Raw genomic sequence first — 72089 nt, 5'->3', positions numbered from 1 at the left:
ATTTCCCTCGCTTCTTCCAAGAGATCCAGGTTCCCTCAGAGTTGTTCCGAATTGGCCTCGGGTCGGTGCGCGGCCACCCGAGGTGAGGGGAGTCCGAGCTCCACGGGGACAACGGCTTCCGTGCCATAGGTTAGGCTGAAAGGCGTCTCCCCGGTAGGGGTCCGATGCGTGGTCCGATACGCCCAAAGGACATTCTCGAGTTCTTCGACCCAAGCTTGCCCCGTCCGACCGATTCGCGCTTTGATTCCTTGGAGGATTGTCCGATTTGTGACCTCGGCCTCGCCATTGGTTTGGGGATGCGACACAGATGTGAACCGATGCTCGATCCCGAACTCCTCGCAGAAGTCACGGAAATGCTTGTTGTCGAACTGTCGCCCATTATCCGAGATGAGGACCCGAGGTACCCCAAATCGGACAATGATGTTCTTCTTCACGAACTTCCGGACTTGCACCTCCGTGATAGTGGCCAGCGGCTCTGCCTCCACCCACTTGGTGAAGTAGTCGATTGCAACAATCAAAAATTTCCGCTGAGCTGAAGCGACGGGAAATGGTCCGAGGATATCCATTCCCCACTGGGCGAAGGGCCAGGGTGCAGTGATTGGCGCCAAGGGGACAGAAGGGACTCTCTGTATGTTGGCGTGGCGCTGGCAGGCGTCGCATTTCCGCACATGATCCTTTGAGTCCTCCAACAAGGTAGGCCAATAATAGCCTTGCCTCATGATCTTATGCGCCAAGGACCTAGCCCCCAGGTGCGATCCGCAGATGCCTTCGTGGACTTCGCTGAGGGCGTAGGCCGCTTTCGAGGGGCGGAGGCACCTTAAGAGGGGGGCGGTGAACGAGGTCCGATATAGCCTCCCTTCATAGAGTACGTAGTGGGCGGACTTCATGACGAGTCGCCGAGCTTGATCTTCGTCCTCTGGGAGGATTCCTTCGGCGAGGTAGGCGACGAGCGGGTCCATCCAAGATGGCTCCGGATCAATCGCCATCACCGCTCCGGCCTCGCCGATGCTCGGGGCATCCAGGGTCTCCAGGTAGATCGCCCTCGACAAGTTGTGCGCGTCTGCGCCCACCAAGCGGGACAGCCTGTCGGCCCTGGCATTTTCGCTTCTCGGGACCTGCTGAATGTCAACACTGCCGAGGTCGGGAATGAGTGCTTGCACCTTCCAGACATAGCTCTGCATGGTCGGGCTCCGAGCCTCGAACTCCCCTCGGACCTGCCCGACCACCAGCTGGGAGTCGGTGAAGACCTTCAAACGCCGGATGCCGAGCTCCTTGGTGAGTTTGAGTCCTGTGACTAGGGCCTCGTATTCCGCCTCGTTGTTGGTCACTGAAAATCCGAACCTCAAGGCATACTCGGCTATCACTCCATCGGGACTGGTAAGGACCAGCCCGGCCCCTCCACCTTCGGGGTTCGACGACCCATCAATGTGAAGCGTCCAGATTGGGAGGTCGAGGCTGGGTGTTTCCGGCGGCCTAGGTTCCGCCTCCTGCACAGTGCACTCAGCGAGGAAGTCCGCGAGCACCTGGGCCTTGATGGCGGGTCGGGGCTGGTAGCAGATGTCGAACTCACCAAGTTCTACTGCCCACTTCACCAGCCGTCCCGCATTCTCAGGATTGCTGAGGATCTGCCGCAGTGGTTGATCGGTCAAGAGGGTGACAGGATGAGCCTGGAAATAGGGGCGAAGCCTCCTGGCCGCAGTGAGCAGCGCGAAGGCGATCTTTTCCGCCTTCGCATACCGCGTCTCGGCATCCCGTAGGACCCGGCTGATGTAGTACACAGGCTTCTGGAGCTTTGCCTCTTCCCGAACCAGTACTGCGCTGACTGCGGTTGGGGAGACCGCCAGATAGAGGTAGAGCATCTCCCCCTCTTGCGGCTTGGACAGCAGGGGAGGAGACGCCAAGTACTCCTTGAGTTGGTCGAATGCCACTTGACATTCGGCCGTCCAAAGGAAGTCTTTCGGACGCTTCAACACCTTGAAGAACGGTTGGCAGCGTTCGGCCGATTTTGCCACAAATCGTCCGAGCGCGGCGACCCTTCCAGCGAGCTCCTGAACCTCCTTCACTTTGGTCGGAGGGGACATATCTTGGATGGCCTTGATTTTGTCAGGGTTGGCTTCGATCCCCTGCTGGTTGACAATGAAACCGAGGAACCTCCCGGCCGAAGCGCCAAAGGCGCACTTCGCTGGGTTCAGCTTCATGCGAAACTTCCGCAGGGTGGCAAAAGTCTCCTCCAGATCCGCGATGTGCTGGTCGGCATGGCGGCTCTTCACCAGCATATCGTCCACGTACACCTCCATGTTCCGGCCGATTTGCCCTTTGAAGATTTTGTTGACGAGGCGCTGGTAAGTGGCGCCAGCATTCTTCAGACCAAAGGGCATTACCTTGTAACAGTACAGCCCCCGGTCTGTTATAAAGGCAGTTTTCTCCTCGTCCTGTGGAGCCATCATTATTTGGTTGTAGCCGGAGAAGGCGTCCATGAAAGACAGCAGCTGATATCCGGAAGTCGCGTCGACCAGTTGGTCTATCCGTGGAAGCGGAAAGCTATCCTTGGGGCACGCCTTGTTCAGGTCGGTGTAGTCGACGCACATCCTCCACTTCCCACTCGCCTTCCGGACAAGTACGACATTTGCCAGCCATTCGGGGTAGCTGACCTCCCTTATGAATCCTGCCTCCAAGAGCTTGTCTACCTCCTGGTCGACCACTCGGATCCGATCCGGGGCACAGTGTCTCTTCTTCTGCTTTACTGGTCGGTGGGTTGGGTCGACGTTGAGGGCGTGAGAAATGACCTCCGGGTCGATCCCAGGTACATCGGCCGCCGACCAGGCAAATACATCAGCGTTGGCTCGGAGGAATTCCACTAACCTGAGCCGAGCTACCGAGTCGAGGTTGGCACCGACCCGGACCGTACGGTCCGGGCGACCCTCCTCAAGGGGAACTTCGATCACACCCTCGGCCGGCTCCCCGTGCCGCAAAGCCACCTTGTCTCTGGCGTCAAGGGACTCGACGCTTAGGGCCTCCACGGGCTTCTTCCCTTTGAGAGTTGCTAGGAAACATTGCCGTGCGGTCGGTTGGTCACCTCGGACCTCTCCAATCCCGGCCGCCGTGGGGAACCGCATTAGCAAATGGTATGTAGAGACTACCGCGCGAAGGGCGTTCAGTCCGGGTCGTCCGAGGATAGCGTTGTAGGCCGAGGGAACACGGACGACCAAGAATCCGAGCCGCACCGTGGCTTCTGCGGGTGCAACGCCCGCAGTCACAGGCAGCTCAACGACACCTTCGGCCGAGATAGCGTCTCCAGTGAATCCTATAAGGGGGGTGGATGTTTTGTGCAACACTTGTCGGGACAAGCTCATCTTTTGGAAGGCCTCGTAAAACAAAATATCAGCTGAGCTTCCACTATCCACAAGAACACGCCTTACATCATAGTTCGCCATAGTGAGGGAGATCACCATGGCATCATCATGGGGGGTCTGAACCCCCTTTACATCCTCATCACAAAAAGTGATTACATTTCCGACCCGCTGCCTCTTCGCGACGGCCACCCCTGATGCTTCCACCGAGCCCCCTGCGTTCCTCACAGGCCGAGAGCAGCCCCCAGTGATGGTGTGGATCACGCCCGCGACGGGTCGATTCTGCTCCCGAGGCTCCTGAGGGGCCGGGTCGGCCGGGCGCGGGTCTGCGGGGGGACGTCGGTCGTTTACATATCGATCGAGACGCCCTCGGCGGATGAGAGCCTCGATCTCGTCCCGAAGCTGGAAGCAGTCTTCGGTGTCGTGGCCGTGGTCTCGGTGGTACTCACAGTACGCTCGAGAGGGCCTCCTCCCAGGAATTTTCTTCATCTGCCTCGGGACCGGGAGGTTCTCCCGCCCCTTGACCTCCATAAGGATCTGGGCCCAGGGGGCCAGGAGTGGGGTGTACCGGTTGAAGCGTCGGTGCGGAGAACGAGGGCGTGGGGCGCCGTGGTTCCTCGCCGGTGACGGGCTTCTGCGCCGATGTTGAGGCGTCGGGCTCCTCCTCTGGGGTGCCTCTTTTCGCCTTTTCTTCCCGAGCTTTAGAGGGGCCTCGGCGGCCTCCTTGTTCCGGTGGGCGGCTGCTTCCTCGGCGTCTGCATACTGGTTCGCCCGAGACAACAGCTCCGGGAAGCTCCGCGGCAGGCGTTTGTCCAGGAAGAAGGTGAGTCTGCCCTTCCGGAAGCCACGCTTCAGGGCTGAGAGAGCCACCTCCTGGCTCAGGTTCCGGACCTCCAATGTAGCCTTGTTGAAGCGGGTAAGGTAATCCCGCAGGCTTTCTCCCTCGTTTTGCCGGACATCAAAGAGGGAGTCGGAAACCAATCGCCGCCGGCTACTGACGGCGAAATAGCTGATGAAGAGACGAGTGAACTGGTCAAAGGACTGGATAGAGTCAGCCTCCAGGCCGGCGAACCACGCCCTGGCTGGGCCACGGAGGGTCGCCGGGAAGGCCTTGCAGAGGAGGGGATCTGATGCTCCATGGAGGAGCATAAGAGTCCTGAAACTCTCCACGTGATCCCGCGGGTCCGCCGCCCCGTCATAGGGCCCGATCGCCGGCATTTTGAATCCCGGCGGATTTGGGGTCCGCAGGATCCTCGAGGCAAGTGCCGGTTGGGAGGAGATCTCCAAGTCGGCGAAGAGATCTTTGGAGTGGCCCTTCAGGACCTGGAGTTGTCTGTGGAGATCGTCCACCCGCCGGTCCAGGGAGCGCGACCGGTGGGTGGGAGACAAGGAGCGGCGCGAGGGGGACCGACTGGAGTGCGGGCCCCTCGAGGACTGGGGGGTCGGAGAACGCGCCCGGGTCCGCCTCTCGTACCCCGCGCAGCTTCGATGAGAAGGTCCTGGCAGAATGGACCGTGCTCGAGAACCTTCCTCGCGCCGGCGCTCCTCCCCATGGGAGAGGAAGGAGCGCGGGTTGAGGAAGACAGGGTAGCGCTCGGGGGGCAGCGGCTCCTAGGCCCGCTGTGGCGCTCGAGACATCACACCCTGCAGGTTCTGCACTACCTCCGTGAGGGTGCGAACCTGCTGGGCTAACTGGTCGAACTGAGCGGCTTCGACCATCTGAATGGGGGGTGGAATGGTGGAGTGTTGCTGAGAATGTGTTGGAGACGCAGCGGCCTCCCGGCCGGAGGCGCGAGAGGCCCCGCGACCGGAGGCATTGGAAGCTCCACGACCACCTCGCCGTGCCATTACGATCGCTCTGAGATCAGGGCCCTTCCTCTAGCGCCAACTGTTGCTGGTGGTCCAAACCGAGAACGATTGACACAGCGGTGTGAACGGGGTTCCGTCTGAGTTGTCTTGGTTGGTGTTGGTTACGCTCCACCTTCCACCGGGAAACCTGCGAGCAAGCCTCGCACCACCACTGGGGTAGTGGGGGCCCTCCGACGATCAAGTCAGAGGAGATTGGAGGAGAAGGAGAGATAATCGCAAGCAAGAGAGTGCTCTGGAAGATATTGCTTACCCCCCCTTCTCCCCCCAGCCGCATATATACCTGGCTGGGGGGTCTCTCAGGGGGGTTTGTCATCGTGGGGCGCGATGGAGTGGCCACTGACATGGCCGTTACAGGGCGTCGTGGAGCAGCGCTGGGTACGGCCATGACAGGGCGTAGTGGAGTTCCGCTTTGTACGGCTGATACAGGAGATCGTGGAACAGCATCGGATACAGCCGTTGCAGGGAGTAGTGGAGCAGGAGGCCTCGGCGTGCCTCTGGGAAGCAGCCTGTCGTTATCAAGAGATCTCCGACTCGGGGTCGGAGTGCTGGATCAGGGGGCAGCCGACCCGGGGTCGGGCTGCGGTGCTGAGGATATCCGACTTGGGGTCGGATTGCTAGATTAAGGGGCAGCCGACTCGGGGTCGGGCCGCGAAGCCGAAGATGTCCGACTCGGGGCCGGACTGCTGGATCGAAGGGCAGCCGACTCGAGGTCGGGCCGCGAAGCCGAAGATGTCCGACTCGGGGTCGGATTGCTGGATCAAAGGACAGCCGTAGTCTTCATGGGCGCGCGTGCCGGTCACGTGGAGCATGGCGGCTTAGTTCCCCCGTAACAAAAGTATATAAGAAGAATCAAGTCAAGTTTTTAATCACTTGAAAACACACTTTAAGGATGAAATCAGTGCAAGATTATATTTAAATAGGGGAAGTTTATTTGAAAAGAATTGATTTTGATCCTTGACATGCTTGTTCTTAATATTTTTGCATGACTTAACACATAATATATTTTGCATGTGGCATGATGTTTTTGAATTATGAGTTCTCAATATTTTGTAATGCTTCATGCTTGGATAATTTGATTGAATGTTTGAAATACTACATAAAATTCTTTTTGGGGTATTATTGAAAAAAAAATTTAGATTTGTCGTTCACAATCATCTTTAAAATCTGAAAGTTGAATAAATTTGTAAAAAGGAGAAGAGAAGGATATCTCTATTTAGGCAAAATGAATTGATTTTATTTTATCCTTCAACTTGCCTAACTTTGGTATATAATGTTCTAATTCGTACCAAAACTCAACATTAAATACAAAGATTCTGAATATGCTCTAATATGTTTGAAATATGTGTTTTCGATCGTAATAATTTAAGATAAGCTACAATGTGGAAGATACATATCTCAAATTACAACTTTGAAAGCTTCCTTGAAAATCTTTATGAAGTTCAGAATCCGATTTTGTATAAAAGCTTAAACTTAATTTAAAAATGCTTATATCGTTACATTTTTGTAACCTTAGTTATATGTTTCAATGATCGCAACATTCAGGAGAATAACCCAATATGATTTCTAAATAAAAATCTTAACTTAAGAAAAATAGAATTAATTTTGATGCCTTAGTTGATTGCTCCGATATGCATCCGAAACATATCATTTCTTATCTTTAAAGTGTACTAAAATTGGTTTAAGTGATGTATTTTTCAATGATCTTGATTGCAAACAAATGTTTCTAAATATATGATTTTATTTTGATATTAAAAAGATTTATTATGTTTCATGTATACATTGCTGTGAATCTATGAGTAAGAAATTAAATCCTATAAACATTCACTTGAATGATCTTCTATATCCCTTTCTGCATGATTGTTGCTTCCATCACTAAAAGAAAAAGCTATTTTTAAAATAAAGTGAATGCTCCTAAAGCTAGAAATATTTTAACTCACTCAAATGACTCTTAAAAGAAAGAAAATGTAATTGCTTTTAAAAGAAATTGAGCTTCAAAAGAATTATTTTTTGATTAATATTTCAGTACATTTTCTCAAAGATTAAGAAGAAGCATAACTTGTTCTTGAAAGATTAAAAAGAGTGATTGCTATAAATTTTGAATATCTAGATCACTCTACATTCTTGATATCATAAAGTTTCAGTTTTATTCACGTTTATCATTAAAATCTGAAATTCAACAAAAGAAAAGAATGATTAAAGAAGAATGCATCTTTTGAGGGGGAGCTTTAGATATTCAGTATCTTATCCTAAAGTTACTTTAATTTGATGCATACCTTGAATTTTATGAATTGATTTTGATGAACCTCCTTGTATGGACTTACTAGCCTTAGTTACATAATAAGCCTATACCTTGAGTTGAGTTCTATAGAGGTTATCTTATCTCAAACTTTGAGCTTTATGAAAATATGCTCTGATTAGTATAAACTATGCTGAAACTCATAGAACATATTTTTTCGAGATCGACAATTTGAATGTTTCATTGAACACTATCTTCAAATTCTAAACTCTTAAATGGAATGTTCAATTAAGGAGGAGAAAGAAAATTTTTAGGAGGAGAGATCATATAGAACTTAATCGCATAAATCCATAACTAAAGGAGAGAGAAAGAATACTAAATGAGAAGTGATCCTAATACTCTCCAATATGTATCATCTGAAATTTAAATCTGAAAATCTTTATGATAGACCTGAGGCTTGTTATTTGGTTAGTATATCTTATGCATCAATCATGAACCAAATTACAATTCAAACAATCGATCTTAAGAGCCTCTAGTTTAAAGAAAAAGGAGGAGAATAATGTGTTAAATTTCCTTGAGTATCTCCTGTGAACATAAATCTAAAGTAACTACTATATGTGATAGATTTATAGATTTTAAAATACACCTAATTGGCAAATCAGCTGTTTTGAAAAATCTATTTTGAAATTCACTCATAAGTTCTTATTGGCTTGCACTTTAGAGTTTCTATCCATTTCTTTTAATTGATTTTGAGGTTATTCTCTTTAACGGAGCAAAAGAAAATCTTTAAAAGAGCTCTAAAAGAACTTTTAAAGCTCTGCACTTTATGTATGCTCTAAGATATATCATAAATTGCATGAATTCATGTTTTGGTATTTGTGCCCCAATGTTCTTATTATCATAAAAGAACCTTGAAGTCATTAAGAATTAATGATCCAACATGATGGTATATTTTTCAAGTATATAAGTTTTGATCTTATACTCTGAAAATTAATTAGATTGCTCTCATGTTGCTAAATACTTAATATATTGGGCCAAATGTCTTAAATAAACAAGCTTTCATACTTGTTATTAAAGATCTTTCAAAAAAAGGGGTTAGATTTCCATTCGTGCTTTCTTTGAATATCATTCTTGATACTCCTTGAATTAATTTCCACCTGCACTTGATTTGAAAACTATCTTTGGAATCACATTCGATGTGCTCTCATCATAATTTGCTCTGAAATCATCTTAATTGGCTCTGATCTATGCTAATTAATCTTATTCTGACATTATTGCCTTGATTTATATTATTTATATTCTTGCAATAATTTGACATGCATTAACTGAAAATCAGAGTACTATAAGGAAAAGAAATAATTGAGTCTCATTATCTTTGTTCTTAATGTTTCATTATCTTGCAACCTTTTTGATGTTGTCAAAAAGGGGGAGAAATATCTGAGTATATGCTCATAATGCTTTATGTGTTGATTATGTTAAGATTAAATCTAAAGCATTATCATGAAGTATATTTTAAAGATATATATTTTCTACTTCATGCAACTTAGCTATGCATTACTTTTAGAACACAATATATTTTATATTGCATATACTCCAAGTTTTGTCATCATCAAAAAGGGGGAGACTGATGACTCAAAGATTGATTTTGATGATCACAAAATCTTGAAGTATAAATACTAATGTTTGTGTTGCAAGAAGAAAGATAATTTATTTTGCAAAAAACATAACAAGTTGAAAGAATAGAAGAAGGCCTCAAAAGCTCTCAAGAAAAGTTGGAAGAAACCTATACTTCATTAGCCCAAGTTTCAAGTTCAAATGATTCAAGTTAGAGGAGCAAATTTAAAGAAAGATTCAAAAGAATAGTCCTCGAGTCGACTCCTGGAAGTTTAGAATCGACTCTGGCACTCTGGAGTTTCAAGAAACAGTGCTCGAGTCGACTCCGACTGAGAATAAACAAAAAGACAGAGAGTTGATTTTCAGCGCTACAGTGCTCGAGTCGACTCCTACTTCAGCGCTACAGTGCTCGAGTCGACTCCTACTTCAGCGCTACAGTGCTCGAGTCGACTCCTACTTCAGTGCTCGAGTCGACTCCTACTTCAGCGCTACAGTGTGGAGTCGACTCCCAGCTATAGTGCCGATAGACTACTATTCACAAGTCGACTCCTGTTTCAGCCGAGTCGACTCCTACTTCAGCCGAGTCGACTCCAGCACGCTGGAAGGCGTAACGGCTAGTTTTTTCTTGACTCCAACGGCTCTATTTTTATCTCTAACGGCTAGATTTTTGTTCCCAAGCCATCCAAAGCTATAAAATCAAGAGGAGAGCTAGGGAAGAAGTTATGGAAGTGGGAGAGAACACTTAGGAAAGAGATCTCAAAAAAAAAATCTCCCAAAAGCACAAAAGGGCCATTCTAAGCAAAAGAGAGAGAAGAAGAGCATCCGAGTGAATCCCAAAGCTTCCTCTCCAACTGTGCACTGCCTCAGTGATCCTCTATCTCGTGCCAAATCAGAAGAGGGTCAAGAAAAGAAAAAGCCGAGTTTCTTCATCTTCAAAACTTGTTTGAGGGCTTCTCTTTACTCTACTTGTTTACGTTGCTATATTTGCTTAGTTAAGAAGCTTGTATTTGTTTCAAATTCTTAGTCTAATATCTTGTAACTTGATTCAATCAAGGGATTGAATCAAGGGGTTAAGGTTTGTTGGTGAGCCAAGTATAACACTAACGTTGTAAGGTTGTGGTTGGTGAGCCTTTGGGAAAACCAACTGGGTTGATTGTGAACCCGGAAAACAATCGTTGTAAGGTTGTGGTTGGTGAGCCTTTGGGAAAACCAACTGGGTTGGATTGTGAGCCTGTGAAAACAATCGGTTGGTTCTAGTCGGTGAGCCTGTGAAAACCGACCGAGTTCGTTGTGATCTCGCAAAACAACAAGTTGAGCTGTGAGCTTGTAAAACAACCGGCTGTAATCTGAGGGATTGTTGCCCAGTAGATACAAGCCAAGAGGGGGGGGTGAATTGGGTCTTTTAAAACTTTTATGCTACTTCTAAAACTTTTTGATTAACTATGCTAAGTTGTATAGATACACAGTGAAAGTTAAACTTAGCAAGGTTTTGATGTATAGACTTCGACTTGATTAAATATGCTTGCAACTAAAAGATGTGCGGATAAGAATTAAGCAAGCAATTTATCTAAGTAAGTAAGTGTGTTAGTTAGACAATAACTAGAGGCATTACAAACACAAAGGACATATAGTGGTTCGGTGCACCCCAGCACCTACATCCACTCCCCAAGACCTCTTGGAAATTTCACTATAATCCTACCGATTACAGACGGTTGTTTTACAAGCTCACAACCCAACTTGTTGTTTTACGAGCGCACAACGAACTCGGTCGGTTTTCCCAGGCTCACCGACTAGAACCTCCACGATTGTTTTCCCGGGATCACAATCAAACCCTTACACGTTGGTTTTACCCTCGGCTCACCAATAAACCTATACACCGTTGGTTTTCCCTTTGCCTTACCAACAAACCTTTAACCCCTTGATTCAATCCCTTGATTGAATCAAGTTACAAGATATTAAAACAAAGAATAAAAATAACTCAAAGCTTCTTAAACAAGCAAATATAACAATATAAACAAATAGAGTAAAGAGAAGCCCTCAAACGAGTTTTGAAGATGGAGGAGCTCGGCTTCTTCTTTACTTGATCCTCCTCTGATTTGGCATGAAGTAGAGGATCCCCGAGGCAGCACACGGATGGAGAGGAAGCTTTCGGATTCACTTGGATGCTCTTCTTCTCTCTATTTCGTTTTGGATGGCCCTTTTGTGCTTATGGGAGATTTCCTTTGTAATCTCTTTGAGATCTCTTTCCTAGATGATCTCTCCCACTTCCATGAGTTCTCCCCTAGCTCTCTTCTTGTTTTTATAGCTTTAGATGGCGTGGAAACAAGAATATAGCCGTTAGAGACAAGAAAAAGAGCCGTTGGACACAGTCTGCATTTCCTGACAATATTACCGTTGGGATCGGAGTCGACTCGCGCGATCAGGAGTCGACTCGCCTGTTGCAGGAGTCGGCTCGTGTTTTACCGGAGACGACTCGGCCACTGTTCCAAATTTGAATTAATGTGCTTGCCTCGACTGGGAGTCGACTCGTCTTAACCTGGAGTCGACTCGCCAACTTCTGGAGCTGACTTGGCAATTTCGGAGTCGGCTCATCCACTGAAGTCCGTGGATCCAATTTTGAATTTTGTCCTCTCGAGTCGACTCGACTGTCCTGGGAGTCGACTCGAATCTCAGAGCCCGAACTCCCGATCCTCTGTCTTTTGGCTCGTCCAGTCTTGGAGTCGACTCGAACTTCCTTGGAGTCGACTCGGCTCTCAGTTTGCGAAACACAGCCTTCTGCCATCTTGGTGTAGCGCTGCCTTGGAGTCGACTCGAGCTGTCTGGGAGTCGACTCGAATCTCAGAGGCAGTAACTTGGTTTTTCTGTCTGTTGATGGTCGCGGAGTCTCGGAGTCGACTCGTGCAATGCGGGAGTCGACTCGAATCTCAGAGTCCCAAAAATGCTCTCTGACTTTTTCTTCGTGTTCCGCTGAGAGTTGACTCTTGCTTTCTTTGGAGTCGACCTACCAACCATCGGAGTCGACTCGCGTTCCACTGGAGTCGACTCGAATCTCAGACCCGAAAACTGCTCTCTGACATTTTTGCCTGTGACTCCTAGGAGTCGACTCATACTTCTCCGGAGTCGACTCATACTTCTCCGGAGTCGACTCGAATTCCACTGGAGTCGACTCGAAGACTGTTCTTTTGAATTTTTCTTTTGATTTTACTCCTCCAATTTGAATCCTTTGAACTTTAAACTTGGGCCAATAAATTGTAGCTTTCTTCCAACTTGAGAGCTTTGGAGGCCTTCTTGTGTTCTTCCAACTTGCTATGTTCCTTGCAAAATAAATATCTTTCTCCTTGCAACATAAACATTAGTATCTATACTTCAAGGTTTTGTGATCATCAAAATCAATCTATGAATCAATCTTTGGGTCATCAATCTCCCCCTTTTTGATGATGACAAAACTTGGAGTATATGCAATATAAAAGATATTGTTTTCTAGAAGTAATACATAGCTAAGTTGCATGAAGTAGAAAACATATATATTTAAAAAACATACTTCATGATAATGCTTTAGATTTAATCAGCTTAACACAATCAACATATTTCAATTTAAGCTGATTTGTATTCAATTCAAAGCATAAAGGCATTATGAGCATATACTTAGATATTTCTCCCCCTTTTTGACAACATCAAAAAGATAGTGAAACATTAAGCACAAAGATCAGAATGCTCATATATTTCTTTTCCTTATTGTACTCTGATTTGCAAGTCAAATTATTGCAAGGATATGAATCATATAACTCAAGGCAATAATATTAGAATCAGATTAATGAGCATAGATCAGAGCCAATTAAGATAATTTAAGAGCAGAACACATCGAATGTGATACCACAGATAGTTTTCTAAGCAAGTGTAGGTGGAATCTTTCTTAAGTTAATTCAAGAAGTACCACACGAATGGAAATCTAACCTCTCTTCAATAATAAGTATGAAAGCTTGTTCATTTAGGACCTTTTGCCCAATCTATTAAGTATTTTATCAACCATGAGAGCAAATTAATTAATTCTCTTAATGACTTCAAAGTTCTTTTATGATAATAGGAGCATTGGGGCACAAATATCAAAATATACATTCATGCAATTTTTGATACATCTTAGAGCTCTTTTAAAGACTTTCTTTTATTTCTTTAGAAAATAAGCACAATTTGATACATAAAATAATGAATTTGCACAAAATTGAAGTTCCAAAAAGCAAGCCAATTAGAGCTCATTAGTGAAGTTAAAAAAAAATAGATTTTCTAAGAGATACTCAAGAAAATTTAACACATTATTCTCCTTCTTTTTCATTAAATTATAGGCTCTTAAGATTTGCAATTTGGTTCAAGAGTGATGCATGAGATATACTAACCAAATAACACGCCTCAAGGTGTATCATAAAGATTTTCAGATTTAAATTTCAGATGATACATATTGGAGAGTATTAGGATCACTTTTCATTTAGTATTCTTTCCCTCTCCTATAGATTCATGTAATTAAGTTCCATAAGACCTCTCCTTCTGAAATTTTCTTTCTCCCCCTCAATTGATCATTCCATTTAAGAGTTTAGAATCCTAAGATAATGTTCAATAAAATTGTCAATCTCAAAAATATATTTTCTATAAGTTTCAGCTTATTTTCATAAGACTCAAGGTTTGAGATAAGACAACCTTTATAGAACTCATCTCAAGGTAATTTAAAGCATGTCTTGCAATATAAGGAAGTTCATAAAAATCAATCCATAAGATTTAAGGTATACATCAAATTGAAGTAACTTTAGGATAAGATACTGAATATCTAGAGCTCCCCCTCAAAAGATGCATACTTCTTTAATCATTCTTTTCTTTTGTTGAATTTCAGATTTTAATGACAAACGTGAATAGAACTGAAATTCTATGATATCGAGAATGGAGAGTGATCAAGAATTATTCAAAATTTATGGCAATCACCCTTTTTAATCTATCAAGAACAAGTTATGCTTCCTCTTAATCTTTGAGAAAATGTACTGAAATATTAATCAGAAAATGATTCATTTGACGCTCAGTTTCTTTCAACAGCATTTACATTTTCTTTCTTTTAGAGTCATTTGAGTGAGGTGAAATATTTCTAGCTTTTAGATCATTCACTCTATATATATTCTGATGGAAATCTTTAAGAATGTAGGCGAGAAAAAAAAACATATAGATGATCATTGAGGTATATATATTTTTAGAACTCAATTTCTTAATCATAGTTTTTCAGCGATGTATACATGAAGCTCAATAAATTTTTAAATATTAAAATAAAGTCATATATTTTAAAAATATTTACTTGCAATCAAGATCATCGTAAGACACATCATTTGAATCAAAATTAGTATACTTTGAAGATAAGAAATGATATGTTTCGGATGCGTATCGGAGCAATCAAAATAAATTCTGTTTTTCTTACATTAACATTTTATTTAGTAATCATATGGAGTTTAAACTTTTATACAAAATCGGATTCTGAATTACATAGGATTTTTAATAGAAGCTTTCTAAGTCATAATATGAGATATGTATCTTTCACAATGTAGCTCATCTTAAATTGTTACGATTGAAAAATACATATTTCAATAACATTAAAGCACTTTCAGAATCTTTGTGTTTAATTTTGAGTTTCGATACAAAATAAAGGATATTTTAACAAGTATTAGGACATTATGTATCAAAGTTAGGCAAGTAGAAAGATAGATCAATATCAATTTATTTTCCCTAAATAGAGATGTTCTTCTCTTCTCCTTTCTACAATTTTATTTAGCTTTCAGATTTTAACAATGATTGTGAATGACAAATCTGAAATTTCTTTTCAATAATGCCAAACAAAAATTTTATGTAATATTCCAAACATTCAATCAAGTTGTCCAAGCATGGAGCATTACAAAATATTGAGAACCCATAAATCAAGACATCATACCATATGCAAAATATATCATGTGTTGAGTCATGCATTAAAATACTAAGAACAAGCATGTCAAGAATCAAAATCTATTCCTTTTCAAATAAACTCCCCCTATTTATATATAATCTTGCACTGATTTCATCCTTAAAGTATGTTTTCAAGTGTTTAAAAAATTGACTTGATTCTTCTTATATACTTTTATTAACTTTGTCTTTCATTTTTACTTTCTTATGCTCTATACTCTATTTGCTCCCTATCCGGTGAAGTTGGGAAGGGGCACGAGGTACTACCACTAGCCTCCCTCTTGTGCCGTCCCTAATATGCCCTACACCGAATAGTTGGGTCAAATAGTGCCGGGTACTACCACTAGCCTCCCCATTGGCACCATCCCTATGATGAGCAATATAGAAAGGTTAAACTATTTACTTTAAACTCTCCCTCTATTTAAGTGTAATTCATTACAAATTTTATCCCTTTCACAAGTCTCACAAAAGTGCCAAATATATTATGCTTGTTTTGCTTTTCCTTAAGATAAGTATTTGCCTTTACTTAGATTTTACTTCTCTTGAATAATATCCATTATCTTTTCTTTATCTCTCTTTCTTTTTGTTATTCTTAAGTAATTTACATGAAAGAGCAGAATAAAGAAATAATCTTATGTATCATATAGATGTATATCATGCAAACAATATTTTCATTGTGCTCAAGGATTCATAACTTCTCACAAGTTATTTTACATCAAAATTTTAAGCATATACTTGTGTATTTCATGGTTATGATATAGGCAAAGGTGCATTTTAATTTGAGCAAACCATGAATCAATTTCTGAAAGCATAAGTCAATGAATACATATATGGACATGATATCAAACGATTAACAATTAATGATTTTAATCATGTCATAATAAGATTTAAAGTTATTGACTTTGCTCAGCTAATTTATGAGAGAGATATCTAGAATTACTTATTCATTATATGTTCTTCAAGCCAAACTAGATTTCTTATGTGTGAACTTTTGGCTGAAGAAGATCCTCTCTCTTGTTTGCATGTGAATGTTTATTGTATCTTATGTGGAGGTGTCCTTCAAGCTAAAATCACTCATTTTCTTGCTCAAGGATTCTGCATTATTACCAAACTCCTTTTCTTTCTTGAAAGAAAGTCTTTAGTTTCTTTAAGATACAACCCATTCATCCAACATATTTCTAACTAGATGACTCAATTTAAGATAAGATAATAGTTGAATATTGAGTCACTTTACTCAAGAGATTGCCTAAATATAAGCAAGCACATATCACTTGAACTAAAGAAATAGTTTCATTAACCAAGATAGTTCAAGGACAAGCATGTGAGGCAATGGAAAGATTTATCAAGGTCAAATCAATTTCTTATTTCCAAAATCAATTTAGTTTAGATTCTATTTGCTTAAGATAATAATCAAGCTTTTGATGCTTGTTTCAAATCATATAATGCTTTATCATATTTGTAATGAGTGTTTTCAAATATGGTGGTTATCTAACATATATAAAGTAAGCACATAGGAGTCCATTCTACACACTCATTTGATAGGATATAACGTTTATAAAGCAAATAAATGATAAAGGTGATTTTTACTTCTAATCATGCAAGAATCTTATCAAGATCTATTTCATCTTTTCTTGATTTAATCTTTTAGTAGTCATCATTAAGTGTATATCTGAAAAATCCAATTTGGTTCTAATTAACAAGTTTTTCAGATTGTTATATGTAAAAGATTTAACCATATAATTTGATTTTAGTATTTTGATAATAGATCATTAGTCTCATAAAGAATAAAATGAATTGATACTTCTACAACTAGAATTTTTCATGAATGTTCTATATGCTTTGCTTGATGAATGATATCCAAGGATAGAAATATCTTTATTAGATTTGGCATTATTTTTCAAGAGAACATATCAAGCATAACATGTACGACTGAAAAATATGAGAGATACGCAATAGTTCGTTTTCTATTTTTCAGAAGATCAAAAGAAGTTTTCATCAAAGATAGATCTAATAGAAGTCATATGTATGACAAGCAGTGATGATAGCTTTTAAAAATCATTTAAGAAGATGACTATCATACAACATTGCCTTTTTCAATTCTTCAAAGATTCTATTAATCCTATTTTACCTAAGGTGTCCTTGGTGCTGAAATAATCGAATTTAATATTATTTTCTGTGCACAACTTAACATAAAATTGGTTTTCAGAACTATGCCATTCATAGTTTGCAAACCTTTATCATTTGATCGCTTTTTGTGAGTTTGTGCCAATGCAGAAAATATTTCAATTTGAGTGCCAAGAACAAGGCTAATGTAAGCTTTTGAAAACTTAGTGTTGGAAACAACATCTTTAGATTTAGAAATTGATTCTTGTTTGTTTCCTTAGTTAACATGCATAGCAAACTTTGACCTTTGAGAAGATAATTTTAAGTAAGCCAATGGTAAGGTCTTTTGAGATTAAGTACATACTAGCATGAGTTGATTTTGTATGCTAAAGATGGTTTCTTTAATCTTGGTATTCATAGTGCATATATTCAAAAACATACCAAGTACACATTATCATATCTATGATCAATAAACAATAATACCATGGATAAAAACTCTCAATCAAGCATATAGAGAATTCATAGAATTATTCTTAATAAATTAATCATTTTGCAACTTATCCAATAGTGAGTAAAGTATACTATAAAATGAAGTGATTTGATTATATTTCCAAAAGTATTTTCTATATCTCAAAATTGATCAATACATGCAATTCATATTTTAATCGAATACTAAAGTAATTTCAATATGAGAGGATGCAATAATAACTTATATCATTATTTCTTTTATTTAACTTATTCTTCTTAATTACATTTTAAATTCAATTCCTTAGCACATGTCTAGAGCACCCATTGTTTAGATAACATCTTTTATTAGAACCTTGGATAGCTAGACATACTTGCTGAAGAATAATCATATTTTCAACTTAGGAACCCAAGCTCTTTTGGGTCTTTGTAGGTTAGCTATAATTGTTCCTTTTGTAACCCATATTTTCTTAATAGCTATTTTGTCCATGAATTTACAGATTTTAGGATTACAAGGGATGTATTTCTGTATCCTCTTGTTGAATTTAACAAACTTAGATCGAACATGAGTAGTAGAAAAACTTTCGGTTTCTTGTTTTTCCCTTTTAGGTTCATCAAATTTGTAATGTATAGATTTAGGAACAACAGAAGAGATTTTACTTAGCTTTTGTTTATCAGTATTATAAGAATCTGTTTTAGAATAATTAAAAACTGTTTTAACAAACATATTCTTAAAAGATTTTTGGGTGTACCAAGGTTGATATCCTAATGTAGCTTTATCAAATTCAGCTCTTTGATTATTTATCAGTAGGTTCAATTTTTCAGAGCTGAGGGTAAATCTTTCAACAACAGGTCTTAATTTGTCAACTTCTTTAGTTAATCTTCTGTTATCTTCTGAAAGCAATTCATTGTTTTTCTTAAGTTTATCATGACTTTTAGTGAGAGATTGATCTCTTTGATTTAGTTCTTGATTTTCTTTCATTAAGATTTCAGTTTTACTAGTTAGTTTCAGTTTTTCATCTATTAGAATTTGATTTTCTTTTGAAATTTTCAGATTTAGTTTCTTAAGATTTTTATTCTTTACAGCTAATTTTCTACATTCACTATACAAATCGTGAAAAGCATTTAATAATTCATCATAAGAGAATTCGTCTTGAAAATCATTTGAGGTAAAAGTAGATTCAGATTTTACCTTGTCTTCCTATGCCATAAAGCACAAGTCCGTTATCTCTTGTAGTTTCTTGGAGCTAATATCATCATTGTTGCTCCTAACTTTTATTTTATGGCTTGACTCTTTCTTGGTCAAGGCTTTCTTCCTTTTTATCTCTTTCTTCCTTTCTTCTTGCTTCCTCTTTTTCTTTGTCTTTAGGAAGCTGATTTGCCTCGGAGTCGACTCGGACCTTATTGGAGTCGACTCGGTTATCTTGAGGGTCGACTCTGAAATACTTGGAGTCGACTCGACTGAGGTGGAAGATTCAACACCTTTTTCTGCAGTCTCATTGTTAGAATGTAATTGAAGCACATGAGAGCTAATCTGAGATTTATCATAAATATTTTCTAAAGTATCCCAGATCTCCTTAGCAGATAAGCATGCAGAAATTTCATTAAACTTTGTTTCTTGAATAGCACAATATAATATGTTCATAGCATCAGCATTCAATTGTGCTAAGTCATTTTCATTAAAAGTTTGAGAGAGTATGTGAAGATCATTTATTATGATTTTCCATAAGTAATAGTTTTGTGATTGAATAAAGATGCGCATGCGTATTTTCCAATGTGTATAGTTTATGCCATTAAATAGTGGAGGTGTATTAATTGATTGTCCTTCTCCTAGAAAACTATCTATTTGAGTTGTCATGATCTTTGGCTCTTGATCGTGAGATCAATGATTAAACTTAGAGCACCCGCTCTGATACCACTTGTTGCCCAGTAGATACAAGCCAAGAGGGGGGGGTGAATTGGGTCTTTTAAAACTTTTATGCTACTTCTAAAACTTTTTGATTAACTATGCTAAGTTGTATAGATACACAGTGAAAGTTAAACTTAGCAAGGTTTTGATGTATAGACTTCGACTTGATTAAATATGCTTGCAACTAAAAGATGTGCGGATAAGAATTAAGCAAGCAATTTATCTAAGTAAGTAAGTGTGTTAGTTAGACAATAACTAGAGGCATTACAAACACAAAGGACATATAGTGGTTCGGTGCACCCCAGCACCTACATCCACTCCCCAAGACCTCTTGGGAATTTCACTATAATCCTACCGATTACAGCCGGTTGTTTTACAAGCTCACAACCCAACTTGTTGTTTTACGAGCGCACAACGAACTCGGTCGGTTTTCCCAGGCTCACCGACTAGAACCTCCACGATTGTTTTTCCGGGATCACAATCAAACCCTTACACGTTGGTTTTACCCTCGGCTCACCAACAAACCTATACACCGTTGGTTTTCCCTTTGGCTTACCAACAAACCTTTAACCCCTTGATTCAATCCCTTGATTGAATCAAGTTACAAGATATTAAAATAAAGAATAAAAACAACTCAAAGCTTCTTAAACAAGCAAATATAACAATATAAACAAATAGAGTAAAGAGAAGCCCTCAAACGAGTTTTGAAGATGGAGGAGCTCCGCTTCTTCTTTACTTGATCCTCCTCTGATTTGGCATGAAGTAGAGGATCCCCGAGGCAGCACACGGATGGAGAGGAAGCTTTCGGATTCACTTGGATGCTCTTCTTCTCTCTATTTCGTTTTGGATGGCCCTTTTGTGCTTATGGGAGATTTCCTTTGTAATCTCTTTGAGATCTCTTTCCTAGATGATCTCTCCCACTTCCATGAGTTCTTCCCTAGCTCTCTTCTTGTTTTTATAGCTTTAGATGGCGTGGAAACAAGAATATAGCCGTTAGAGACAAGAAAAAGAGCCGTTGGACACAGTCTGCATTTCCTGACAATATTACCGTTGGGATCGGAGTCGACTCGCGCGATCAGGAGTCGACTCGCCTGTTGCAGGAGTCGGCTCGTGTTTTACCGGAGACGACTCGGCCACTGTTCCAAATTTGAATTAATGTGCTTGCCTCGACTGGGAGTCGACTCGTCTTAACCTGGAGTCGACTCGCCAACTTCTAGAGCTGACTTGGCAATTTCGGAGTCGGCTCATCCACTAAAGTCCGTGGATCCAATTTTGAATTTTGTCCTCTCGAGTCGACTCGACTGTCCTGGGAGTCGACTCGAATCTCAGAGCCCGAACTCCCGATCCTCTGTCTTTTGGCTCGTCCAGTCTTGGAGTCGACTCGAACTTCCTTGGAGTCGACTCGGCTCTCAGTTTGCGAAACACAGCCTTCTGCCATCTTGGTGTAGCGCTGCCTTGGAGTCGACTCGAGCTGTCTGGGAGTCGACTCGAATCTCAGAGGCAGTAACTTGGTTTTTCTATCTGTTGATGGTCGCGGAGTCTCGGAGTCGACTCGTGCAATGCGGGAGTCGACTCGAATCTCAGAGTCCCAAAAATGCTCTCTGACTTTTTCTTCGTGTTCCGCTGAGAGTCGACTCTTGCTTTCTTTGGAGTCGACCTACCAACCATCGGAGTCGACTCGCGTTCCACTGGAGTCGACTCGAATCTCAGACCCGAAAACTGCTCTCTGACATTTTTGCCTGTGACTCCTAGGAGTCGACTCATACTTCTCCGGAGTCGACTCATACTTCTCCGGAGTCGACTCGAATTCCACTGGAGTCGACTCGAAGACTGTTCTTTTGAATTTTTCTTTTGATTTTACTCCTCCAATTTGAATCCTTTGAACTTTAAACTTGGGCCAATAAATTGTAGCTTTCTTCCAACTTGAGAGCTTTGGAGGCCTTCTTGTGTTCTTCCAACTTGCTATGTTCCTTGCAAAATAAATATCTTTCTCCTTGCAACATAAACATTAGTATCTATACTTCAAGGTTTTGTGATCATCAAAATCAATCTATGAATCAATCTTTGGGTCATCAGGGATTATAGTAAAATTTCCAAGAGGTCTTGGGGAGTGGATGTAGGTGCTGGGGTGCACCGAACTACTATACATCTTTGTGTTTGTGATGCTTTATCTCTTATGTTACATGCCTTACATTCTTACTTGATTGTGTAATATCTCTAGCTTTGTTTCCTATTGATTTATAAGTGATTATTTAGAACTTGCTTAGCTTCCACTCCATCCTTACCATTCACATAGATTATAATTGCTCTAGCTTAATCTTCCACTACTTTACTTGTAATCGCCTAGAGTTTAAGTAAATAACATCTTATCATTCCGCTGCATTCAATTCAAAGTAAAAATGAGGGAACATAATTTTTAGAAAACCCAATTCACCCCCCCTCTTGGGTTGTCATCTTGGGCAACACTTCACAACTCAACACTTTTTACAAATTGAAGATAACGAAGATAAAAGTGTTATTGTTGATAACACTTTAATGAAAAGAGATATGCAAGGAAAGCAAATAAGCGGTTCTTGGGAATGATAAACATCTGAAACAATTGATGATGAAGATATTATTTTAAGATTTACAAATCAAATTGTAGACAATTTCAAGATAAAAAATATAAGAAAATATGTAATTAATATTTCTATCTAAAAAACAAAAATGATTATGTCAGTTTATACTATTATGCTATTTAAACAATTTTACTTTATGTTCCAATTCAAAATGCTTGGTTCCAGTTATGGTTTATTTTCTTATTCAAATAAAATTTCTAATAGTTTTATATTATGTGAATTAAATAGTCTTTTATGTCTAATTTACAAATCTTTTGATATTAGATACATACGAGCTTAAACAAGTTACTTATAGGATATGCACCTTATTTGAAAAAGAGTACTCGATTTGAAATAATCCATATCTAATGAGATTGGAAAACAAATTTTCATGGTCATCATCATATAAAGTAAACATACCTAAAAAAGTACCCCATGTATTACGCATGTTATATTCTAGTTATGATATAGTTATGATAATTTATATATTAGTTGACATGACATGTAAGACTCCTTTGGTTCGCGAGAAGAATTTTTCTCACCGGATATTTTTTCTAGAAAGCTAATTTCTGAAAGTATGATGTCTGAAAAAATGGTTTCAATATGTTTGATTGATCATGGAAAAATAGCACATTCTAGAGTGTCTTATATTTGATTGAGCTTCTGCTTTTTGAGGATAGTATGTGAAATATATATTATGCCCTTAATAAAGGAAAATATCTTATCCATAGGTTTTGATGGCTGAAGAATAGTTTTGAAAAAAAAAATTTCAATTTTCAACTGGTGGGAAAGTAGCTTTTCCATATCCTTAATCATTTTTGTTTCATGAAATATGAAATTCTTATTTCTATGAAAATGCTACTTTCCATCTCTCTCATTTGAAAGCTTTAACCAAACAAGAGATCTTTTTTCATTTTATCATTGTCCACACTTATCTCTTTTTTTCTTTTTGTGAACCAAATGAGTCAATAATTTATGTATACCACTATGATGAGCTCCTTGATTACAACAAACGGAGAACTTCTCCGTGTTATCCCAAAATTTCAACATGAATGTAATATAACATAATCAAATGAATATGGATACAACATTCTGTGTCTTTCTGTGTGTAATTGATCATAACTCATCTTATCCATGACTCCAAGTGCATGTAAGACATCTTTCCGTGCCCTTCACACATTTTGTCTTGAATCCGTTATGAATTTGTAGGGATGGGTAACAAATTGTGGAGTCTCCTAAAGATGCACTAGATTTTTCAAATGCTCAACTGCCAACGGATACATGCTAGATAGATTTTGTTGTCAAAAGATCATCCATCAAGATCGATAATACCTGCAATCTGAAACAAATTTCTTTTGAATCAATCATCATGCGTGTAGTATCGCAATTGTGTCATCTCCTTGGCCCATGATCCGATGGATGCAATAATGGCCGCCGAGTTGGAAGGTGGATAATCGGCCGCATAGAACTTCTATGCAACCGACTCCTAGCTGCTCTTTGTCCTGTGCAAATAATTTTTCACTTCCGTTGGAAAAGAAATCAGCTGCATCGGACGGCTTAGATCACCTCACAGTTACACCTTAGATTCCCTCTCCAAATCAGGCCTCCCGTACCTAGGGATGGCAAAATATGATGCGACCCACCAACCCAATTAATGTTCGAGCCGCCATAAACAGGTTTGGATTTGGCGTAAATAGGTTTGAGTCGTAAACAGCCGTAAATAGATTTAGACCTAAATAGGTTTCGACCCGTTTAACCTATTTATTAATTGGGTTGGATACGAGTTTTAAATGTTTGACCCGTTTAAACCGTTTAACCTGTTTAACTGTTGGGCATGTTAAATAGGTCTAAACAGGTTAAACGGGTTAAACAGGTCTAAACAGGTTAAACGGGTCTAAACAGGTCTAAATAGATCGGGTTGGGTAGGTTAAATAGGGGTTGGGCAGGTTAAATAGGTTAAACGGGTCGGATTGAGCAAACAGGTTAAACAGATCAGGTCGAGTTGGGCAAACAGGTTATCTGTTTATTAAACAGGTTAAACGGGTCGGATCGGATTAGCTGTTTATTAAACATGATTAAGGTTGTAATTTCTGACCTGTTTAATAAATAGTTCGGGTTTAGATTTATAATTTTTTGATTTGACTTGTATGTGATCCGACTCATTTATGATTCGACCCGATCCGATTGCCACCCCTATCCGTACCAAAGATCGTTAGAAGTAACCAGAAAATGTGAGAAGCGAAATGGTATATACCGGCCGCTACGCGCAACCATGCATTGCCACCCCCGCTAAAAAGAGCGGGCCCCACTACAGCATCCTAAACGTGGCACTCAAGGAGCTCGGTAGGATATTCAAACACCGATCCCGCATGCATTCGGAAAGAGGCAAAGCGATGCTATTCCTCTTAAAACATCGATTCCTGTGGATATCCAATAATAACGTGCCACGTCCTCGAAATTTCCTTTTTATTCCCCTATGCTTCTTGCCCTCCTTATTCGCGCCCCGGGCTTCCTTTTTCCCTTCTTTCCTTTTTGTCAGTCTCTCTTCGCGGACGCGAGCAAGCTCGTCCACCCGGCGGCGACTCCGGCCACCTTACGTCCGCTCCGATCCTTCTCCGGCCGACGCGATTCGTCGGATGCCAGGCTTCGGCCGCCTCCTCTGTAAATAGGTCCTCAGGGTAAGGCTCGCGATCCTTCTCCTGTTCTAGGGTTAGGGTTTCGTTTCGTAGATTTTGTTCTAGAGTTAGGGTTTTTGAGGATCGGACCTTCGAGAACCATGTCTTCCGATCCCCCGTTTCCTTTATCTCATGAAGGCACGCTTGCGATCTCTTGGTCTGGGCGGGTTCTTTGGTTTGATGTATTTGATGGCATTATATTCTGTTTCAGATTGGATCGTCTTATTGGGCTCTCTTGATTTTATTGAAGTTTGTTTGTAGAATTCATGCAGGACTTCTTGTCCAAGATGGATGTTTTTTTATATTTTCGGATGGATTTGGAAAATGATTAAATACGCCGATGATGCTCCCGCCTTTTGTTTTCGTCTTGTATTTTATTGAGTCTTTTGTGAATGGATTAAATGTGTTGGCGAGGCAGCCGGAAGAGTATGTAATTGGTGATCGACAGATGGGATGCCATTCTTTATATTGAACCTTGTCTTCGTCTCATTTCATCACGGCTCGTTCTCTGGTCTTATGAGATTAAACTCGATGGCAATAAGACAAGCCTTCTTGAGTGCTAAGGTATAAAGTAGCCTTCTAGGTTCCATGGGAGGACTCTGTATTACCTAAATTTGCCTTGGTCAGGAATTTAACATCCATTCATTAGGCGTTTAGAGCTGGTCACAAGACATTCTCTGATTTTAGTGAATTATAAGATTATCCATAAGGCTGTGGTTATGTTGATTGAACAAAGCAAACAAGGGATGTTAAATATGTTTAGATTGACGCATGTAATGAGAATAGGAAATTAGATCCTCTGAGAATTTCACTGGCCTAATCATATTTGTTGCTAGCATCACATATAGTATTCTGTGCTGAAGCATTCAGGTTTCATATAAAATTTTCCATCATATTGGAGATGATTGACCGTATAGTAGAGTCATCATTAGAATTTATGGCCATCTCTTGGTCTTTCAACTTCTTTACTAATCCTCTATAGCCAATCAGTAAGTTACCTTGACCTGCCATTCAGGTGAATATGTAGTGGTCTTGTCAGCTGTGCCAGCCATTTGTTGTGGTTATCATGTTATGGTATAACTTCTAGGATTTTTTTCCCCTTCATATTAAAATGTTCCTCTAGTTATCACATTTTTGTCATGAACATGGCAAAATAATTTCTGCGATGGAAGATTATGGACAAAATTTTAATATCTGTGTAACACGTTATATTCGCATGAAAATGAAAATGGAAGTTCATCTCTGAATATTCTTATTTCTGGAATTGCTTGTACTAGGTTATTGTTCTGCAGTTCATGTTCTTTTGCAAGCCACTTCCTTAACTAGTTAGTAATGTGAACTATGAGGTGTCAATGAATGTAGCATTGTGTCAAGGATTGTTATTTTAGGCCCCGTTTGTGGGAGCTTTTGGAGGGCCAGAAAGCATTTTCTAGCCCTCCAAAAGCACTTTTAGATAAAATAAGGGTGTTTGGTAAAAATTTTGGAAAGCTGTTTTAGCTTTTCTAGAAAGCTAAAAACAACTTTTTGGGAGAAACTTAATTTTGGAGCTTTCCGAAAAAGTACTTTTAGGCTCGGTCGGAAAGCTGTTTTTTACCAAAATATCCGTGATAAAATATAACAATTACACAAAATATCCTTTTAATAATTGTTTAACCGATTTTATCACCTAGCTAGAAAATTTGTTATATTATGAAAAATTACTTTACACTAATAATTATAATTTTTTTTATATTTATTATTATATTATACTATAAATATAATATTATATTACATTATATCATAATACATTGATATGTTATGTTAAATGATTTAATATTATATTAAATTATTATGTTATAGTATACAATATTATATTACTATATCATAATAATATTATATTACATTATAGTAATATTATACTATATTATATATTTATATATTTAATATATATTATATTTTATTATGCTCTATTGTATAATACTATGCAATGTTCTTTATGGTCATTTTGTCATACCAAAAGTAATTTATTAGTTTGTTTACTAAACACATATTAAAGTGGCACAGCACTTTATAAATGTAGTTATCAAACAACAAATAGCTTTTTATAAAAGCTCTACTTCAGAAAGTTTACTTTAGAAAGCTCTACTTTCAAAAGCTCCATTGCCAACAACTCCCCCAAATAGAGCCTTAGTTATTCGATATTTGAGTTTCAGCTATCTTTACATTGAGAAGCTCCGAATTGTTACAAAATTTGAAGTTGTCAACAAATAAAATAGAGAAAAAGCAAATTTCATCACCATGCCACCGTGTATTAATATTGGCTGGTTACCAATCCAGGCGATTAACTAAGGAATCAAATAATCAATATTTCTACTTAATGTTTCTTCTCTTAATTGTTTAAAACCGTGCACTTAAGAATGCATGTAAGTATTCAAATGACCGAGTGATCCAATGTTTGGTGTCATCGCAGTCATCAAGTTCTTATCTCCAATCATATCTGCTGGTTCATGTTGCCATATCTTCACTAAAAATAGAATAAGACAACTATGACTTGTGTTACAAACTGGAATATCCATGTAGCAGTTGAAAATTTAATTGTACTGGCACTGCTGGTTGCAGCATATCGGCCTATTAATTTGCTTTTGAAGTGGGTATGCACCAAAAATAAAAAAGAGAGTTATTTGGTGGCACACATAACCCTATTATTCCAATTGCATCATAAGATTTTTCTGCTTAAATCTAAAGGTTCCATGATCACAGAATGACTGTTTTACAAATGCAGATCAGGAGATCTTACATTCACGTGATTGGAAAATCAAGTTGAATAGCAAAGGAACAACAATTAAAGAATAAGGTGATGCTGTTTCCCATTTTTATATTCTTTCTGTAGCAAGAATTTTGCAATTTTATATTCTGCTACTAAATAATATTGGTTTGTTTGGAAGAAAAGATAACAGAATGGCATACATGCATAATTATTACAAATGTTGTAATATTGTTTCTTAGTAACCTCTTTTTTAACCTTCACAATGAAGGAAAATGGTTGATCTGTTTTGTGTGTCTATTATCCCCTTGTATTGTCTCCTGGTCTGCAACTCTTTGTTGAGCTTCTACTTGTACTTGGTAATCACTAACTGTCCTGAGTTCATACGAGTTGACTTGTCACTTTACATCATTTTGGGGTCCTAATAGAGAAGACATGGAAATAACAGAAAACTTTTACCAGATCATGTAAAGTTGCATGCTCTTATGAATTAGAATATCTTCTTCAATCAGATTATGGTTGAATATTTCCAGGTTGGGTTATCTGAGATTTGAAGTGATTTGACTATCTTTTTGAGCGTAAAACATGTGCTTGGTGTTGTTTGTTGTTATCTCCACATAAAATAGGTCTATATCTAGTCTCTTAGAGAACTCAAAAAATCTCATTCTTTTTTTTCCTTTTCAGGTATAGATCTATGTATATATTTTGATGATCTTGCAAGCACTGTGCTTGAGTTATGGCTTCAAGTTTACTGGCAGGAGATCGAAGGTTAAAGTTCAACCATCTCCATTTTCATTATTTAATTATAAATTTGCCTTGAAAATACTTTCATACAGTAAAACCACAACAGCATATCTACCCATTTTTTTTAAAATATTTCTCAGGGTACTTTATTTTAGTATGTATTTTATAACTGGGCCCATTGTATCTAAACTAACACATAACATGTTTCAGGATCTTGCTTTCTAATGACTGCCTTTTTTCTTATGCATATGATTACTACGCCTTAGCGTCGTACATAATTTAATGATAAGAGAAGCAACTGATAGCTGCCAAATACACATTATGAACTACAAGTAACTTATGTATTCTAATGATTAACCTAGTTGTTGCATTTATATTTTATACTATTTAGAATGTGCTTATGTGCTTATTTACCTCATAGAAAAGAAAATTTAATTCTAGAGTGACGATAGGCAAGCAGTTACTGCTGAGAACAAAGTATGATCTGCAACTAATTTATTATAATGATTAACCTAAATTAACATGCAGACACTTGTATGTACGTGTATGGGATCATTGCATATAAATGCTTTAGCACGTGCTTATTTGCTTATTTACCTCTTGGAGATATTTATTCTACACTGATGAGCGAAGAAACTAGTACTGCTGACCAACTTTTTTATTGTTGTCATCAATCCAAATTAACATGCACAGATATATATGTAAATGTTATGTGCTTATTGTGTATATACTCTCTAGAATTTGCTTCTCTGCTTATTTACCTCTCAGAAAGAGAAAAGTACGTATATATCTTTCCTAAATCTAAAACTTGCATATACATTCCTCAAAATATCTTAAACTTGCGCATATGTCCTCTATGGCTAGATGATAAGCTCCAAATGAAAAGTAATGTTTCTGAATTAACTTAACAATTTATTCCTTCAAGGGTTTTTGCATATATACTCTTCAGGATTTGTTTAATTGCTTGTTTGCCCCAAAAAAGGTGAAAAGAAAATATATACCACTAGCACGAAGTTTTAAACATGTCTCTCAAAATTTTCGAAATAGATTTATAAAATTAATAACAAAATAGTAGATAGATAAGTTGGGTTAACTTTTTATCCCAGCCATACTAAGGTTAGAGGGATATAAGTCAATGCAATGTGAGGAAGGATATGCATGCAAAATTCTGACTTTTGCATGCATGCAGAACTTCCATTTGTTTAACATCTTTTGTGCTTTCATGCCCGCTTCAGTTATCAGAACAAGTTAAGAAAAGTTATCAAAATTGAACAAATAAAAACTGTCTCACAGCAGAGCCAAAGTATGTGTCTGTATAAGTCTTTGTTGCATCTATATCATGCGTATAGTACCTTTTTTTGTTTTGTAGTTCTCTCCCCACAACCCTCGCTCTCATTCCAAAGCAATTTTTAAAATTGATGCATCATATTGGCCAAATGCTTCATTCTTGGGAGACGTGAGTACTAGTACAATAATAACAAATAATTTAATAAATTTGATAATAATAGTACAGCCAAATGGATCTCAGATGCATCAAATTGTCGTCTGAACCTCTCAATACAACAGATAAAGAGAGCATCAGATCACTGTCAGTTAAATTTTATTAAGTGCGTTTTATAATTTTGAGCTTGCTTTCTTGCTCTGAAACTTGACAACTATATGGAAGCTGAATTCATGATTATAAATTAACTGTAATACTACCTTTCTAATAACCTTTAAAACCAAACCTTTAAAACCAGAACCACTATATAAAGTAATTTGCAATAGTTGAAACCAGTAACTTATTGGTATGGTGTCAGTATAGTATGGAACCATGCAGGCACATGGTATGTCTCTTGAAGTTGGCAAAGCAAAATAAAGGTGAAATACCATGTATTCGCATGGTACTGGTACCATACTAATACTTAAATCCTTAGTAATTTGTATGTTACAAAAAAATCTCATTCAAATGCCTTTTGTACTTCTTTTGCTGCTTTAATTATTTTTTGTACCTTGATGCACTTTTTTATGTTTTACTAAATTGAATGTAGATTGTCATTTATTCTATCTTGATCCATTATTTCTTGGTTAATATTTTGTCTTATGCATACCAGTGGGTTATCTTATTTAACTTTTCTAGTTACTTCTAGATGGGCTTCTGCACGAAAATCTGGCATGACTGTTTTGGGCAAAGTTCCGAAGCCCATTAACTTACCTAGTCAAAGGTATTTCTGTTTCAAGAATAATTAGTTCAAATCTCATTATTCAATTACTAATGCTGTTTTTTCTTTGTAAATTAATTTATCTTCATTCTTGAAGGTTGGAAAACAAAGGTCTGGACCCAAATGTGGAAATTGTTCCAAAGTGAGTCTTGTTCTTTGTGATTCTTTTCTTTTCCATATTAATATGATTTTCACATCTTAAATATTTCATGATGTACTATTTCCTTTTTGAATGATCAAAAAATGCCCAGTTAAGCTCCTTGACATGACTTGTGGTTGCCTATGTTAGGGGTACTCTCACCTGGGGTTGCAGACCATCTTCGGCAGTTCCAAACGCATGGAGTTCATCTACTCTATTATCACCTAAAACTGATGGGAGTACTGGTTCACCAAGCCCTACCAATGGTCGTCCCTCATCTGGGGGAAGTGGCACACGACCATCTACTGCTTCTAGTGATAGATCCCATGAGCCTCCATCTAATGCATGGGGTTTAAATTCACGTCCATCATCTGCATCGGGATCATCGGCAACAAATCACACATCTATTATCACAACTCGCCCTCGAAGTGCAGAAACAAGACTAGGAAACTCTCAGTTGTCTCGCTTTGCAGAAAATTCAGCAGACAGTACAGTTGCATGGGGCCCCACTAGAGCTACTGACAGACTGGTATTATCCTGGCACTCAATATCTTCTGAATAAGATATTTCAACACATGAGTTATTTACTACTATTATTCAAGGTTTAAGGATCACAATAAAAGAAATTACTTCTCCCCTCTATATATCCATGCATAATCTCTTTTGCAGGCATATAATTGGATTTTGATTTTTGTAGGGGCCTCCATCATCCAAAACTAATGGGTTCACTCTGAGTTCTGGAGATTTTCCAACACTTGGCTCTGAAAAGAATTCTGAGAATTCTGAGTCACATTGTCAGCGAGGTGCTCCTCACTTAATAGTTTTTAACTCTTCTGAACGAATATTTTTTGATGTTATGAATGAGATTAATTAGGTAGTAGATATCCAGTTAATTGATAAATCATAAAACTTTCTGGTTCCTAATTAGTAGCTTTTCTTGTACTTTTCTTTACATTGGCTTTCATAGTACTAAAATGCATGAAGTATTTTGTTGTACCATATTGGCCTTATTCTGGCCTGCTGGTATTGGATAGGGAAAGGTGTAGCTATGCTGATCTGTTTATCTCCGTGCTGACCATGTATATGAAAACTAGGACAAATTATGGCCCCATAATATATTCACCAAATAACTCAAAGGGGCTATGGTCAATTTCTAATCCTAGTTATTGGACTAGAGTCACTTAATGACCTTATACTAAATCCTGTAAAACATTGATCAAGTAGGAATATCGACCTCTCAAAAAGACTGCAAGGTAGGCCTAGACCTTGTCTCCTTGATATTCAGTGGAGTCCCTTTCTTCCCAAACTGGTGATCTTCAGACTGCCACTCCATCCTATCTCCCCCCATTAGTACTTGTTCAAGTTTTTATTTCCCTGCAAAACATGTCTTGAATTTTTGCTGTAATTATTATTGTAAAACATTTAATGTTATTGAGACATATACCATGGATTACCACCCAAAAACCATCTAAGAGCAAGGAATCCAGTATGACCGAAGACTTTCTATCTGCATCCAGAATAAATTCTCATGGGTATTACTACCAGCATATCCTGTAGTAGTGGTCTGTATCGGCCCATTATACATCACCTCATTAGTGCTGTGTTGGCACCAAGAGGTGTAACTTCATATCGGTATGGTATTAGTACCAGTAAGGTACTGATCGGGGTATCAGTGTTGGCTCTTCTAACCTTGGTCAAGAGAATGACACTTAATCAACATAAATATGTAGTAACTATGTACTGAACATAAATTTAATGGACAGGACAGTAAGTTGACTAGTCAATGGTACTATATATTGAAAATAGATCAAGTTAGATTATACTGAAAGAAGAAAATTTTGTAGTAGAGTGGAAATGCCTGGACATTTCATATCAATTCTGTGTGGCAATTGAAATAGTTTAGAGTTGAACTTTCAATAGTTATACTGGAGTGTTGGACATGACTTTCCAAATTTAGTGCGGAATATTGATGCTTTGAGATGATATCCGTTGAACATTCCATTTTCTCAGTGCTAATGAGTGTCATGCCATTCCAAATCATCTGTGTCCAAGAATGTCAATATTTCAGCACTCCTAAAAGCGGAAGTTTTTGGTATCACTACAAATTGTGTATCAACTAACCTATTCACATCTTTAATCACTATAAAATTCAGTACAAGAGAAACCAACTTGCAGATTCATTCCATTAGTTCATTGTATTGTATGCACATCTTACATTCTGACAACTAACATCCTTCAAATTATATTTTTTAAATGACATAATCAGGTAAAATTTTTGTTAGAATCAGTTTGCAATTCTGTGTGCCCACTTTTTGACTGACAATGGAAGCTGTCTATACCAGGACCAAAGTTACAATTAGTGCTCAATACTATTTTTTCTCCTATAAGTATCTGTCATGTCATAGTGTGGCTTTGCATCGAAGAGTGCCATATAGTAGTTCAACTGCCCATGTAAACCCAAAATTAGTTCTCAGCAAATTCCAACACTGCTTTATGTTTTCAATAAGTTAGACTCTGCCATATGCATTTCCAATTATCTTATTTTTATAAAAGGTGAACATCCTTCATTCTGTTAATTTCTTGCATGAACTCTTCATTTTCTATTTGACCTGATAAATTAATGAATTCGGAGATATTTAGGATAACTTGCAAGAGTACTAATATTTACTGAAGCACTTCGAAAGCATTGGTTATACATATTTACACCAAATTCCTGGAGAAAAACCCAAGTAATTTACACTGATATTGTGGATGAATTCAGATGTCAGTTGTGGTTCTCCATTATGCTGGTTTAATCAACTATTTGTTGCTAAGCGTTCTCATATTGTACCAAAGGTTGCATATGCACATTTTGAAATGGAGGTAAGCAAATGAATAAAATGAAACACAAAACCAGAAAAGAGTTTAGTGTTTAAGAACCTTAGAGGTATATGCATGGTCTTCTGTCATGGTATCTTATTGTAGGTATCATGGGCAGTATAGTTTATTGAATACTTGAATTGTTGGTAACAGGAGCAATCTGATGGATCACATGATGCTTTCACATAGAAGCTTGGTTAGACTCTGATCATCGAATCTTTTGAGACGCGCTATTTGATATCTAGCATTTCATCTTGCTCCCAGGTTATGGGGAGTGCATGGATGGACTTCTGTTCCCCATTCGTTTCTCAACAATACGGGTTTTTAGATGTTCCTGCTTATTATTTCCTATTGGGGAGTTCATGTCTCATGCTTTTTCTAAATGCAAACCCCAACTTTGTTTACAAAAGAAAACAATGATGGTTATGGATCTTAACATATCGATGCAATTTAGGCTTTTCACTTGCTTCACCTAACCTTGATGCGCCGCCCTGTCCTGCGATAGTATCACTTCTTGTATCCTCTTATGTTTTGGGCTTCTTAGAGCTATGTTATTGGCATCAAAGTCCACCGTACCGACTGTATCGACGTACCGGTGGGCATCGGTATGGGTTGGAACCGGTACCGAATTGGCCAATAGAGTAGATGCGCGCGCGAACGTGATGCGCGGACACGAAAAAAGAAAAATGTGCGGACGCGAAAAAAAACAACGCGCGGACGTGTTAAATGCCACTCTGTGGTCTTAAATGGCCCACGCCGGCTGCCCTGTGTGGGCGCTCTGCTTAAATGCCAGTCTGTGGCATTAAATGGCCCATGCCGGCTGCCCTGTGTGGGCGCTCTGCTCCGCGTGGGGAACCGTGTGCGGGTGCGATTCCTTGCAGGGGAACAGATCGCGGGTGCGGTTTCTTGCGCGGGGAATTGTTGCGTGGGCGCGAGAAGGGCGCACGATTCCCCGCTCATGCCTGCGCGGGCGCGCTGGCGCGGTTCCCAGCGCGGGGAACCTTGTGCGGGCGCAGTTCCTAGCTCGCGCCCGCGTGGAAGCCTCATGGGGCCTCACGGGCTCAAGCCCCTCACCTTGCTCTTTGGCGTGCGCCTTTGGAGAAATCGCTGAATATTGGACTGATTGTAGGTAACGCCGGTGGAATAACACAAAGATCAACAATGAAAGCAAACTGAATTTTATTCCACTCCGAATAGAAGAAACAAAGAACAAACAAAAGCAAATAAAAATCTAGCAAAGGATTGAAATGATCCCTTCCTAGCTCAATCTAGTGGAGATTGATGTATCAACCACTAGCCCAAATTGTAGACAAAGATCTAAAGATCGAAAATCGGCACAATGCTGCCCAAGCCTCTCGGCCGAAAACTCTCAACAATGAGAAACAAAAGTCAACTTATGGGATGCCTCACAATGGGTCCCTTTAAGACTCCTTTTATCGACCCAAAAGCCCTAGGACTCCTAAACATAATGAAAGACAATATAAATTAAGACCCTCTAACATAGAAGCTAAGATAAACATGGAAAACACTTATCCCAAAGGCCTTTGCTGATGTGGCTGACGTGCAAGGCCTCTCTCTCCCTTGGATTGGCATGAAATCAGGTCCTTGGAAGAGTCCTAAAGCTCTTCCAACTTGGGCACTCGCATCTGCACGGGACGCGCATCCTGGATGGTCGGGATGCGTGTCCCACCATCCGGGATGCGTGTCCCAGTTGGGCTGGGACTCCTTGTTTGGTAAGGAGTCTTGGCTGGCTGATGAGGTCTCCCGGGATGGCTGGGACTCATGTCCCGGTTGGATTGGGTCGTGCATCCCGGTTGGTTGGGACGTGTGTCCTGATTGGGTGCAGCGGAAGAAGACTATTTGCCAAAGGAGGTTTCCTAGCTGAAGTGGGAACCTCCCATGGGCATCCTGGACACGTGGCACGGGTGGACGGGATGCGGATCCCGATTGGCCGACCTTGGGCCTTGCTGTGGTGCGCGGGTGTGCGTTGCTGATGCCGATGCCGCGAATGCTTGGCCGACCAAGGATTGACCGACCTCAAGGCTCATCAACTGTCTGGATGTCGTACGAACCTCGCTTGGCTTGGTGCTATGTCGGCACCGCTTGTGTGAGTCTTCAACAAAGCCGCGCTTGGGCCGATGCAAATCGGCTTGGTTCGCACCAGTACACAGCAAAAATTGGCCGGTTCCGGCCCCTAGGGTTGGTACCGTTTTCCACAGCCGAACCATACCGGTTGGGGCCGGTATCGGTACGGTACGTGTTGAACCGGCCGGTTCAGTAGACCTTGATTGACACATTTCTAGTATCAAAGAAAAGCACACCGATGAGCATAATCATCTTGGATTTCTAGTACACAGTTTTTTTTAAAAATTTGTGGACATTGTTAGTATCTTTTTTTGTTCATACGTATCATACAATTTTCTTATTTGCTACTCTCATTGCCAGGTCATGGTTCTCAAGGGCATCCTGCTTCTGCTTCTGATACTGATGCAGCACCAAAAGAAAAGCTGGAATCTCCTGTGTCTGGTAGATATCTAGAACTCCTGTTGTTTTCTTCAACAGTCAAGGCCCTATCATTTTAGATTTTGTTCACTGCTATCGCATGACAATGTGGCATCTGCTTTCTTTCTTCCAGGGGATGCTAAGATACCTGCATTTCCGGAGCAGGGAACTATGAATACCCGAAAGAAAGATAATTATTTGTATGTTGGAGGTGGGGCCCCACCAAATATGAACTGGCAGATGGAACCCCAGCATGGACAGCAATATCCCAGCTTAAACATGACATCTCACCAGTTGGACTTATGGCATGGTCCTCCACTCCACTCTCCTGATGGAATTTGGTATAGAGGAGGGGCAAGTGGTCCATACAGACCAACAAGCCCCCATGGTGGTTTTGCTGCGGATCATTTTGGTTATTATCCTCAGTTTCCACCAAACTCTGAGGCTGTTCCTAGGCCGGGTGCTGGACAGTGTGGATACCGCCCCAATAATGGTGCAACTTATCGTCCTCATGTACCCTCTCACTCATTCATGGTTGCCAGTCATCCTGTTCTCCCAACTAGGCCTGGAGTTTGCCAAGCTCCAGTGCCCTATGACGGCTATCATGGCATGCCTCAAGTGGGTTTTTGCGGTTACAGCGAGCGAGAGGTCCCCTTCATGAGAGTAGCTTGTCAGCCAGGTGTTTATAACCAGCATCCACATCAAAATAGCAATCTTAACCGAGGACAGTTTGATATAGGTGGACATGATCCACCAATGGCCAAAGAATGGACGGAAACTGATCAGTCTCATGGTACTCATCAAGAACAGTACAAGGTTTTCCTAAAAGAGCATGATGGTTGGGAAGATAATGAATTACAAGATATTGGGCAACTTGTAGTATCTAACCCACCACACTTTGATAAGGGAAGCAAACTCGGTGGTTCTGCACGGGAGGAATGCTGGCACCCAAATAGCAGAAAGGATGAACATGCAGTACTTGTGAACTCAAAACCTGATTGCGGAGGTTTGTTGAAGCCATCCAGCGACTGTGAAGGTCGTTCTTCAGAACCTGTTAATGTGGACTTGCAAGAAAATTCAGACAAAGCAGCTGATGGTGTTCTGATGAGGAGACCGGAAACTGCTACTTCACTGGCTCATGATCGGCAACAGTATCCTGTTACAAAAAAGAATGCAGCACTGATGGAGAAAATAGAGGGTCTAAATAATAAAGCTCGGTGTGCTGATTGCCACAATGAAGTTGCACCATTTTCATTCAGAGAAGAAAAGACAAAACAATTAAAGGCTGCAACTAGGAAGGCAGATCATTCTACAAAAGTAATCTCCTCTAATGTTATTCCTGCTGAAAATGCTCCTTCACTTGGTATGGTCATCCCAGCTTCCAGTGAGGTGAATTCGTCTGCAATGGACAATGACTTTAAATCATCTAGTGATGGGAAAGCTGTCCCTAGGCCATCAGAATCGCAAATCATTGCAGTGGGTAAGTCAGGTTCTTCAAAACATGGTGAAGTGGCTCATTCTCGCAATTACAGGAGAAGCAATGCAACACGAACTAGAATTGATCATCATGTTAAGTCAACAACTAATAGTCAAGTTGATGGTGGGTGGACAAAGGAATCGCCTGGAAAAGATTCCTCAGTGATAACCACTGTGACAAATGCTGATGGCCCTCGGGCAGGAGTTCCTGATGTCTATTCTTCTCAAGAGACTGCTGTAAAGGAGTCGGATCATGCAATCATGAGTGGGTCATATACATCCACTATGGATTCACTTGATTACCAAACCCAAGTATGTAGCTTTCTCTCATCTTCATTATGCCATGGCTGCAATACACGTTTGAAAATCATTTTGTGAATCCCGGAGGTCATAACATTGATTTGTAAAAATATTTTTTTTCATGCCAACTGGAAAAACAGTTTGGATTTTAGAAGGAATTCTATGAAAATATCTTGCTTCTATGGAATAACTACGAGTCTGATGAAACAATAATGTTGAGAGACTTCATTCTGGGGGACTGCTCGAGCTCTTTTATTTCATGAGAAAACCATTCTGTTAATATGATTTCTCATCTAGTAATTCTGTCAAGTAATAGCCTGAAGTTTTAACACAAGCTACCTTATGTATGGATATGCATGTTGGCATTGCCTACTTGGTCCTATTTTTGCCAAGTAAATGGAAATATCAGCTAACGGCAAATCAATACAAACAGGTTTTGATCTATCTAATTTTGTGAAGAAGGTACATAAACTTGTTCCAAATTGTGTTCAGAAATCCATTTTATTCTTAGCAAATTTCTATACTTCTCCAAGAAAAGATACTTTTATAACAATAAATATTTATAGCTTTAGGCCATAGTAATACCAGCTGGAAAGCATCAGGCATTTTTTTAAATTTATTGCATTTAGGAGAAAATCTAAATCCTCTTTGACCAAAGCAAATAGGACTAACCACTACCATCTTTTTATTTTTGATGAATATGCTTTTGTCCAGATCTTTTCCTTACAACTAGGGGATGTTTTCCTTTTCTGTTATGCTTTTGATAATTGTGTGCCAAAGGAAGCTGTCGGACTAAAATACAACTAAATACTTAGTATCTCACTGACAATATTTTTCTGTTAAATTGCTTTGTGAAGGCTTGCTTAGTATTCCTTGATTAAATCTGATGATATTTAGTTGCCTTTTCTACTAGCGTGCTAAAATGAAGGACATAGCTGCACAGCGTGCAAGACAGCTGCAGGAGGAGGAGGAGGAACGTACGAGGGAGCAAAAAGCAAAAGCTCTTGCAAAGTTGGAAGAATTGAACACGCGATCTTTGAATGATTCTATACAACCAAGCATTTATATGCAGCATAACCAGGATTCTGGAGCTGGTACAGCTCTCAAAACTGATGCGACAAACAATGAAGTGCCAGGTGTTATGTCAGCTGAGAAGTCTGTTGCACTGATACAGGCAAATGATAGTGAGCTTAAAAATCTTCCTGCACCAGTTGATTTGCCTTCTGATATAGCTTCAGATGATCCTGCAATTTCCCATGACCCATCCCTGATGCTGAGGCAAGAGAACAATACTGTGGTTGCTGATCAGGAAATGACTTCACATGTTCACGATAGTAGTATTTCCAAGCATAAGCATATGAACTACAGAAGAAAGCAGAGCGTTTCAATGGAAAGAAACCCAGGTGAGAAGCCAATCACTGCTGGGAATATAGAGTGCCCAAAAAATCTTGTTGCGGTGGCTGTACATGCATCTAATGATAGCTTGCCCCATAACGAGGGCCCTTCTGTGCACAAGAAGAAAAATAATAGGAACTCAAGGAACAAGAACAAGTTGGATGAGGCTCCCATGAGCTCCACCACACCATCTTTAGCACATACTGATGGGAATATTGAAAAAGGTCCAAGTGATTGTCAGAAAATACATCCCTCAGCATCACTGGCGGAAACTGTCGCAGTTCCAGCTCAAAATTCTTGTGAGGTTTCAGGACCTCAAGTTTCTAGGGATGTTATGGTTACATCTTCCAACCAGAGGTTGTCCAAATCAACTGAAGAAGCTCATGGCAGGATTAGCAACCAATGGAAACCTCAACCTTCTAGGAGGTCAGCAAGAAACCAGCAAGGTATCAAGCCTGTAGACAAGTTCCATGTCAGTGATGCTGTCGTCTGGGCGCCTGTAAAGCTGCAAAACAAGAATGAGCGGCAGCCTGAGGAAATCAGCCGGAGCTGTATGACTGTTGCTAGCAGTCAATCTTTGGGAAAGAAAGAGCTTGATATGCACAATGGCAAGAAAACAAAGAGGGCTGAAATGGAGAGATATATTCCTAAACCTGTAACCAAAGGAATGTGGCAGCAAGAAAATTCCCAACAACCTTCTCCTTTCCTCGAGCAGGCAGCATCTGGCGATAAGTCAGAAAAACCTGAATTTGATTCTAGGAGTCCTAATAGGGGCAGACCTGATGGTTTGGCAGTTGGAAGGATGGAATTTCTTGCTGATACCAAGAATGTTGGGGAGAATAAGCCTAATAGGCCTGGCATCAAACATGCATCTTGGCGTCAAAGAAGTTCAGCTGAATCTGCATCAGCATTACAGAGTACTGGTGATGGTTCAGGCTCTTCTGGTGCTGCTAAAGTTGTTCAGAAGCCTTCTGATCAGCACAAACTGTTAAATCCTGACAGCCAGTTAGAAAAGTTCAAATCTGATGGCTGGGACAGTAATAATGCTAATGCACTGCCAACTGAACTGATTGCCGCACCTACTGGTGTGAAGGATCAAGGAGTAACAAACAGACAAAAACGTCAGCAATTTAAGGTTCACAGAGTTGCAGGAAGTAATCATGCCTCTGCTCGAAACAAGGATTTGCAGACTGGGATAGATGATAGAAGCGATATCCAAAATCCAGCCCCTGATTTAAATGAACCTGATATAAGAAATGCTTCAAAGACCGAGAACAAGATTTCTGGTGGTGAGCATATGAAATCACATTGGAAGCCGAAATCTCAGGCCAATTCTCATAACCAAGGAAATAGGGGCAATGGAGGGCAAAAAATTGCTTTTCATAGTGGCAGATCAGACAAGGAATTCGCTTCTGAAGGCTTTGACAGTAATCGTTTGCAGGAGGAGGATAATAATGCCCTTGCCCAAAAAAATAGGGTTGGTGAATGCTATTATCAAGAATCTCAAGGAGACATGAAGATTATTGTAGATCAACCAAAAGAGCAGACCCATACCCTAAACCAAGAGGTGCCAATTAATCCTGAGCTAGGTCCAGAGAATGTAAAAGCCCATTATGAACATCAGGTTACTCCAGTACGACGACAGCATAATGGGCGCTCTAATAGAGGCCAAGAAGCAGCTTATAGAGGTAGGGATTCAGGGCAAGATGCTTGCAGTGGCAGGCAAAATTTTCAGTTGAATGGGGAGGGGAGAAAGAATAATTCACATTATCAGTACCAGCCTATTGGGCCTTATGGTAAGCCCAGTGATTCATCTCAGTGGAACCCTCATGTTGGTAAAGAAGCGCAGGAGGGTTCCCGGCCTCCAGGACTGAGGTACAGGGAGCGTGGTCAGAATCATTCAAGACGCAGTGGTCACTTCTTCAGGCAGAGTGGTGGTGAACCTTATAATAGTGCGGAGAATGAATTTTGAGACAGGTGTGTACATGGAATCATTTATTCATCAACTGCCTCATTGTGGTTTAATCTCGTTTTATCAATAATTAGTATGTGCATTCTGGATGTGCAAATGCAGTGTAGAGTTTGAGTATGATTCCATCAGATTTCCTGATTGATCATGTTTGACTGGCAGCATGCTGAAAGCCTGGTCAAAGTGACACTTAAGGCGAAGGGGTTCTTTGAGAGCAGTGGGCATGTTTTTTGTTGGCTTGGTTTTTGTAGATGCTAGATTTGACGAGTACTTAGCTCCACTCGCTGTACTCCATGCCATGCCTCACCTCACTCAAAGTGAGAGTTAAAGCTTAATGGGTTTATCCACAAGCAGGATTCTGTTGTATTCCGGCTTTAGGATGTTATGTTGGATTTGACTTGTTTTGCTTCCATTCCTGAAGTCCATGTCAAATCCTTGTGAAGACCTGAAAGTCAAATGAATTCTGTTGGAGGCACATTTGTTGCTGGCTTTGATTTTACCAGCTATGTTGCAATGTGTTGCATTCAGTTCCAACTTGTTTACTGTCTCTCAACTCCTTTATGCGGAGCCTTGTAAATACTTTGGAAAATGGGCGGGACATGTTGATTTTTCCATTTTCTTTTGACACATTGGTCCCTTGCTATCTCAGCATGGTAGTAAGCACAGGCATGTATCTTGTCCTGCTGCCATGAGTCTCTTATTAGCATATTGTTATTTCCCTCTTGCCATCTCGCTATGCATAGTGCTGGACACAATCATGTTCTGCTGTCACTGGGCTTTGGGTACCAAAATTTCATGGTAAATCTTGCTGTCATAAATATTTTTGCCCTATCATCAAGTTTCATGCATTGTTGTTTACTGAGAAAAAACAGTAGAGCATTGATAATGATTGATTTTAAGCTGCTAGATGACTTTTACAACTGTTGTATTTGAATTGGGTCAGCAATGGGAACTTTATTGTGTACTGCTGTCATGGTAAAAGATACTGCTGATGAAGAAAATGAGTGATTAGTGATAACTGGCAAGCATAGTATCTATTCCTTTGATTGGTGGGTTAGCTATAGCTTTTATATCGTGGCAGGGCAGGACCCAAGTTGTATAAATATTGTTACATAACTCATTACAGGGTGACAAAAAGGAACCACATAGGCTGTGATACCACCTGCTCGAGCTTGCAAATGCACAGAAATATGGTAACCAGTTTTCCTGCTATACAAAGTTTGCATGAAGTTCAAAAAGCTTGGCACATGGTGGAAAAATCAGACTCACCAATTTTCAAGTAGGGATGAAGTATTTGGTGGCACCGTATGCTGAGAAAGTTGTGTTTATTGACTTTTTGTGTGGTAGGGAAGACAGAATGTTATGTTACAAGTCACATGTGCGAAATCAGAACTGATGCAGTTTAGGTATGGATGGTAGATTTGGCTACTGATGCAAAGAATTGGAAATTGAACTGTTCTCCAAATAATCTAGAGCATGCTCATATGTTATTTGTGTTTAATATGACTGCGAACAGTTCTGCAGAGAAAGCCAGGAGGCAATTTAAGGGCCAAGGTAATAGGCCAATCGTGATAGATCATATAATCTCAAATGATCTTGAGAAATCTAAATACTTAGGTACATGTAATGATGCGATAATGCATCTTGATCTATATGAAATGGCACTGATTTTTTTTTCCTTCTGGTTACATTGATAGCAAAAGAGTACATTAGCTAATGGAAACTAGTGCCTAAGCTTTCTGCTTGCTCGGTGTCAGTGGAAGAGAAGAAAAGATGGCCACTCCTTTTAGGAACATGGCTTGTCTGACAACTGTTGCACTTCATTCAAGAACATGGCTTGTCTGACAACTCTTGCACTTCATTCATTGCTTGTTCCCTCGTTCATTCACTTGCTTATAAACTCACTGTTTCGTCAGAAGCGATTGGGCACCTCTTCCTCTGTCGAAAGGTGCTTATCCAGAAGCAATGAAGGAGGGGAGGTTGGAAGGCCGACAATGCAATGAGGGGGAAGCTGTTGTAGAAGCTTTTCCCCTTGCTTTACAGTAATTGTCATGAACTTACTAAATTACCTTATACTTCAGGAACACTAGCTAATCTAATAGTTTCCTTCAATCTTCTTGACTTAAGAAAGAATGCTGCCATCCTTCTTATACAGGAACCATTGATGGGGGCATCAGCTTGGAAAGGAAAGAGTGGCCTGTAAGCCGTAGGGTTCACAAGAATCGAACCTATAAGCCCAGGTGCAGGAATTTTAGTTCCCCTAATCATATTATTCACTTAGAATATCAGTGGGCATGATTTTAGAGACTTTAACACTTTTAGTGGCCGTCTGGTTTCATTTCTCTCTTCCTTCCTTCCGAGGTATTCTCTATTTGATTCTGCTGGGCAAATTTTCCTTTCACTTGATTACAACATTATCCTCTTTTTTATCAATCACCATCGCCTAGTCATCTCTGTTAGATAACCCGGCAGGCTCGCTCCAACATCGAGATTCATCAGATTAGGTTTGCCATGGGCCAGATTTCCATTATAATGGCACTATCAAGATCTAGAAAACCAAAACATGAGGAAATTAGCAAGACCGGTTCTTCCTCTCTAGAATCCAGAGTTCGGGCATAATGTTAACATCAAACCAGCTACCATTTCTGACTCCTCACTCTTTTAAGTCATCCTAAAATATTATTGCCAAGGAGCTCAGATGGATATAAACAATGATCTTATATCACAACGCGGTGCACCGGGTCCATCTTATCGACTTCCTATTAATAAGGCAAACCAATTAGCAGTCTTGCATAACCTCATGGACTTGTCTTTTACTTGAGAGACCCATTTAGCTAAAAGATTGGGGATGAAAAACTTGGGCTCGCTCTCCTCACTGCTCTTACCCATGCAAGGAAGTTGAGAAAACCTACGTTGCCTCGTTCAAGGCACATGGGAATGAAACAGTCAATAGACCCTATTTGCATTTAGATGATATAATTAGCACCAACCTTTCTCCTAAGAAAATAAAAAAAAAATGCATCAACTAGCTGTCTTGCTCCTTATAAGTTCTAAGACACCACACTTCATCTCCACCGCAATCTCTCTCTCTCTTTAGATCAATATGGGGAACTATAGAGTTCAAGGGTTTGCAAGTCTACACAAGCTTGCCATTGTAGCCTTCTTTGTTTCGATGCTGCTTATGCCGTCGTTGGCATCACTGGAAGTGGGTTACTATCGATCAACATGCCCGATGGCAGAGAAGATCGTGAGACGGACTGTAGTGAAAGCCGTTGCCGGAGATCATGGGTTGGCTGCTGGTCTAATAAGGCTGTATTTCCATGACTGTTTTGTTAGGGTATATATTTCTCTAATTATTTTTCCTTTTGATATATTAGAGCCTCTTGTTTGTGTTCATGCTTTATTTTTGATCTTCCACTTACCTACAGAAATGCTCTCCTGCTTCATTCCTTTTAGTGACTTTCTTCGTATACTAATATACAATGTCTAAATTGCTAAATTGAATAAAAGAAGGTAGAACATTAAGGAAAAATAAAAATTGGTGCCTTAAGTGAAGAACAGTCATTTTAATAAAACGTGGCCTATTTTTTTCGGCAGTCTATTTTTTTTTTTTTTGGCAAGAGAAGCCCTTAATATGGTCCAAATGTCTATCTCCTACCTTGGCCTGTAGTTTGCAAGGAATTAAATTATCGAAAAAAATAAAAGGATTTCAAAAGAAAGAAAAAAGAAAAAAGAAAAGGACAACTTTTTTGTTATGCCTTTTTTTTTTTTTTTTTGCACAACTAAATGTGGATTTTTCTTGTCCTCTCAAACGTGCCGTTTTTATTTTTTTGGTCACTTAATGGATGATTCACCTCAAAATCCAGATAGTTGACTAAAGTTTGATAAATCTGCCCGGACATTGTATCACGTAAGTTTTCTCTTACCATAAATTACACTGCAGTGCAAGACTCAAGTTATACCTGCTATTCTTCTGGTAGTGCAAGTGCAACCAACTGAAACTGTCTGAATTGTTTTACAGGGCTGTGATGCTTCAGTTCTGCTGGATCCACTACCCAACAACCCATCAGAAAAACTGAGCCCGGTCAACAATGGTAGCCTCCGAGGTTATGAGGTGATCGACGACGCCAAGGCCGAGCTCGAAGCCTACTGCTCAGAAACCGTCTCGTGCGCCGATATCATTGCCTTCGCCGCCCGTGACAGCACCTTCATAACCGGTGGCTTCGACTACTCCGTCCCCTCCGGTCGGCGCGACGGCGTGGTCTCAATTGATTCTGAAGTCGTTCAGAACCTCCCCTTCCCTACATTCAATGCAAAACAACTCATACGAAACTTCGCCCGCAAGGGCCTATCCGCCAAAGACATGGTGACCTTATCGGGGGCTCATTCCATTGGTGTCTCCCATTGCTCTTCCTTCGATAGCCGACTCTATAGGTTCAATGCTACCCACCCACAAGACCCCTCCTTGAACCACCACCTTGCCACCTTCTTGAAAGCAAGGTGCCTTCCTCCTTCCAAGACTGTTAGGACTCAGCCAGCGCCAACGGTGCCGTTGGATATCAAAGCGCCAAATCATTTGGACGTCAAGTACTATAAAAATTTGTTGAAGGGGAAAGGGTTGCTGACATCGGATCAAACGCTGGCTAGCAGCAGGTCGACGCTTAGATTGGTGATCGATCATGCGAGAAATCCTTCGAAATGGAACGAGGAGTTTGCGGCGGCCATGGTGCGCATGGGCAACGTCGACGTGCTCGCAGGGAATGAAGGGGAGATAAGGAAGAACTGCAGGGTGGTGAATGATTAGGATATACAGGAGAAAACCATGCAGGATTTATATGAGTGAAGTGTTTGTTTCAGTCCTTTGTTTGTTCCTTAATTTGTCTTCAGTCTGATGTCGTGTCTTATTAATTTGTATTTGATGTTTCCTTTGTATGCTGCAAAATTCATGGGCATGAGTGATAAAGGCCAAAATTGTACGAACCGTTTGATATACATAATGGGTTTTTGTTAGAAGCATGATATTTTAACATTGTAAGCTCTAACTCCAACTCTTGAATCAAAACCAAGTCTACCATGAATTATAAGAAGCTGGGTACCGTGGATTTATATAAAAATTGATTCTTTGACACACCACTCACTACAAAAGAAGGAATAACTCCCGGCGCTTTTTTTGGTCTCTACTGACGCTTATAAGCGTCGGCGAATTCCCAGCCCACGCGACCCAAAGCGTGGGTCAGACGTCGGGCAGGTGGGCGTGGGTCCGGTTTTTGCCGACGCTAAGAGAAAGCGTCGGCAAAAACAGGGATTTGCCGACGCTAATGAAAGCGTCGGCAAAAAGGGCTTTCCCGACGCTTTAAAGCGTCGATAAAGCCCAATCCATTATTCGTTTTCGCCGACGCTTTAAAGCGTCGGCAAAAACAACTTTCCCGACGCTTAAAGCGTCCATAAAGCCCAACCAGTTTTTCGTTTTCGCCGACGCTTTAAAGCGTCGGGGATTGCTATTTTTTTTAAAAAAAATAAAAATACGAATGTAAATTATAAAGGTCAAAAAATATGTGCTGCCTACTCATAATAAAAATAATAATTATAATAAAAGATAAGACATTCTATGGATACATAAAATTAAGAAAGGGAAGCTATAAGATGACTGCTTTCCAAATCACTGCCAACTAATTTCAGATACCAATTTATATGAACAAGTTATAAGCTTGCAAGAGTGCAAGCTAAAACTTACCATCTCTAATGGCTGTTGGACCATCCGCAAATAGCGCAACAACAGCAAGGGTCATGGCAACATCGGGCACGCAAGTTTTTTCTCTTGGAAGGATCTCGTGGTGGACCAGTAACAGTGACACTGTTCTCAGTCCATGTAACCTTGGCTCCCATTTTCTCAAGAACTTCTGCGAATTTCACATCACCCTACATCATAAGGGCAAAACAGAGACACAGCAGGAACACCCTTGTCAAAAGAATGAACGCAAGAAAAGGAATCAACGAGCGCAAGCATTCAGATCACCAATTCCAATTCTTTTCTTCGGAAAAAAAAAGCAGAAAGAAAAGGAAAACCGAGAGAAGATCACAAGATAAAACAAAACCGAACCAAACCACCGGATCTTGAGAGGCAAACCTTGAAGGCATGGCGAGCCTTGCATCCCATGAGCTGGAGCGTGCTCTGCAGCACCGGCCGCGTGTACCGGAACGACAAGCTGTCCTTCTCGTCCCCTCCCCTCGCTCCCTCGTCCACGACCACAATGTACAGCAGCTTCGGTACCTCCGCCATCTCCAATAACCCCTGCAGATCCCAAACCACAAGACCCACCCAAGGATCCATCAATTGACCCTCAAAACGAAATCAAAAAACCCAAGAAAACAAGCAAATCAACCAAGAACACCCCGCATTCCGAATCGCGACCAAGATCACATCCAAAAGATCAAAACCAAAACGGACGAGGAAAAACCCAATAAAGAGAGCAATGCCGCGGTACGAAGGCCCGATCGAGACGAAAGAGAAGGAGAGAGAGAGACCGGACGACAAACCTGGGCGGATAGGAAGGGGGTAAAGCAGGAATGGAAGACGGGTAAGGTTAGGGTTTTTGTAGGAGAGGGGGCTCGATCCGCCATGCTCAAAGCTTCCACCGCGACCTCGCCCGCAGCGGCGAGAGTCTGGCCGTCGGCTTGGTCGGGCGGGGGTAAGGAGGTGGGTTTTCAGGGGTAGGGGGAGGGGGGAAGTGGTCGCAGTAGTCGAGGGTTTCGGAAGGAGGAGGAGGGTTTGAGGCCACGGATTGGAGGGTTAAATAGATGCTTGCATTCCGTTCTCTTCGATCTCTGGGTTGAGGGAGGAGGGATGAGAGAGAGAGCGCGGTGGCTTCTGACACAAGCTCGTTGGCTTCCGACGCCTTTGGAGTTTGGAGAGGTCGTGGCTTCCGTCGTCTTAGGCCCGCAACTACCCCGACCCTTATAAGCGTCGTCTGTCAAATGTTGACGCTAGGCTAAAAATTGCCGACGCTAAAGCGTCGTTAAAATCCACTTTTTCTGTAGTGACTGGTGCCTCAGATTAGTACAAATCTTGTCCGCTTATCAATTAAAGTGTAGTTTGATTTCTATTTTTTTGTTAGAGATCATAGAGTAATTTCCCTTCCGGGTAAGAAAGAAAAGAGTCACCGCCCAAATGAGTAAATCTTCAACAATCTTTTTATAGAAATTTTGTCCGCTAAACAACCAAAGTTTAATTTGATTTATACTTTGTTTTTTGTTAGAGATCATAGAGTAATTTCATTTTCAAGAAGGAAGAAAAGAGTTACCACCCAAATGAGAGATCTTCAACGATATTTTTATACGTCAAGCAAGCCTAAGGGTGATGAAAATATGCCCTCAATTATGAATTAAGTTGTACGTTCCAAAACCGCATGTTGAAAATAAGGTTGTGAAAGATTTAGTATTACCCTATACTTAAAATCACCAATGATGAAACATAGATCATTGTGCTTGTACAAGAATAAACAATGCAAATGCAAGGTAATGGATAACATCATTCCTTTTTTTTCTTTGTCCAATTGTAAGCTAGATGCCTAGTCTAGTTCACGACCCTACGGCTTTTCATTATCTCCCCTTTTCTTCCAGTGAGCGCATCGATGGGGACAGGGGTCGTATCTTCATACGAAAGGAGTGCTTTGAGATAGTGAAAAGCTTGTTCTACATCACACAGACGCATATACCAACCCATAGTCCGAATCCAACTAGGAATTTAGAAAAGAAAGGCACCCTTGGTGCCTCCTTATCCTCGTGTGCTGAATTCATTTTCTTATCATAAAAAAGAGAGAAAGTGGAGCATTGACCTAAAAATTTTGATTTTAATAATACAAAATATCTGAGTAGAAAAGTTACAAATCAATTGCTTAAAGTGTATTAAAATGTTCGCAGAAAGTAAAAAAGATATCAATTTATAACTCTCAATGTAGAAGAATAAAACTTCAATTTTTAAAGCTTTGCACAAGAAGAATCAACCCCAAAAATACTTTAAGTCAACTCCTAAATGCCCACAGGCAAAAATAGAAGACTTCAACTTTAGGTAGTCTCAAGAGTCGACCTTTGCATACTAATCTAGACTAGTACGCTTTCATGAGTCAATCTCTGAATCACACGAGTCGACCCCAGAACAATCTCAGACAAAAAATAGAGAGTACTGAAAAATTTGTGCCTTCACAAGTCGACCCCTGGATCACACGAATCAACCTTAGAACAGTCTCAGATAAAAGACATAGAGTAGTCAAAATCAGTATGTTAGCAAGTCGACCCATGAAGATTACGAGCCGACTGCTATTGAATAAGAGTCAACTCCAGAAGCAAATGAGTCGACCCTAAGATGGCCATAGACAAAAGACAGAGAGTTGTCAAAATCAGCATATTAGGGAGTCAATCTATGAAGTCATGAGCCAACTCTTGTTGAACAAGAGTCGACCCTAGAAACAAAAGAGTCGACCCCACAATAGCCGTAGATGAAAGATAGTGCGCAACAAAAATAAGAGCTATTTCGAGTTGACTCTTGAAGATTACGAGTCGACACTTAAAGATCATGAGTCGACACCTGAAGATCATAAGTCAATCCTTGAAGAAGTTGAGTCGACTTGCCTGCGCTTGACAACAATAACAACTAGTTTTTCTGTATATCAGAACGACAGCTTTTGCCTTACAACGGCTTTTTCAGCCTGTCTAACAGCTAGAAACATCTTCCAACCACTCCTTGATGATATAAAGGCATGGGAACACCAAAAGGGAAGACAAGTCTTTGAGCAAAAATCAAAGAAGATTAGAAAAGAAAGAGAATATTCAAGTGCATTCAATAAGAGCTAAAAGATCATATCCTCCACTATTGAGAGAGTTAGTAAAGAGCATTGAAGTTCATTCATGCCCAACCAACTGCTTTTAGAGCTTCATTAATTTTTTGTTTATTTATCTTTAAGGAGCTGTAATTTATTTTATTACATATCTTTTTTTTTTTATATTCAGTTGTAACAAGTTTCAGATATTGAAACTTAGAGGAAAGGTCCATCCAAATCTTGAATTGGATTGTATTGAGCCTAAAAGGTTTGGTGGTGGTTTTGGTTGATTTTCAGTAAAAATCAACTAGGTTGGTTGTAAGGCTGGTTAAAATAATGGTGCCGTAATCTTGGAGAAATTATAGTAAAAATTTTCAAAAAGGGTATCTTAAAGAGTAAACGTAGGTACAGGGTTGGCACCGAACCACTATAAACCTTTTGTATTTGCAGTGCTTTGATTTATGTTTCTTGCTTATTGTTTTATTCATTTGTTCATATTTTCACTGCATATTATGTCCACATTAAAGTCTCTTTCTGCTGCAATTTTGTTTAAATTTTTGAAAAGCCCAATTCACCCCTCTCTTGGGCTGCATAGCTGGCCAAAATAGAGGTTGCACTATGAAAAGGTGGTTATCCACACTTCAAACCCTAGTCAAACTTTGTTTGACTTGGATTTATCTAATACAATCGGGCTCTTCCAAGCCCATCTAGGATTATTTAATTCCCCAATTAGTTCTTGCTTGAGCAAATAAGTTAACTATTAAGAGAATAATTAAGTAGAATCCAATTTTAATTGATCTCGTATGCGAATTTTACCATATAAGAGTATGGTTGGAAAGCTTAAGATAAAGCAATAGCTATACTCGCCTTTTTTCTTCGATGTACTTCAAGTTCTAGTAGCTCTTTTCTATCTGTTTGTACTTCTCACACATCTAGACCATAAATTAAGGCTTCATAGACATTGAGGACCAAGGTTCTAGTACCAACTTGATTCTATCGGGGAGAAGGAACTAATTTCCTCAACCCACTTAACTCAAACCTCTCAAAAAAATTTCGAAAAAAGTAGAAAGATTGGTGAAAGTAGGATCTTTCATTATTGAACAACAAATTAAGATTCATAGTTTTTATTTATACTAGTGATATCCATCTTTGCACAATTTGTGTTAGATTCATCTTTTAGTTAAAAGAGGATACAATTATCTAAAAAAAATGATTAGTAGAAATAATTATAAAAAAGCTAAAATCCTACAGGACATAGATCTCAACTTATATATCAACTTCATCTGCACACTCTCCACCTAATTTTTTTTGAATTGGAGGATATGTCCGAACGCTTGAATAAAGGAAAAAAAAGATTCTTTCCAAAAAGACAAAGTCTGGAAGATTTTTGATGATGCAAAGTCTTTTCTAAAAAGAAAAATTTTGCTTTAACTAGCCCATTTTGAGATCCAAAAGATAGGATTTGATCCTGATCGCTCAATGGGCCACATTCCTTAGGGGTGGCACTACATCATAGGGTTTTCAAAATTATCCGATTTCAAATAAAGAGCATCTCAAATTGGGTGCCATATAGGCAAGTCATGGTCTCCAAAAATTTGGTATGTGATTTAGCTTTTCGATGCGGTGGATCTGACTTTTGAATCCTATACAATTCTTTTTATAATGGCTAAAATGGTCTACATCAAAATCCTCTTTGGCATATGGATGTCACTTTGGATGGTGATTTAGATGACAGCATATATGTGATCTTATGTGGCTTAGCTAGTCTAACTAGAAACAAGATACGATCTTTGTTTCTACTACCAAGGTAGAATGTTAAGTCTTTATTCATGTAGGCCATGAATGTTTTTGGTTGAGGCAATTGGTCAATGATGTTGATCTTCCTATTTACATGATCCTACTATTCATTGGAGTGACAACCAAAGTGCTCTCAAACTGGCTTCCAATCTAATTTGCCATGCAAGGACCGAACATAGAGAGATCAAGCATCATGTCATTTGTGGGAAGATGCTTGAAGGTATCATTGAAGTGTTGGAGGTGAGGAGCAAGTACAACATCACTGGCAACTTCATAGACTCTCTATAAAGGACTATCTAAACATCTTCAAGCCAAGTTGGGTTCATATCTAGAAATACATTTTAAGGGAAAGTGTTAATCTTTTGGAAAGTATATTTTTGTATCATGCCACTCTATAAAAATATATTTCCTAGTGTTTCCATTGAGAACTGGCCTATTCCAGGCATTGAGCTAGAGAGATGCTGGAATGCTTGGCAATGAGCAGTTTATGTTGTGCAAGGTTGCGATTCAGAATGAAAAGTTGTAGTCAGGGTCCTAGTTTATGATCAATCTCTGACCTAAAATAGCAAAGACGAAGAAGTCATCTTGCCAAAGTGCGTCCGGTGAGGGACCCTCCAATGCCTAAATTAGAATAATGCTTAGAGAATAAAGGAGGTTCTCAGTGGTCTGTTAGGACACCCGAGCACTTACCTAAAAGTTTCCCAGAGAGTAGATTTATAGGCAATGGTGAGTGCCTATGGACCAAGAATTCAAGCATGTGGGTCGGCTAGGATTGGTAGACCTCCGCACATTTCGAAAATCAGGTGCGGGAGTTTAGCACGTGGATTGCATCTTGCCTATTTAGCTGGCGTGATTTTAGAGACCGCTCAAGATTATGGCTAAGGTGTCGTTTGTTGTAGGAGGTTTTTGAAGTTTGAAGTTAGCTGCATGCTTCTGGGCTTGCCACTTTGAAGGCTTTTGTTGCCCAGTAGATACAACCCAAGAGGGGGGGTGAATTGGGTCTTTTAAAACTTTTATGCTACTTCTAAAACTTTTTGATTAACTATGCTAAGTTGTATAGATACACAGTGAAAGTTAAACTTAGCAAGGTTTTGATGTATAGACTTCGACTTGATTAAATATGCTTGCAACTAAAAGATGTGCGGATAAGAATTAAGCAAGCAATTTATCTAAGTAAGTAAGTGTGTTAGTTAGACAATAACTAGAGGCATTACAAACATAAAGGACATATAGTGGTTCGGTGCACCCCAGCACCTACATCCACTCCCCAAGACCTCTTGGGAATTTCACTATAATCCTACCGATTACAGCCGGTTGTTTTACAAGCTCACAACCCAACTTGTTGTTTTACGAGCGCACAACGAACTCGGTCGGTTTTCTCAGGCTCACCGACTAGAACCACTCCGATTGTTTTCCCGGGCTCACAATCAAACCCTTACACGTTGGTTTTACCCTCGGCTCACCAACAAACCTAAACCCCGTTGGTTTTTCCTTTGGCTCACCAATAAACCTTACACCGTTGGTTTTCCCTTTGGCTCACCAACAAACCTTTACCCCTTGATTCAATCCCGTGATTGAATCAAGTTACAAGATATTATAACAAAGTTTAAGATAAATCAAAGCTTCTTAAACAAGCAAATATAACACTATAAGCAAATAGAGTAAAGTGAAGTCCTCAAACGAGTTTGGAAGATGAAGGAGCTCGACTTCTTCTTTACTTGACCCTCTTCTGATTTGGCACGAAGTGGAGGATCACTGAGGCAGCACACGGATGGAGAGGAAGCTTTCGGATTCACTTGGATGCTCTTTTTCTCTCTATTTCGTTTTGGATGGCCCTTTTGTGCTTGTGGGAGATTTTCTTTGTAATCTCTTTGAGATCTCTTTCCTAGATGATCTCTCCCACTTCCATGAGTTCTCCCCTAGCTCTCTTCTTGTTTTTATAGCTTTAGATGGCGTGGAAACAAGAATATAGCCGTTAGAGACAAGAAAAAGAGCCGTTGGACACAGTCTGCATTTCCTGACAATGTTACCGTTGGGATTGGAGTCGACTCGCGCGATCAGGAGTCGGCTCGCCTGTTGCAGGAGTCGGCTCGTGTTTTACCGGAGACGACTCGGCCACTGTTCCAAATTTGAATTAATGTGCTTGCCTCGACTGGGAGTCGACTCGTCTTAACCTGGAGTCGACTCGCCAACTTCTGGAGCTGACTTGGCAATTTCGGAGTCGGCTCATCCACTGAAGTCCGTGGATCCAATTTTGAATTTTGTCCTCTCGAGTCGACTCGACTGTCCTGGGAGTCGACTCGAATCTCAGAGCCCGAACTCCCGATCCTCTGTCTTTTGGCTCGTCCAGTCTTGGAGTCGACTCGAACTTCCTTGGAGTCGACTCGGCTCTCAGTTTGCGAAACTTGGTCTTCTGCCTTTTTGATGTGAAGCTGTCTTGGAGTCGACTCGATCTGTCTGGGAGTCGACTCGAATCTCAGAGGCAGTAACTTGATTTTCTGTCTGTTGATGGTCGCGGAGTCTCGGAGTCGACTCGTGCAATGCGGGAGTCGACTCGAATCTCAGAGTCCCAAAAACGCTCTCTGACTTTTTCCTTGTGTTCCGCTGAGAGTCGACTCTTGCTTTCTTTGGAGTCGACCTACCAACCATCGGAGTCGACTCGCGTTCCACTGGAGTCGACTCGAATCTCAGACCCGAAAACTGCTCTCTGACTTTTCTGCCTGTGACTCCTAGGAGTCGACTCATACTTCCCCGGAGTCGACTCGGTAAACATTGGAGTCGACTCGAAATCCTCAGGAGTCGACTCGAAGACTATTCTTTTGAATTTTTCCTTTGATTTTACTCTTCCAAATTGAATCCTTTGAACTTTAAGCTTGGGCCAATAAATTGTAGCTTTCTTCCAACTTGAGAGCTTTGGAGGCCTTCTTGTGTTCTTCCAACTTGCTATGTTCCTTGCAAAATAAATATCTTTCTCCTTGCAACATAAACATTAGTATCTATACTTCAAGATTTTGTGATCATCAAAATCAATCTATGAATCAATCTTTGGGTCATCAATCTCTCCCTTTTTGATGATGACAAAACTTGGAGTATATGCAATATAAAAGATATTGATTTCTAGAAGTAATACATAGCTAAGTTGCATGAAGTAGAAAATATATATATTTAAAAACATACTTCATGATAATGCTTTAGATTTAATCAGCTTAACACAATCAACATATTTAAATTTTAAGCTGATTTGTATTCAATTCAAAGTAATAAAGCATTATGAGTATATATAGCATATACTTAGATATTTCTTCCCCTTTTTGACAACATCAAAAAGATAGTGAAACATTAAGCACAAAGATCAGAGCAGAACACATCGAGTGTGAATTCAAGAGGTTTTTTTTTAATTTGATACCACAGATAGTTTTCTAATCAAGTGTAGGTGGAATCTTGCTTAGGTTAATTTAAGAAGTACCACAAATGATATTCAAGGAAAAATATGAGTGGAAATCTAACCTCTCTTCACTAAGTATGAAAGCTTGTTCATTTAAGACCTTTTGCCCAATCTATTAAGTATTTTATCAACATGAGAGCAATTTAATTGATTTTCAGAGTAAAAGATCAAAACTTATATACTTGAAAAAACATATCATCATGTTGGATCATTAATTCTTAATGACTTCAAAGTTCTTATATGATAATAAGAGCATTGGGGCACAAATACCAAAATATGAATTCATGCAATTTATGATATATCTTAGAGTATACATAAAGTTCAAGGCTTTGAAGGTTCTTTTAAAGCTCTTTTAAAGACTTTATTCTTTTATTCCTAAAAAAAAATTGATACATAAAAATAATGAATTGGCATAAAATAGAAGTTCTAAAGAGCAAGCCAATTAAAACTCATTAGTGAGGTTCAAAATAGATTTTCTAAGAGATACTCAAGAAAATTTAATACATTGTTCTCCCCCTGTTTCATTAAATTAGAGGCTCTCAAGATTTGTAATTTGGTTCATGAGTGATGCATAAGATATACTAACCAAATAACACGCCTCAAGGTGTATCAAAAATTTTTTTTTTCAGATTTAAGTTTCAGATGATACATATTGGAGAGTATTAGGATTACTTTTCATTTAGTATTCTTTCTCTCTCCTTTAGCTATAGATTTATGCAATTAAGTCCAATAAGACCTCTTCTTCTGAAATTTTCTTTCTCCCCCTCAATTGATTATTCCATTTAAGAGTTTAGAATCCTAAGATAATATTCAATAAAATTGTCAATCTCAAAAATATGTTTTCCATAAGTTTCAGCTTATTTTCATAAGACTCAAGGTATGAGATAAGACAACCTTTATAGAACTCTTCTCAAGGCATAAACTTATAATTAAAGCAAGTATTGCATTATAAGGAGGTTCATCAAAATCAATCCATCAAGGTATGCTTCAAATTGAAGTAACTTTAGGATAAGATATCTAAAGCTCCCCCTCAAAAGATGCATACTTCTTTAATCATTCTTTTCTTTTGTTGAATTTCAGATTTTAATGTTAAACGTGAATAAACCTGAAACTTTATGATATCAAGAATGTAGAGTGATCTAGAATTATTCAAAAATTTTTAGTAATCACTCTTTCTAAACCTTTAAGAACAAGTTATGCTTTCTCCTAATCTTAGAGAAAAATGCATAGAAATATTAATCAGAAAATGATTCATTTGAAGCTCAGTTTCTTTCAAAGGCATCTACATTTTCTTTCTTTTAGAATCATTCGAGTGAGCTGAAATATTTCTTGCTTTAAGATCATTCACTCTATTCTGTCTTTAATAATGTAGTAGAGAAAAACATATAGATGATCATTGAAATATATATATTTATAGAACTCAATTTCTTAATCATAGTTTTTCAGCAATGTATACATGAAGCACAATAAATATTTTTAATATCAAAATAAAATCATATATTTAAAAAATATTTACTTGCAATCAAGATCATCGTAAGACACATCATTTGAATCAAAATTAGTATACTTTGAAGGTAAGAAATGATATGTTTCGGATGCGTACCGGAGCAATCAAAATAAATTCTGTTTTTCTTACATTAACATTTTATTTAGTAATCATATGGAGTTTAAACTTTTATACAAAATCGGATTCTGAATTACATAGGATTTTCAATAGAAGCTTTCTAAGTCATAATATGAGATATGTATCTTTCACAATGTAGCTCATCTTAAATTGTTACGATTGAAAAATACATATTTCAATAACATTAAAGCACTTTCAGAATCTTTGTGTTTAATTTTGAGTTTCGATACAAAATAAAGGATATTTTAACAAGTATTAGGACATTATGTATCAAAGTTAGGCAAGTAGAAAGATAGATCAATATCAATTTATTTTTCCTAAATAGAGATGTTCTTCTCTTCTCCTTTCTACAATTTTATTTAGCTTTCAGATTTTAACAATGATTGTGAATGACAAATCTGAAATTTCTTTTCAATAAAACTAAACAAAAGATGTTATGTAGCAATTCAAACATTCAATCAAATTGTTCAAGTATGAAACATTACAAAATATTGAGAACCCATAAATCAAGACATCATACCATATGCAAAATATACCATGTGTTAAGTCATGCATTAAAATACTAAGAACAAGAATGTCAAGGATCAAAATCAATTCTTTTCAAATAAACTCCCCCTATTTAAATATAATCTTGCAATGATTTCATCCTTAAAGTGTGTTTTCAAGTGATTAAAAATTTGACTTAATTCTACTTTCATTTACTTTGTTTTTCATTTATAACTTTCTTATGCTCTATACTCTATTTGCTCCCTATCCGGTGGAGTTGGGAAGGGGCACGAGGTACTACCACTAGCCTCCCTCTTGTGCCGTCCCTAATATGCCCTACACCGAATAGTTGGGTCAAATAGTGCCGGGTACTACCACTAGCCTCCCCATTGGCACCATCCCTATGATGAGCAATATAGAAAGGTTAAAATGTTTACTTCAAACTCTCCCTGTTTGAGTGTAATTAATTATAGATTTTATCCCTTCCAAATGTGCCGAATATATTATGCTTGTTTTGCTTTTCCTTAAGATTGAAGTACTTGCCTTTGCTCAGATTTTTCATTTCTTGAACAATGTCCATTTTCTTTTCTTTATCTCTCTCTCTTTTTGTTATTCTCAAGTAATCTACATGAAAGAGCAGAATAAAGAAATAATGAAATGTATCGTATAGAGGTATATCATGCAAACACTATTTTCATTATGCCCAAGAATTCGTAGCTTCTCACAAGTCATTCTAAATCAGAGTTTTAATCATATACTTGTGTATTTCATGGTTATGATACAGCCATAGAAATATTTTAGATTGAGCAAACCATGAAACAATTTCTAAAAGTATAAGTCAGTCAATACACATATAGACATGATATCAAAAATTAATAATTAAAGAATTTAATCATGCCATAATAGGATTTAAGTTATTGACTTTGCTCAATTAATTTGTGAGAAAGGTATCTAAAATTACCTATTCATTATATGTTCTTCAAGCCAAACTAGATTTCTTATGTATGAACTTTTGGCTGAAGAAGATCCTCTCTCTTGTTTGCATGTGAATGTTTAGTGTATCTTACATGAAGGTCATTAGTTTCTTTAAGATACAAAGCATTCATCCAACATATATATATTTTTTAATTAGATGACTCAATATGAGATATGACAATAGTTGCATGTTGAGTCACTTTATTCAAGAGATTGCCTAAATATAAGCAAGCACATATCACTTGAACTAAAGAGATAGATTCATTAACCAAGATAGTTCAAGGACAAGCATGTGAGGCAATAGACAGATTTATCAAGGTCAAATCAATTTAGTTTAGATTCTATTTGCTTAAGATAATTATAAATAAGATGTGTTAACTAAGTTTTAATCAACTTATCTTAAACGTTTGTTTCTATCAAAATTCAGATTATGACGTATTTGTTATCAATAAAATATGATTAATTAAAGTTAGATTGAAGTCTTGCACAAGGTCACATAATGAGCATACAATCTGGTCTACTAGCTGTATGATAAAATAATTATTCTATCATGCTTCAATACAGCTTTAACCAATAGATCTACTTTGCTCATCCTTTACAATTTCTACAAGATGGGGTCATAGATATACCTTCTTCACGCCAATCTTTTATAAGAGTTTTCTTGTGGACTAACGTTGGTCAATGAAGATCCCCTTTCCTGTTTGTCTTAATTTGGAGTTTGAGAGAAGATGTTAATTCATTCATCATATTTCAAACTCACTTTGCAATATAACTCTTCATTAGTAGAACCAAAAATGATGTCATCAATGTGTGCTATGAGCAAGCAAGATATCATAGATTCTTCTTTTTGATGCATAGATTTATCACTATCTGTCGAAAAGGTTGCTTAAGCTTTTATAACACGCTTTTGATGCTTGTTTCAAATCATATATTGCTTTATCATATATGTAATGTGTAATTTTTAAATATGGTGGTTATTTAACATAGATCTACTTTTTAATGAAATAACCACATAGGAGTGAATTCTACACATTCATTTGACAGAATATAAAGCTCATGAGTCAAGCAAATGATAGTGGTGATCTTTACTTTTAATCATGCAAGAATCAAGATCTATTTCATCTTTTCTTGATTCAGTCTTTTAGTAGTTATCAATTTTTCTTCATTAAGTGCATTTCTGAAAAACTCAATTTTGTTATAATTATTAACAAGTTTTCAGATTGTTATATGTAAAAGATTAACCATATATAATTTGATCTTAGTATCTTGACAGTAAATCATTAGTCTCATAGAGAATAAGGCGACTTGATATTTTTGCAACTAAAATCTTTTCATTGAATATTCTATATGCATTGCTTGATGAATGATATCCAAGGATAGACATATCTCTATCAGATTTGGCATTATTTTTCATAAGAACATATCAAGCATAACATGTACGACTGAAAAATATGAAAGATATGCAATGGTTCATTTTCCATTTTTCAGAAGATCAAAAGGAGTTTTCATCAAAAATAGATCTAACAGAAATCATATGTATGACAAGCAGTGATGATAGCTTTTTTTAAAAATCATTTAAGTAGATGACTATCATACACAATTGTCTTTTTCATTTCTTCAAGAATTCTATTACCCCTATTTTACTTAAGATGTCCTTGGTGCTGAAATAGTTAATTTTTGCATAAACTTTATCAGGATTTTGGTTTTCAACACTGTGCCATGATACTCTTTATCTTCACAGTTAGGAAACCTTTATCATTTGAAACACTTTTACAAGATTCAGCAAATACAGAAAATATTTTCAAGTTTATTTTCCAAGAACAAATCCAATATAAGCTTTTGAAAACTTAGAGATGGAAACAACATCTTTAGATTTAGAAATGATTTTTGGTTGTTTCCTTAGTTAGCATGCATAGCAAAACTTTGACCTTTAAGAAGATAATTTAAGTAAGCCAATGGCAAGGTCTTTTGAGATTAAGTATATACTAGCATGAGTTGATTTTGTATGCTAAAGATGGTTTCTTTAATCTTGGTATTCATAGTGCATATATTTAAAAACATACTAAGTACACATTATCATATCTATGATCAATAAACAATAATGCCATGGATAAAAAAAAAACTCTCAATCAAGCATATAGAGAATTCATAGAATTATTCTTAATAAATTAATCATTTTGCAACTTATCCAATAGTGAGTAAAGTATACTATGAAGTGATTTGATCATATTTCCAAAAGTATTTTCTATATCACAAAATTGATCACTACTAGCAATTCATATCAAATACTAAGCAAAAATAATGATGAGATGCAAGGATTACTGATTTTTGTTAATAACTTTTCATAAGTATATTTTAAGTTTCTTTTGTTCCATGGGTATCTTGGTACACCTATGTGTACATCCTCATTTTCTCATTTTGGGTACCCAAGCTTGCTTGAGTCCTTGAGAGTTAGGACATATGGTTCCTTTTGGAACCCATATCTGTTTAATAGTAATAACTTTACCATTTGATTTAATTATACTAGAACGATAGGTAAAGTTGTTATTCCCATCCTTTTCATTTTTGAAATAACTTATCTTATTTAATGGTTTGCTTGATGAATTGATAATCTTTTTCTCTAGAGTTTTATTGTTAAGTAAAGGAGTCAAGCCAAGTTTTGATTTATCATAAGCAACATATTGGCTTTCAAACATCATTTTTAATCGCTCTGAACTTACAGTGAATCTGTTAATAAGAGATTTTGATTGGTTAATTTCTTCACTTAACTTTTGATTTTCTTTAATTAAATACTGGTTTTTCTGAATCAATTGTTCTGAATTTAACCTTAAACTTTCATTTTCAGAATTTAGTTTGTCTTGTATTTCAGCAATAGAATTTCTTTCTTTTGAAATTTGCAAATTTAGCTTTTTAAGATTTTTATTTTTCATAGCTAATTTTCTACATTCACCATACAAATCATGAAAAGCATTTAAGAGTTCATCATAAGAAAATTCTTCATGAAGTTCATTAGATTCAGATTCTACTTTATCTTCTAGTGCCATAAAACATAAGTTAGTTACCTCTTGTAGTTGATTGTTGCTTCTAGCTTTCAATTTCTTGCTTGACTCTTCCTTGGTCAAGACTTTCTTGCTTTTTATCTTTTTCCTCCTTTCTTCTTGCTTCCTCTTCTTCCTTGTCTTTAGGAAGCTTTTGAATCTTTTGGTGTTTGGGAATGGATCCTTGTTCCCATCACCGGACTCTTTGTTTTTTGAACTAATCTGCCTCAGAGTCGACTCGAGCCTTGTTGGAGTCGCCTCGGCTAACTTGGGAGTCGACTCAGAAATACTTGGAGTCGACTCGTTCACAGGGTCTTCAAGACTGTGTCTCTGCCTTTCAGACTGTTCTTCTCTAGGAGTCGACTCGGACAAACGGAGAGTCGACTCGGCTACTGTGGAGGATTCAACACCTTTTTCTGCAGTCTCATTGTTAGTATGTAATTGAAGCACATGTGAGCTAATCTGAGATTTATCATAAATATTTTCTAATGTATCCCAGATCTCCTTAGCAGATAAGCATGCAGAAATTTCATTAAACTTCGTTTCATGAATAGCACAATATAATATGTTCATAGCATTAGCATTCAATTGTGCTAAGTCCTTTTCATTAATAGTTTTAGAGAGTGTATGAAGGTCATTTATTATGATTTTCCATAAATAATAGTTTTGAGATTGAATAAAAATGCGCATGCGTGCTTTCCAATATGTGTAGTCTATGCCATTAAACAGTGGAGGCCTATTAATTAACTGTCCTTCTCCTAGAAAACTATCTATTTGAGTTGTCATGATCTTTGGCTCTAGTCGGTTAAGACTACAAATAATATTTGAGCACCTGCTCTGATACCACTTGTTGCCCAGTAGATACAACCCAAGAGGGGGGGTGAATTGGGTCTTTTAAAACTTTTATGCTACTTCTAAAACTTTTTGATTAACTATGCTAAGTTGTATAGATACACAGTGAAAGTTAAACTTAGCAAGGTTTTGATGTATAGACTTCGACTTGATTAAATATGCTTGCAACTAAAAGATGTGCGGATAAGAATTAAGCAAGCAATTTATCTAAGTAAGTAAGTGTGTTAGTTAGACAATAACTAGAGGCATTACAAACACAAAGGACATATAGTGGTTCGGTGCACCCCAGCACCTACATCCACTCCCCAAGACCTCTTGGGAATTTCACTATAATCCTACCGATTACAGCCGGTTGTTTTACAAGCTCACAACCCAACTTGTTGTTTTACGAGCGCACAACGAACTCGGTCGGTTTTTCCAGGCTCACCGACTAGAACCACTCCGATTGTTTTCCCGGGCTCACAATCAAACCCTTACACGTTGGTTTTACCCTCGGCTCACCAACAAACCTAAACCCCGTTGGTTTTCCCTTTGGCTCACCAACAAACCTTACACCGTTGGTTTTCCCTTTGGCTCACCAACAAACCTTTACCCCTTGATTCAATCCCGTGATTGAATCAAGTTACAAGATATTATAACAAAGTTTAAGATAAATCAAAGCTTCTTAAACAAGCAAATATAACACTATAAGCAAATAGAGTAAAGTGAAGTCCTCAAACGAGTTTGGAAGATGAAGGAGCTCGACTTCTTCTTTACTTGACCCTCTTCTGATTTGGCACGAAGTGGAGGATCACTGAGGCAGCACACGGATGGAGAGGAAGCTTTCGGATTCACTTGGATGCTCTTCTTCTCTCTATTTCGTTTTGGATGGCCCTTTTGTGCTTGTGGGAGATTTCCTTTGTAATCTCTTTGAGATCTCTTTCCTAGATGATCTCTCCCACTTCCATGAGTTCTCCCCTAGCTCTCTTCTTGTTTTTATAGCTTTAGATGGCGTGGAAACAAGAATATAGCCGTTAGAGACAAGAAAAAGAGCCGTTGGACACAGTCTGCATTTCCTGACAATGTTACCGTTGGGATTGGAGTCGACTCGCGCGATCAGGAGTCGGCTCGCCTGTTGCAGGAGTTGGCTCGTGTTTTACCGGAGACGACTCGGCCACTGTTCCAAATTTGAATTAATGTGCTTGCCTCGACTGGGAGTCGACTCGTCTTAACCTGGAGTCGACTCGCCAACTTCTGGAGCTGACTTGGCAATTTCGGAGTCGGCTCATCCACTGAAGTCCGTGGATCCAATTTTGAATTTTGTCCTCTCGAGTCGACTCGACTGTCCTGGGAGTCGACTCGAATCTCAGAGCCCGAACTCCCGATCCTCTGTCTTTTGGCTCGTCCAGTCTTGGAGTCGACTCGAACTTCCTTGGAGTCGACTCGGCTCTCAGTTTGCGAAACTTGGTCTTCTGCCTTTTTGATGTGAAGCTGTCTTGGAGTCGACTCGATCTGTCTGGGAGTCGACTCGAATCTCAGAGGCAGTAACTTGATTTTCTGTCTGTTGATGGTCGCGGAGTCTCGGAGTCAACTCGTGCAATGCGGGAGTCGACTCGAATCTCAGAGTCCCAAAAACGCTCTCTGACTTTTTCCTTGTGTTCCGCTGAGAGTCGACTCTTGCTTTCTTTGGAGTCGACCTACCAACCATCGGAGTCGACTCGCGTTCCACTGGAGTCGACTCGAATCTCAGACCCGAAAACTGCTCTCTGACTTTTCTGCCTGTGACTCCTAGGAGTCGACTCATACTTCCCCGGAGTCGACTCGGTAAACATTGGAGTCGACTCGAAATCCTCAGGAGTCGACTCGAAGACTATTCTTTTGAATTTTTCCTTTGATTTTACTCTTCCAAATTGAATCCTTTGAACTTTAAGCTTGGGCCAATAAATTGTAGCTTTCTTCCAACTTGAGAGCTTTGGAGGCCTTCTTGTGTTCTTCCAACTTGCTATGTTCCTTGCAAAATAAATATCTTTCTCCTTGCAACATAAACATTAGTATCTATACTTCAAGGTTTTGTGATCATCAAAATCAATCTATGAATCAATCTTTGGGTCATCAGCTTTAATTGTCAATTCAGAGGCTTTGATGCGGGCTTTGATTGGCCGGCCCTTCGTATGAGATGTGGTCAATTTCAGGACACATCACTTGCCCTCCACTTTTGTAGCCAAGCCAAGCCAACTGGCTCGGGTTGCAGAAGTAGTCTCCTTAATAGGACCAACTAGCGAAGGTTGCCCACAAAGCCAGGAGATTATTGTTGGCCTTCTTTTTGTAGACCTGAGGATGACTTAAAAAGGGTGTCGTTGTCAAAATCTTAACCAACAAACAAATATTTTTATATTACTCTTACCATCCTCTATTCGATGAATAGTGGTTGCAGGAGGTCAATCCACAGGAAGGCAATTAAAGCACACAAATAAAGAATAGAAACTCTATTAAGATTCATGTTTTTTTTCTTCTCTTTTTTTTTAAAAAAAAGGTTCCTTGAGGATATTCGATTAATCTCTACCAACCAGAGCTAGTTTTCTATTAAAAAATAAACAAAGAAAAGAAAGAAAGCTTTTGCAATTAAAATAAGAATTCCAGAATGCATAAAATAAATTTTAGAATATTAAATTAAAACTTAGACACGGATTGCATAAAAAAAAGGGTAGATTTCATAAAAAGAAATGATTACAAAAGTAAAAATGAAGATGAAGCCTAATGCCTCTCGGTGGAACTCTCTCTCTTTTTTTTTTTCTTTTGTTTTCTTCAAGAACAGAGCATCCCTGTTCTTCTTTTTTCTTTTGAATGTGAACCCTCCCCTCTTTCGCCAGCCGAGAGCCTCTCCTCCTCCCCTTTGAATGAGCACCCCCTTCTTCATAAATAGGTCGCCCACCCCCTGATGGACAGCGACGGATCCCCTGATGGAGGGGTAACGGATGCGTGATCTTTGGCATGATGCGGGAGGGCAGATCGCGGAAGGTTTGATTTGAATCCGGATGGTTGAAACGATAGGATGGAGAGCTGTTGCACGCGAGATCACTGGAGGAGACGGACGCACGCGAGCGGCTGGATTGCTGGGACTCGGACGGGCGCGTGATGCAGGGAGATCTGATTGCAGAGGAGACATGGTGCTTCATGGAAGGTTGGGAGAGCGGATGCTCGTGCACTGCTGCATCACGAAAGAGGCGGATGGACGCGGAAGGCTGGATCACGCGTGATTTTTTTGGGAGGAGCGCACAGAATGGCTGGATGCTGGGGATCTCGAATCCGAAAGAGGGGGACGCGGGATCGCTGATCTGGAAGACGTGGATCCGGATGAATCGTGGACAATGGAAGAGGCTGAAGATGGTAATGGTGCTTTTGGATTTCCTTCTTTGGGCCACGGAGGGATGGGAGCGCTGGGATGCATCACAGGATGCTAGGAGGCTGAAATGGAAAGAAGCTGAACGCTGTGGACGCAGGGAGGCTGAGACGTTGGATGCTGATCCGCGTGCAAGCATCGTGGACGGCTGATGCTGAGGTTGGAAAAATTTTGGGAGCGCGGAAGGAGGAAGAAGAATAGTGAAAGAATCATAACACTGTTTATATGAACAGTGTCATCATGTAACACTATTTACATGAATAGTTTCTTCACGCAATAATATTCACATGAATAGTTTCTTCACGCAATACTATTAACATGAATAGTTTCTTCATGCAACACTATTTATATGAACAGTAATTTCAGCCATGAATAGTAATTTTAGCCATTGTTCATGGAATTGGATGCTAAAAAGATCTTCTCTTTTGTGATGAAGTGAGAGTGGTGCAAAGAAAAGGGATCCATGGCTGAAAATATGCCTGGTCGCAATTGGTTGAGATAAACTTCTGTCCATAACAATAGGGATGAATCATGATGATGCAGTGGAAAGATAGGGAGTGACCCAGATTTTAGGTAGGCATGGCTCGGAAGGTCTTTCAATTACAATAAAGAAATCAAAATAAAGAAATACATCTTTTTAAGAGTTATATGCAGGAGAACTTTAGAAAATTAGGTCCAAAAGAGTGCTAAAATGTGCACAGATGTGCACTTAACACACCCCTAAACCTGAATTTTGCTGGTCCTCAAGTAATATCCTAACTCACTTTCGTAGGCATTGCGGTTGCATTTAGCAGATGCAACAAGCCATTAAACTTCTAGGTTACCCTAGTGGACGAGTGTTGTCTCGTGAGGGTTTGCAGGGAAGTTAGCCACAAACTTCATTGGTCAGGAATTTCCAATGTTTAACTCGAAATTTGAACAAGTATTATTGTATGAACTTAGAATTGCAAGGACAATAGAGACTTATTGCTATCATATTTAAGCAGACTCTAACTCAAGTTCCATTATACCCCATCTATCTACTAACAAGTTAAGAATTTAGTGAGGTGCAAGATAGTATCATATAAATGAGTGGCTTTCACTTACTTCCAACATGATTACTCTAATTTTCAAGACTCTCTAGAGTTAAATGGTAATGAATACCTGACTTGTGCAATATCTAGCCTTATTAAGCTTTCTAACTAATCTATGTAGCGAGTGTTAGGCCAATGACTCTCGATCCAGATTGCTCAGGGCACTAGGTGTAAAGACACCCTAACAAGCATTATAACTCAAGTCAACTAGGCTCCAAGGCCGAATTAGCCACTCAGAGTTTAATCTCAGTCATCCTCATCTTTTTATACGAACACTCGCTGCTTGCCAGGCAAGAGGCCCGGTTACTCAGTGAGAAGACTTAAAATAAACTCATTTTATTATTATTATTATTATTATTTTTAAATTGGGTGTTCATCACACACATAACTTTAAATTATCCAGAAGATTAAAAATATTTATATTAGTTGCAAGTTTACATATCCCACTATTCATGTGCTTACGTGTAGGTGTTTAATCATTTTCTATCATGTTAGCAGGAGACAGGTGGGACGAAAACTTAAGCTAGAACTGCTATCATATTTCTTAACTCAAAGCTATTGTCAAAGCAATTCCAAGTTTATACAGCCAAAAAGATTAAAATTTGAGTTGAAAATTTGAAATCCTCTATTTTTTCTTTTATTTTTTTTATTTTTTTTAAATAAGAAAAATAAAAAATATTCTCACACCCCCCCAACTAAATTCAACATTGTCCTCAATGTTGAGAAAATTAAAATAGTAATAGGGCAGAGGAGACATTACCTAATATTGGACCTTCATATGGCTGAATAACTTGAAGATTGAGGAAAATACCCCCAAACCTGTATGTTAGTAACTTATTAAAGATAATACTTTTAATCTTTATATGTTGGGTTGCCTCCCAAGAGTGCTAAGTTTTATGTCTTCAGCCAGATAATTCTAATTCACTCATGATAGACAGGATTGGTCAGAAGTGTCTCCTCGACTTCTGGACTTAGATACTCAAGGTATGGTTTTAAACGATGTCCATTGACTTAAAAGGACGTACCATCCTTGGTGTTGCATATTACTACCGCACCATGCGGATGCACTTTCTCTACCGTGTATGGGCCAGTCCAACGAGATTTAAGTTTCCCAGAAAATATATGTAATCGAGAATCATATAAAAGAACTTTTTGTCCTTGGTGAAACTCCTTACGAGTGATCATTTTATCATGCATGACCTTCATGCGATCCTTATACTTCTTAACACACTCGTAAGCATCGTTCCTAATTTCTTCAAGCTCATCGAACTTAAGCTTTCTATGTTTTTCTGCCTTGTCGAGATCAAAATTTAGGCATTTGATTGCCCAATAGGCCTTGTGCTCTAACTCGACAGATAAATGGCAAGCCTTACCATAGACAATTCTATATGGGGACATTCCAATTGGTGTTTTATAGACCGTACGATATGCCTACAATGCATCCATTAACCTAAGGGACCAATCCTTTCGAGATGGATTGACAGTTTTCTCAAGGATGGTTTTAATTTCTCTATTGAAAATCTCAACTTGTTCACTCGTTTGTGGATAATACGGTGTACCGACCTTGTGGGTGATGTTGTACTTCCTAGCAAGGGCTTTAAAAATTCTATTATAAAAATGTTTCCCCCCATCACTAATGATAACACGAGGGGTGCCAAACGAGCAAAGACAGACTCCTTAAGAAACTTGATCACCACTTTGTGATCATTGGTCTTACACGCGACAGCCTCAATCCACTTGGACACATAGTCAATAGCAAGGAGTATGTACTGGTGCCCAAACGACATAGGAAAAGGACCCATAAAATCAATACCCCAAACATCAAAGATTTCTACAATTAAGATCGGGTTCAGGGGCATCTCATTTTTTCTGAAAATTTTTCTTAGTCTTTGACATTAGTCACATGTTTTACAATACTCGTGGGAGTCATGAAATAGTGTGGGCCAATAGAATCCGCACTGCAAAACCTTTGCAGCCATCTTTTTACCACTGAAATGACACCACAAGCATGGTTATGACAAAAGGAAAGGACTTTCCTTTGTTCGTATTCAGGGATGCACTGTTGGATGATCTGATCAGGGCAGTATTTGAATAAGCATGGTTCATCCTAAAAATACCACTTCACACGAGCTAGGAAGTGAAATTGCTCTTGCTTGGTCCAAGAGCTGGGCATTTGTTCAGTAACAAGGTAGTTGACTATGTCAGCATACCATGGAACATTGGTATGGGAAATCATCATTAGTTGTTCATCAGGAAAAGTTTCGGATATAGATAAGGATTTTGCAGATGACTCAACAATCAGTTTGGACAAGTGGTCAGCCACTACATTCTCAGATCTCTTTTTATCTTGGATTTCGAGATCAAATTTCTGGAGCAACAGGATCCAACGAATGAGCCTTGCCTTGGCATCCTTCTTTGTGAGAAGGTACTTATGGGCGGCATGATCAGAATAAACAAGGATCTTAGATCCTATTAGGTAGGGATGAAATTTATCTAGTGCAAAAACAACTGCCAATAATTCTTTTTTAATGGTGGACTAGTTGAGTTGGGCGTCATTCAGAGTTTTGCTCGCATAATGAATAACATGGGGAAGCTTTCCCACTTGCTGACCTAAGACGGCACTTATGGCATAATCAGATGCATCACACATGATTTCAAAAGGATAACTCCAATCAGGAGACCTTATGATAGGTGCTGAAGTCAATTCAGACTTCAGTCTTTTGAAAGTATCTACACAAGTTGGCGAAAAATTGAAAATAGCATCTTTAGTCAACAAATCATATAAGGGTTTCGATATTTTGCTGAAATCCTTGATAAAGCGGCGGTAAAAACCCGCATGCCCTTTCGAATTTTTCTAACAATCTTGGGAGGTGGCAATTTAGCAATTAATTCTACTTTGGCCTTATCCACTCAATTCTCCTTTGTGACACAATGTGTCCTAAAATAATACCTGATTCTACCATAAAATGACACTTCTCCCAATTAAGAACTAAGTTTTTCTCTTTACAACGCTCTACAACAATTGTCAAGTGGTGCAGACATTCATCAAGATTGGATCCAAATACAAAAAAGTCATCCATGAAAACTTCTAAAATTTTTTCCATCATGTCGGAGAATATACTCATCATACACCACTGGAATGTAGCTGGTGCATTGCATAGCCCAAAAGGCATGCGACGATAGGCAAAAGTGCCATAAGGACAGGTGAACGTGGTTTTCTCTTGATCCTCACGTGTAGTAGGGACTTGGTTATATCTAGAATAATCATCGAGGAAACAGTAATGAGAGTGGCGTTCTAGCATTTGATCGATGAAGGATAGAGAAAAGTGGTCTTTTCTAATCATGGCATTAAGCTTTCTGTAATCGATGCATACTCGCCATCCCATTTGGATTCGAGTAGGGACTAACTCATTGTGATCATTTTTTACTATAGTGATGCCAGACTTCTTGGGTACGATTTGAACTGGGCTTACCCACTGACTATCAGAAATAGAATATATAATCCCTGCATCTAAAAGCTTGATGACCTCGGCTCGAACTACGTCCTTCATGACTGGATTAAATTGCCTTTGTGGTTCTCTAGAGATTTTTGCATCCTCTTCTAGATGGATCTTATGTTGGATCACAGAAGGACTAATCCCCTTGATATCGGCTATAGACCAACCGATAGCCTCCTGATTCTTCCGAAGGAAACTTAACAACTTCTCTTCCTATTTTTTAGTAAGATTCGATGCAATTATAACATGTAAGGTCTTGTTGTCTCCAAGAAATGCATACTTCAAGTTCTCAGGAAGGTCTTTAAGTTCTAGCTGGGGAGGTTTGACATTGGATGGCACTAGCTGAGATTCCGAAATAGGCAATGATTCAAATTTGGTAGCCCATCTGCTAGTATCCATCACAAGAATGGAATCTAACAAATACATTTACCTCCTCACTTGTTTCACAATCTTGACCGAAATTAGCCAAACATCTTTCTAATGGATCAGAATAAGTTGACTCTTCAAAAGAACTGCTAATTACGTTCTCGATCATGTGAATTTTTTCCAAATCGTCCATCTCGGTTGACTGACTACTACTGTGAAAATCATTGAGTTGGACAGTTATGTTCCCAAAGGCTAGAGTCATTATTCCATTTCAACAACTGATCACAGCATTTGAAGTGGCCAAAAATGGTCTACTTAGGATCACCGGGATGTGACTTTCTGAATTTTTTACTGGTTCAGTTTCAAGGACTACAAAATCCACAAGGTAGTAAAACTCATTAACTTTTACAATCACATCCTCTACAATTCCTTTAGGGTACTTTACAGTCCTATTTGCTAATGAAAGAGTGATGTTTGTGGGTTTTAGTTCCTCCAAACCCAACTCTGTCTAAACAGAATAGGATAACAAGTTTACACTAGCTCCTAAATCTAGGAGGGCTCTCTGAATGATGTTTTTTCCTATTTTAATTTCAATAGTGGGACAAACAGGATCCTTGTATTTTAGGATGTCAACCCTAAAGGATGAATTTTGATGATTACAAAACACTTGAGATGATATTGTGTCTTCGACTTCTCTCTTTCCTGTCGACTACTAATGACATTGGCTTAATTGTGAAGTTTTATAAGTCAAAAAAAATCAGAAGAAATGAAGCACTGTAAAATTATAAGTTCTTCGCAAACATCTCATTAGACATGTTCTAAAAGAAAATGATCTTAATCTAATCCATGGAGATCAGAGATGAAGTCTAAAGTTTTCTGTTTGAAAAACTTGAGTCAACCCCTAAGCAAAAAGGACAAGTTTAAATTGATTCTGGTATGTTTTACTCAAGCAGCACAGTCAATGAGTCGACCCCCACAAAATATGAGTCGACCCTTGTGTAGTTCAAATTAGACAGAAACCTTTTACCGCCTGAGACAAAATATGAAGAGTTGACCCTTGTTCAAAATGAGTCGATCCCCGAAATTGAAGAGTCGACCATTGCGTTTGAAGAGTCGACCCCTGCTTAGTCTCAGCGTCAGCCGAAAAACTATAGTATGAGTCGACCCTTGCGTTTAAAGAGGTGACTCCTGATGAAGATGAGCCAACCCTTAAAGATAAAGAGTCGACCCTTTGAAGATATCACAACATAAGCCTTCTTAACATCTTAAAGTGCTGATCCAGAATGAACATGAGTCGACTCCTAAGTTACATGAGTTGACCCTTGTACTGCTGGGACCACAATAGGAAGTTTTGAACGACTTTTATCTTCTTCTATAATAGAAAAAGATTCTCATCAGAACGGGAAGAAAGAAATTCAAATCTCGCCGAAGAATTTATCTATAAATACGAGGGAACCTCAGAATGGAAACAACAAGAAAAGGAAAAAGATTCTATTGAAAACAAAAGGTTTCCACTGAGAAAAAGAGAAGAAAAAGCTTAACAGTTCATCATCCTCACCGGCATTCCATCTGAAACCTTCTCCCGTGAGGAAATCAGTCGAAGCTTCTCACTGCATCGAGAAGAGCAGCTG

The 72089-nt window shown here is 39.2% G+C and overlaps 3 protein-coding genes across 6 annotated transcripts; 2 read left to right on the top strand and 1 right to left on the bottom strand.

Annotated features, from left to right (window-relative positions):
• Positions 1-24601: 24601 nt before the first annotated feature.
• Positions 24602-41881, top strand: LOC103696426 (protein MODIFIER OF SNC1 1-like). 3 transcript variants are annotated; one of them, XM_008778048.6, is made up of 11 exons: positions 24602-24785; positions 27544-27615; positions 28210-28293; positions 30399-30473; positions 30568-30612; positions 30760-31138; positions 31307-31412; positions 35914-35994; positions 36104-37758; positions 38660-41118; positions 41273-41881. In XM_008778048.6, exons 3-10 carry the CDS (start codon positions 28262-28264, stop codon positions 41111-41113), a joined length of 4827 nt encoding a protein of 1608 aa, XP_008776270.4. In that variant the 5' UTR covers positions 24602-24785; positions 27544-27615; positions 28210-28261; the 3' UTR covers positions 41114-41118; positions 41273-41881. The 3 variants fall into 3 exon arrangements, with proteins under 3 accessions (XP_008776270.4, XP_008776268.4, XP_038974928.3); XM_008778046.6 differs by having other exon boundaries at positions 38660-41881; XM_039119000.3 differs by lacking the exon at positions 28210-28293 and having other exon boundaries at positions 38660-41881.
• A 67-nt stretch (positions 41882-41948) lies between these two features.
• On the top strand, positions 41949-46120 carry LOC103696429 (peroxidase 5-like). Its single transcript, XM_008778050.6, has 2 exons — positions 41949-44447; positions 45132-46120. Exons 1-2 carry the CDS (start codon positions 44214-44216, stop codon positions 45912-45914), a joined length of 1017 nt encoding a protein of 338 aa, XP_008776272.4. The 5' UTR covers positions 41949-44213; the 3' UTR covers positions 45915-46120.
• LOC149751315 (3-phosphoshikimate 1-carboxyvinyltransferase, chloroplastic-like) lies at positions 45754-47985 on the bottom strand. 2 transcript variants are annotated; one of them, XM_089927090.1, is made up of 4 exons: positions 47648-47985; positions 47238-47402; positions 46845-47029; positions 45754-45892 (listed from the first exon to the last, which is right to left on the bottom strand). In XM_089927090.1, exons 1-3 carry the CDS (start codon positions 47729-47731, stop codon positions 46850-46852), a joined length of 429 nt encoding a protein of 142 aa, XP_089783216.1. In that variant the 5' UTR covers positions 47732-47985; the 3' UTR covers positions 45754-45892; positions 46845-46849. The 2 variants fall into 2 exon arrangements, with proteins under 2 accessions (XP_089783216.1, XP_089783215.1); XM_089927089.1 differs by lacking the exon at positions 45754-45892 and having other exon boundaries at positions 46680-47029.
• Between the last annotated feature and the right edge of the window lie 24104 nt (positions 47986-72089).

The sequence above is a fragment of the Phoenix dactylifera genome, chromosome 14, assembly GCF_051530095.1.
Source record: "Phoenix dactylifera cultivar Ajwa chromosome 14, Ajwa_hap1_PhDact_Kaust_v1.1, whole genome shotgun sequence".
NCBI classification, from domain to species: domain Eukaryota; kingdom Viridiplantae; phylum Streptophyta; class Magnoliopsida; order Arecales; family Arecaceae; genus Phoenix; species Phoenix dactylifera.
The sequence above is the reverse complement of the archived record's forward strand: the minus strand, read 5'-3'. Positions and strand labels throughout refer to the sequence as shown.

What these genes read in the sequence shown, in the direction of transcription:
- LOC103696426 (XM_008778048.6), top strand. Translation starts at nt 28,262, where the DNA reads ATGGCTTCAAGTTTACTGGCAGGAGATCGAAG. An exon ending in AATGTGGAAATTGTTCCAAA is followed by an intron (nt 30,613 to 30,759) that starts GTGAGTCTTGTT and finishes TGCCTATGTTAG; the next exon opens with GGGTACTCTCACCTGGGGTT. An exon ending in TGAGTCACATTGTCAGCGAG is followed by an intron (nt 31,413 to 35,913) that starts GTGCTCCTCACT and finishes TCTCATTGCCAG; the next exon opens with GTCATGGTTCTCAAGGGCAT.
- LOC103696429 (XM_008778050.6), top strand. Translation starts at nt 44,214, where the DNA reads ATGGGGAACTATAGAGTTCAAGGGTTTGCAAGTCTACACAAGCTTGCC. An exon ending in TCCATGACTGTTTTGTTAGG is followed by an intron (nt 44,448 to 45,131) that starts GTATATATTTCT and finishes ATTGTTTTACAG; the next exon opens with GGCTGTGATGCTTCAGTTCT.
- LOC149751315 (XM_089927090.1), bottom strand. Translation starts at nt 47,731, where the DNA reads ATGGCGGATCGAGCCCCCTCTCCTACAAAAACCCTAACCTTACCCGTC. An exon ending in CCCCCTTCCTATCCGCCCAG is followed by an intron (nt 47,403 to 47,647) that starts GTTTGTCGTCCG and finishes TGGGATCTGCAG; the next exon opens with GGGTTATTGGAGATGGCGGA. An exon ending in AGGCTCGCCATGCCTTCAAG is followed by an intron (nt 47,030 to 47,237) that starts GTTTGCCTCTCA and finishes CTTATGATGTAG; the next exon opens with GGTGATGTGAAATTCGCAGA.